Here is a 60,948-nt window from a genome sequence, read left to right as displayed (position 1 = left end):
TACAGTTTTTTTCAACTGCTTACACACATTTTCAAAACTTTGCCTCTTTTTTTCAAAACTTTACACACAAATCCAAGAATTGCACACACAAAATGCAAAACGCCTCACATCTCTTGCAAAATGAATCACTGCATTCAAAATATCACACACACATCTCAAAAGCAATCATTTGTCTTACATTGCAAACTCCTTTGCCATGGTATCATATTTTGGATATATCATATACACACAGTTATTCAAAACCTAAAGCTCTTCTTTCATGAGCTCCTGTGTTCACTTCAGGACAAGATTGAAAGTAATTGGCAGAGAGATGTTGAAAATCTTCCGAAAGCAAGATTGAAACCAAACTATTACTTTTTTTACTGTAAGCATTTGTGTTTGTGAATTACAGTATTACACAGTCCGAAAAACCTATAACTCGACCTTTGGCCTATTTATAGGCCTATTCTAAAGCCATGATTGGTTGGTGTAAGGTGTTTGCACATGTGAGGAGTGTGTGTGAGGCTCTGATGAATTAGTGTGGCATTTTGATAGGTTGTGTTTGAAAAAGGAAATCAAGATACTTCCTAGATTTGTGTGTGTTACATAGAGAATTGTGTGTTGTGGTTTGCAAAAAGTGTTTTATGAAATTGAAAACTGAGTCAAAGGCCAAGAATTGGTGTATGGTTTTGCAGATTTGGTGTGTGTTTGAGTGTCAGGTTTCAGAAATTGTGTGACAAGTAAGGATTTTGTGTGTAAGCAGTTGAAAAAAACTGTAAATTGATTGTCCCAATGTGTGTACATATGAAGTCACTTAAGTGTAGTTTTTAGCTTGATTCTAATAACATTTTTCTTATAGGGTTGTTTGTATGTGTGTGTGTGTGTGTGTCTGTGTGATCTGAGTGAGGCAAACATCCCCAAAACTAATTTAATATCACAAACTTCCAAGAGCTATTTACGGGCCCTGTGCTTCATTAGAGCTATCAGTAAAATCCACACAGAGGCTGATGTTCACTTTCATCCTCAGCTTTTTTGCTCTTAGCGTAGACGCGATGTCTACTGAGATCCCTTGATAAGAAAAAAACAACAACTTCCACAGTCTATTGATCCACAGGGACCCCAACAGATCGAGATGAAGAGCGATGCTCACGAAATCAGAGGAAACCAGCCGAAATGAAGGCAAGTGTGAGCCGAATTTGTTTAGTTTTACATCGCTGACGAGTGCCATTACCGTAGTAATGCAGTAATGAGGTGATTCCTCTGTATCTCACAGCAGAGAGAGGCATACAAGTTATACATGTAAGAGACACACGTTTCACTGCATTAATGCTACTCAAAGACTGACTCAAATGACCCAAATTTGTCATCACGCAAACTTTGATGCCCAATCAAATGATTCATCCTGAAAGGAATGATCAGCGCTCAAAGGATCCATCCGAGGATTACATCGCAGAAGCTTTACCCTTCGTTTAATTGGATTGCAGACACACCAAGTCAAAACCTCACATGAAATGGAGATTCCTTTCATTGCAACGCGCTTCAGCATGCTCGTCGACATTTTCTGCAAATGAAAAGAGGCAGACGGGATGAAATATTCCAGTCACACATCCATATGCAAGAGCTGAAACTCAAAAGGAGCTTCATAAATATCAGAACGGCAGAGGTGCACCTGACACAAAAAAACTCAGAGAGAGACGCTATGTAGGTGGAATTGTGCCGAGATGAAGCAGTATCTGCTCAGATTGAGCTGGGTTTTTGTTGCTAATCCGTCCGACTCGGAGTATGAAGCATCACTTTGTGAGCATCAGCCTTTGAATGTTTCCCTCGTGGCGGAGACCGAGTCAGGCTGCAAATTAGATGGATCCCCTTTTGATCTTTCTTCAAGTGAGAAAAAAATTGAAAATGGAGAAGCTTCACTATGCAAAAGAAGTCTTCTTGGTTTCACATCAGACATGAAGACTAGACCCTCCAATAACCAATGCCTGTAAAAGCCAGACCAGTACTAGACCCAGACATTTACCTTCATGCATTCAGCAGAAAACTTGATCCACAGTGACTTAAAGTGCTGCACTACAAAGTTTTAATAATGCTCAGAAAAGTACTGTCTAGAAAAGAGATGAAAGACAGATTCAATAGAGACAGAACAGTTTTTCTTTTTATATAGAAATAATTAGTGCATTAGTAGGACTGAGTCAAGTGTTCGTGGAAGAGATGTATCTTTATAAAAAATGTTAAGGTTGCAAAACAGCATTTAATATAAGTAATGGATAACACTTTATTTTGATGGTCCCTTTTGAACATTCTGTTGACTAAAAGTATCTTAGCAACATGTAAACTAGCTCTCATTTGAGTATTAGTAGACTGTCTGATTAATGTCTGCTAACACTTTATTTTAATGTTCCCCAACAGACATTCTGCTGACTATAAGTAACTTTACAAGTACCTGTCAACTTACCCTAACCCTAACCAGTCTAATACTCTACTGAGAGTTAGTCGAGATGTAGATGCAATGTTGCCTATAGTCAACAGAATATATTAAAGGGACCATCAACATAAAGTGAAACCGAATGACGTGCTCATTCTGTCGTGTAGAGCCATGGATTTCTTGCCAGTTCTTGACCTGTGGTTGAGGTAATTATGACTTTTAGTATGCTGGAAATAGACTGTGGTGGTCTAGACCATAAACCAAGACCCAGACAGCAAATTTAAGTTTAAAGACAATGACTATTGAGACCCAGAGCATGTTTCTGCAGTTTTGAGTGACCTCAGGCTTCAAGACCACCAGTCCAAAGATCAGAAGTGACTAGGGTACGCATGCACAACTCCCATTGTCTCAATTCAGCATGTGTTTGGTCAATAATTATCCCAACAGGTGGCAGTGTGAGGACTCCCCTGCTGACCACATCAGACGGGGGGTTTCGGAGTCGAGACCAGCTCACAGCAACACAAAGACTTCAGTCTCCGGCATCAAGCACAGGAAAGCCCCGACAACACAGGCACAGCTAAGATAGTGAAGATTAACAGATACAGGGAGAGATTAGACCATGAAACACGAGAACACAAGACTGTGGGTGTGTTAAGAGGACCTGGGTCAAAAACTCTTGTGTGTGTGTGTGTGTGTTTAAGTGTGTGGGGATGTTAAGGTCGAAGGTATAGGGCTAATGTTTGATCTCTTCCTGTTGGGTTTATGTCTCAGGGTCATGTGACTCAGCCACTGTTTTAGTATGAGATCACTTACACGAGATGGAAAGATAGCTTGATTAAATCATGGGTTTCTTAAGGTTTGTGTGTGTGTGTGTGTGTTTGTTTAAGTGTGTGTCCGGGTTTCTTAAGGTTTGTGTGTGTGTGTGTGTGTTTGTTTAAGTGTGTGTCCAGGTTTCTTAAGGTTTGTGTGTGTGTGTGTGTGTGTGTGTGTGTGTGTGTTTGTTTAAGTGTGTGTCCTGGTAAACCATATGTTAAAACAGCTTATAAATCATACTAAGTGATATATTTTGAAATTGTAAAAATTTGAAAAAAGTTTTGTGTGATGTGTAGATTTAAGTTTAGGGTTAATGTAAAGGGAGAGAAAATACAGTTTGTGCAGTATAAATATCATAATATCTATGGATTGTCCCCATACAACATGAAAACACAACATGTGTGTTAAGTGAGCTAGATTTAAAATTATTTAAGTATAAGCCTTTAGATTAAAAGCATGCAAAACAAAGTTAGTCAAGTGTGTAAAAACTTTTCCAAACTAAATGAAAGAGTACTAATTTAAAACTATATTTGAAACTAAAAGTTGTGCTGCTTCATATTTAAATGGAAACCAAGATGCTTTTTCCCCCCAGGGGTCTTTGATGAATAGAAAGTTCAAATCAACAACATTTATTTGAAACAGAATCTTTTATACAGTTTTTGTAACGTGTCCTTGCTGAACAAACGTATTCATTTCTTTAAAAAAAATCTTCCTGTCCCCAAATTGTTAGTTCTAGGAGTAGTTCACTTCAGAATTGAAATTTCCTGATGATTTACTCTCCCTCCCGTCATCCAAGGTGTTCATGTCTTTCTTTCTTCAGTCAAAAAGAAATGAAGGTTTTTGAGGAAAACATTCCAGGATTTTTGCATTCCACGAACACTCGTCTTGCACTATCTGTGATCACATTACGTAATCACATTAAAAGGTCACGCGTGATGTAGGCGGAAAATGTAGGCATTTTGTAGGGCGAAAAACTCCATTTCATTTTCTCCTCCAACTTAACTTTTATTATTTATTTTTTTTTTTGTAAATGGCGTTTGACTTAGTCTTTGCACGTTGGTTTTGTAAACAGGTTTGTACTTCCGCCTACGTCACGCTTGACCTTTCAGCGTGATTACGTAATGTGTGGCGCATCTCAGCTAGTGCAAGACCAGCATTTGTGGTTAAAAACTATATAAATGTTTTTATTTTTTTGGTTTGGCTAGATAAAACTCTTATTCCTCGGCTGGGATCGTGTCGAGACTTTGAAACTGACATTTGGACCCCATTGAAGTCCACTATATGAGGAAAAATCCTATAGCCTAATATTTTCCTCAAAAACCTTAATTTTTTTTTTGACTGAAGAAAGAAAGACATGAACATCTTGGATGACGTGGGGGTGAGTGAATTATAAGGAAATTTTAATTCTGAAGTGAACTAATCCTTTAAGACACAGCTTTAAGATATTTAAGGTTATTTTCAAGAACAACAAACCAGTCAGAAAGGTTTGATATTCAAATAAGTGTGGTATTCAAACATAGTGCAGTGCAAACACACAGACGTGCCATATTTGAGCTGAACGGGAAGATTTGCAGCAATTCGACTGACAGCCCTATAAAGACACATAAAATAAGTTGTTCATCAAACATGAACGCAAACGCTAACAGCATCTCAAGCAGTTTGTCTACTGTTATCGTCACAGTGGACTTGTGAGAAAATAAGAGCGCTCACAAACTGCTCTATCTGAGCCCTGACAAATAAAACACCCAGATAGACAAATAAAGACAGGCAGACCCTCCTGTCACTGTGGCCTAACACACACACACACGGTTATCAGAAAAGCCAGTGCCACAGCGAGTCCTCAGAGAGCTGTTGGTCCTCGCTCAAACGAACACTATCTCCCGCGTCCGCAGGCTCAGTGTTTGTTGTTCTAAGGCCGGTAGAGATTGGATGCCGCGGCGTAATGTCAGAGTAGTTGAGGTTTGAATATGTTTCAGCCGTCTGTCTATTATTTCTCAGTCTCGCTCGACTTCCCACACGGATGACTTTGCAATACTAATAAGGCCGTCTTTAGAGAAAAAAGAGTCAACTAAAGCTGAGAGGAAAGAGAGAGAGAGAGCGAGATACAAAAAGAAATGAAAGAAAGACAGAGAAAGAGAGGTGGGTAGTATCAGTCTGATTAGGGTTAAAGGTCACTCATTTGCTGTGATTTCCATAGTGAAGGCCCTACGGCTCAATCTCAGAGATTCACTGCTGTTTCTGCTCATGTTCTGTTTGACTGACTCCTCTGATTCATTCCTGCAATGCGAACCGGACGCCGTGACACATCGACAGCTCTGTCCCCTCGTCACATTTACGCCCAATTATGAGATGTTTGACAAGAGAGGGTGTTTTACAAAAGGCCGAGTGGATTAGGGGGAGCCATCTCACTGTGTTCAAAGGGAAACCATATGGTCTGAAAAATTGGTACACGGTCTTGGCGAGCTTCTGTCAAAGCACTTCTTGGCGTTGAGACTATCGGTTCCTCTTGTTTTGCTTCCAACGGTGTAGGGTTACATTATAATAGCTGTGTTCCAAATGGTGCACTTGCCTTGTCCTGTCTTGTCCTTTGAGCACACGACAGTAGGGTGTCCCGTTTGTAATTTTATGGTTGGGAAGGGTGCTCACTAGGCCCCTTTGCAGCTGTAATGTGCCCTTGATGTGGCCTTTTGTGAAAGACGAGACTACTAGCTGACAGTCGATGTGTCATTGTGTCAAAAAAGCACGGACTGGGAGAAGGATGGCTAGGGACGACGAGTCATTTGGAACAGAGCCTAAAGGAACGTTGACAATGACAGCGATTTGCAGCGACATCGCAACCGGAAATATGTCTTTTTGCATTAGAGTCGTCATGAGCGACAGTAAGTGTTCCTGATTTAACAAATGAGCAGCAGCGTGAATCAGCGCTTGGGTCAATGACATGGCATTTATTTCTATTCATTAGTTTAAAAAAAAGATTTCAATTTATTTACAAAAAACATAATAATACGACAATTATGGAAGCTTGTTTCCGCCACAGAATAAAACAAGTAATAAAAACTCAGTGAGTGTTTTAGCGCAATTTTCTGACGTCATGGGATCACAACACTAAGAGATAGTAAATGTTTTTATGTTTTTTTTTTTGTTTTTTTTGTGTGCGTTCCCGAGATTAGACCTTCCTTAACATAATGCCGAAAACCCGAAGTCTCTAGGTGGTCTGGTTGAGGAGGAGATAGAAGTGCAAGATTGGTGCGCACAGACAGAACAGAAATCATGAGTTAACAATCGCAATTTTGTCCGTAGGAAAATTGCGCTAAAAATACAAAAGGTAATTCTGCCTTTTTATCTCAGATTTGCATGATATAAAGTCAAAATTCTTTATTTCTCGCAACTGTGACTTTATATCTCGCAATTCTGAGAAATAAAGACAGAATAAAGTGGTGGGTATAAAGTAAAAAATGTCAGGGTGATACAACTGTCTGGATATTTTAATGAAGATTAAACATAAAATTCTTGAATATACCCTCATAACTGTGATAAAGTCAATGAGTCTCTAAAAAGATCAGAAAATGTGACCGCTTTATGACAAGGCAAGGTGATACAGTGTCATGTGGTGTGACTCCCTTATGGATATTTTTGAATGAATAAATAAAATAAATAAATAAAAATACTGGTACAATACCATTCAAATATTTGTGGTTGGTAAGATTTTTTTTATGTTTTTGAAAGCAGTCTCTTCTGCTCACCAAGGCTGCATTTATTTGATCAAATATACAGTAAAAACAGTAATATTGTGAAATATTACACGTAAAAGACCTTTTTTTTTTTTATTCTCAATGTTGAAAAAAGCTTTCCTGCTTCATATCTTTGTGGAAACTGTGATGCATTTTATTTTCCAGGATTCTTTGATTAATAGAAAGTTCTAAAGAACAGCATCTATTTGAAATAGAATCTTTTGTAACATTATAAATGTCTTTACTGACACTTTTTAACAGTTTAATGAGAGAGAGAGAGAGAGAATTAATACTTTTGAAAATGAATATGTTAGTAAAAAGCAAATACACCTTGAACATTACATTACATAAAATTATTAAATTATATAAAAAAAAATAAAAAAAAAACATGTTTTGAAATAGATCAAGTATCCCACCAATCAAATGTTTGGTGCCAGTAAGTTTTTTTTTATGTATCCGTATGTACTCTTTACTTGAAGGTGACACCATGTGACATTTTTAGAGTCATTAAACATATGAAACTAACTTGAGTACATTTCTAGATGTCTTTGTCGTGGACACTCGTCACCCGAATATTAATGTGAGTGTGTAAAGTGAAGCTCAAGTGATCCACTGCCGGACACAGTCAAATACAATTGAGTTGGAGCGCCAAGTAGGAGCTAAAACAACAGGGACTTTGTGACATGAGTGACTTAATCACTACCAATCTGAAAGCTCTTTAAGAGTGAGAATAACATAAAAGGTGAATCATATTAATATCCAAAGAGGCGTTTGTTCAAGTTCAGGAGTGGAGTGAATCACGTCTGCAGGGTCACTGAGGATTTCTTCATGTCACAGCGATGCAGTTCAACCTTTCTGACCCCATTTGTTTTGCCCATCGTTCTCTGATTCAGTGATACGTCTCTGTCGGCGTTATCTGTCTAGACTTGCATTCCACTAAAGCATGTGTGTGTGTGTGTGTGTGTGTGTGTGTAGTGTTGACTTTAGAAGGATCTCAGACAGTGGCCTTGTTAACCGATACATTATCTTTTCCATGAGAGATACTCGGAATCGATGTCACATCAAGACACAAATGACAATAAATGTGACCCTTTGTTGTGCAGATCAGCCCATGTCATGGCCGTCTCAGAGAAACGCAGCTGTGACAGCCTCTTGATTTGTCTTTCTCGTCATCATTTGTACTCCGGCCATTGAATGACCCTCCGAACATGGCTTTTATTGATCACTCATCGCACGGCCCCTGACAGTGACACATGGTACCGCCACTATCATTCTGACAAAGAGGAAAAACACGAAGCATGATAATGTATGTCTTACATATGTGTGATGAGCTGAACACAAACCTGATGGATGTGCTGACCTCTGTTATGATAAACTGAAGGTTGCTCTAGTTGATGCATGCTTGTGTGTGAATATAATAATGTACATTTGTCATCCTTGAACTTCAATATGTTGGAGGGTGATTTTTGAATTATATTATTAACTTGGAATTAATGATGGCAAAACCTTTGTCTTTGTATTTGATTAATAAAGTCCCCCTGTGGTGAAAATCCAGCTTTTAATGTTGTTTATGTGTCTATGTGGTGTTTTTAATGTGCTTTAAGACAAAGCATGTGTAAATTCATAAGTCGACAGCATTGCTGAGTATTTCCTCCTTAAAGGAGAACTCCGGTCAATTTTAACATTGAGCTCATTTTTTTGTACATTTGGAGTGCTGTCAATACAGAGAACAACGACAAAAATCGGTGTTGCCTACACCGAGTTATTCTATTTTTAAAATTTGCACCCTGTTGACTTCAATGGGGCAAGTTTTAAACCTGCTTTTAGCCTCTTAACATCCTTGATGTGTCATTACAAGTGCACAGGTCATGTGAGTGATTCCTTCTGAGTGAACACGAGTGAGTCTGACTGCAGTAGATGTGAAAGAAATGTATAAAAATGATGTTATTTAAGCCAGCGCAAATACCTTTGTTTACATCCTGTTTTTCGGTTGAAGTCCAAAGTAGTCGATTGCCGAGTTCACGCGCGTGATCATAGGTATTAAACCTATGCGTGTGAACTCTGCAATCGACTACTTTGGACTTCAACCGAAAAACAGGATGTAAACAAAGGTATTTGCGCTGGCTTAAATAACATCATTTTTATACATTTCTTTCACATCTACTGCAGTCAGACTCACTCGTGTTCACTCAGAAGGAATCACTCACATTTTCTGTGCACTTGTAATGACACATCAAGGATGTTAAGAGGCTAAAAGCAGGTTTAGTACTTGCCCCATTGAAGTCAACAGGGTGCAAATTTTAAAAATAGAATAACTCGGTGTAGGCAACACCGATTTTTGTCGTTGTTCTCTGTATTGACAGCACTCCAAATGTACAAAAAAATGAGCTCAATGTTAAAATTGACCGGAGTTCTCCTTTAAAACTGCAGTGAACCAAAGACAAAAAACACGCTTTGAAATCGCTGGTGTTTCTGACGTCACAAACTACCTTGTAACCAATCAGATCAACGTGTGATCGTCAACCAGTGGATCTCTGAGCTGAGTGAGTGAGTGGAGGCGGGGCTCATTTGCATATTCATAGAACCGCGCGTACTAAATGAGGCAAGGGTGTCGAGTTACATTCAAGATATTTTAAGGCATGAAGTTTTTTCCAGGGAAAAAAAACGATTAATTATGTAATTTTGGTGATCAAAGATGAGTTTTAAGGGATAAAATGATTGGATTAAAATGAAATCGAATAAAATGGACGAGAGCACCCATAGTCTTCTTCAAACATCCTTTGGCTTTGTGAAACGGTGAATGTTACGCTTGGCACAATTAAAAATGACATTTGGGATGTTGACACTGAAATGAAACAGTGGAAACCCAAATGTCAACTGGACGGCTTCCCTGCGCACAATTCACTCGCAGTTACCTGGCACTGAGCAACACTGGGAATGGCTGAGCGAGGAAGTTTCTCGGATGCTCCAACGGCTACATTCATTCAGTCAGCTTATCTACTGGACATTTCACTCTGACACTGCCACGGGCCAGTCTGGGACCTGACTGACAGAGGGCTTTTGTTATTGTCAGCCTTCCAGGGACTAGGCCCTGCTTATCTCGTGCCCGACGGTGCCGAAATAAACTCGCTGTCAGAAATGTGCGCCAGTGGAGAACCGGTGGGAGAGGCGAGACCTTCAAGACAGTGTCTTCCCTGGAATTGAAGTCGAAAGGTCATGAGATTTTTGGCCAAGCTATAAATGCATCATTTGATTCAGATGTCACCTTAGTGGCCTAATGCAATGTGAAATGCATCAAGATGTGTTTGAGGTGTCAAATCCAACGTTAAAATGACAGAACGAGATTGACAGAATAAATCATATTTATGTTTTCACCTGTCCTTAAATGGTTTCGAATGTCTGATATCCTACAGTTCTATATGTGGGATTAGAATGAAATATGCTGAAACTTTATTATAAGAGGCTGCTAATTTCATCTGACTTGTTTTGGTAGTGTGTATGAAAGACGATGAAGGGCTAAAAACGTTAAACAATGGAAATTACGGTCAAAGATTTCAGACGGATTTAACTCAAATACCTCAAAACTATGCATTACCTGATTATCTGCTGAGATAAAATGTTCAAAATAAAAAAGTACCACCCCTAATAACACATAAATATACTAAAATGTATTTGAAATACATTTATTTCATGCTAAGTATACTACAAATACATTTACATATGTATGTACTTAATATATTCTGCAGTTGTACTGTTGGTATACTAAATTAATATACTTTAAGTCTGCTAAATTGGAACAACTAATTTTGCACTTAATGTACTTTAGTTATCCATAAATAGTGCTGAGGTTCAACTAAAGATATATTAAGTATATTTGATTGTGCTAAAGTGGAACTATTGCAAGAATACTTTAGAAATATCTTGCATTTAAAGATATTATACACAGATCATACTATCCTTACTAATAGTGATATTAAAACACTTTTAAAGCTCAATATTAAGAAATGTGCATTGTGCAATAAAGAAGTACTCCAAATAAAGTTTAAGCGTAATATTTATATCAGTAAGTGTAAAGCGATATGACAGTAAATATGTTAATGGATTTGTAATATACTTACCATGAAATAAATGTATTTGAATACATTTTGGTATTTTCACTAGGGACTTTATTAACCAAATGTGCACTTTAAACAGCTAAATGTCATAGAATAAACACACAGCTGGAAGATCAAATTCAAAAATCAAAAAGATGTTTATGCAACTAGTTTTCCATTATATTTTTCTCTGCTAGTTTGCATACCTTATGTTCAATGTTTGCCTGACAGACTAGAGCGTTTCAGAAAACACAAACACTAGATCCACTGCAAAATCATACATGAGCTTTGAAAGATAGATAGCGTTTGCTAATTGAGTGTGAAAGTCTCTCAACCGACAGTTTGCAGTGAAGTTTTACTCCTTTCAAGTCCTGTTCACAACATTCTTACAGCTTACAGTGAATTACCATGTGCTGTCATAATTACTGTACATGATGAAAATCACCCAGAGCTGCTGGAAACGCATCCCAGTCTGACTGGCAGATTCCATATACAAAGTAAGTGGAAAATAGCGGATGCGGTGCCTCTGGAAACTGAATTCATTCATAACTCACAAAGCGCCTGGCTGGAAAATCCTCCCCGAACCAGTCCCTGATGGTGCAGTAGATGGTCCTACATCGTGTAGAGAGTCTTAGCTGGTCCAAAGTTGGGGCCAATAGGTTGATTATCTGGAATAACAGCTCATGGATGAGATTTCAAGCTGTTTAAGGCTCACAGACCATCAACAAACCAGCTATCAGATGTTGAAAAGCAGACTAAACACCTTCAAGATGAATGTATAATTTCTGTGCCACAATCATCATGAAATAATGAACCCGTATGTGACTTGGGGATATTCACAAAATATTCTTAAAGTCCCCCTCCACACTCAGAAAAAAAAGGTACAAAAGCTGTCACTGGGACAGTACCCTTCAAAAGGGTTCTAGTATGTACCATTTAGGTACTAATATGTACACTTTTGGTACCAATATGTACCTTTGAGGGACTAATATGCACTCTTTAGGTACAAAGGTGTACCTTTTGAAAAGGTACCACCACAGTGACAGCTTTTGTACCTTTTTTTTCTGAGAGTGTGTGGTGAAAATCCAGCTTTTAATGTTGTTTATGTGTCTATGTGGTGTTTTTAATATGCTTTAAGACAAACCATGTGTAAATTCATAAGTCGACAGCATTGCTGAGTATTTCCTCCTTAAAACTGCAGTGAACCAAAGACAGTCTCAAAAACACGCTTTGAAATCGCTGGTGTTTCTGACGTCACAAACTACCTTGTAACCAATCAGATCAATGTGTGATCGTCAACCAGTGGATCTCTGAGCTGAGTGAGTGAGTGGAGGCGGGGCTCATTTGCATATTCATAAATGAGGCAAGGGTGTCGAATTACATTCAAGCTGTTTTAAGGCATGAATATTTTTTTTTCAAGGAAAAAACTTTAAATATTTATTTTTAATGATCAAAGATGAGTTTTAAGGGATACAATTTTTGACTACAGGGGGAGTTTAAGAATTAAATTATCCTTAACTATTATTATCTTCTTATTTTCTAACTTAAGAATGCATTTAAGAATATTTTGTATTCAAAAAATAATAATAATAAAAAAAAATAATAATTAAGATTGTTCTGAAGACAAAACTTACTGTAAGAAGAATTTTAATTTAATTTTAATTCCTGAAAAGTTTTTTTACAAATCACCATAAATAACCTCTTATGGCCCTGATATTCTCACGGCAAAGTTCTTTTATTTCGTTCTCTTTGTTTGGAAGTTTTGTGTAAACTTCTTTGGTGGTGAATGGAAACTACAACAAATATTATTTCTCTGTAATGTAATACCATGGTAAAAACAAACAAACAAACAAACAAACAAAAAAATAAAAATAAAAAATAAACAAGTATAGTGTAAAGCACATTAAAAATTTGAAAATGAAAAACATTGCTAGATTTACAATGTTATAACTGCGGAAACACATCTGTGAAAATTATCCATTTGATAAACACTGTAAAAAAAATATGTAAGAAAATATTAAAGACTTTTTCAAGAAATGCACTTAAAATTCTTCAAAGTTTTAAACATTTCTGAACTCCTGGGTTTTATCACAAGAACACAAGTTGTATAAGAACAGGTTAGACAGGATAAGAATGAGTGTGTGTGTGTTTGACATGTGTTGCGTGCAGACGGACTGTCTCACTCATCCTCCCTCAGTAATGAGTTATTATTATATTATTATAATGCACATTACTCTGCGGTGAGTGACTCCTGCTTCATCTCGGCTCAAAGTGGGAGAAAACACACCGCTGACAGAAGCAGATCAAGAGCTGGGGTGGAGGTCAAGGGATGGAGTGTGTGATACGAAACATGTGAGTGTGTGTGTTTATGTTTAGTGTTCTAGGCCAATCATTTCTAACCAAAGCTACTAACATCTGCACATTTTGCTTTGGTGACAATTGAAATCTATGAATGAATGTCAAGAGCACAGATAGATCTCAAGTTACAGCAACAGCAGAAGTCGTTTCTGGGTCCTTCTCAAACATATTGTTTACTCAGTTTTCATCTAAAAAGTTGATTTTAAGTATTTACATTTTGACATTAGCATTAACCGCAAAAGTCGTTTGGTCTCCACATCATTATTTCACTGTTTATACAAGCTTTGCAACATCAGTAACAAATTATTATTAAAGATGTATTTTCTAAAATGGCAACAATATCATATTAAAACACTCAGACCAATTATGATCAGACATAGTTGGTCAGACATGTATAGGTATATATTTTTTAAACAAACATCAAACAATATAACACCAACGAATTGGAAAACTACAGAGAGAAAACAAATACTTATATATATATATATATATATATATATATATACCACATTTGAACTCGTCTTCCTCTGAACTTTGCCCTTGGAAGTACTTTATCTCAATCTTTTATATTTTCACAATACAAGGTTTTAACACTTATGACACCAGTGACATAAAAAAGGAACAAATTTTCTTTTAAATTGTGAAAATTATTTAATTGATAAATTGAAATTGAATAATTGAAACTTAATTGAAAACAAACAAACAAACAAATACAAAGTTACAAATGAGTAACAGATAAAATATCATAATGATATATTTTCATTCAAATGCATTTTATTCGCATCAAAAAAAAAAAAAAAAAAAAAAAAAAAAAAAAAAAAAAATATATATATATATATATATATATATATGTGAGCTTGATCAAATTAAAATAGCCAGGCAGGAGAAAAGAAAAAGCCAATCAAGTGTGTGTGATTGAGGGCCAAGACACCTTCATTTGATCCTCTCTCTTTAATAAGTCTTTATTTCAATATACTGTTTTCTTATTAGATTCTCGCTGTCGACTGAGAGCTTCACAATAACACCATCTCTCATTCAGTTTAAATGCCACAGAGCCATAATGACTTTCCACAAACACATTTTAAATAACTCTTCTTCCTTTCAATGCCATAATAAAGTGCAGCGGTGTGTTCTTCTGTGAGACGGACGGACGGGGAGCCAAATCAAACAGATATGAGCAAGATTTATTTACACAGGCTGAGCTTGGGAAAGATCCGGGAAAAAGATGAAGAAATGAGTGTAATGTTATTTTTCTTTTCACTGGCAACACAAGATGTTCATTACAACATAGAAAATCTGTAGTTGAAGATTGTGTGTGAGTGTAAGTGTGTGTGTGTGTGTGTGTGTGTGTGTGTGTGTGCGTGTGCGTGTGCGTGTGTGTGTGTGTGAGTGTGAGTGTAAGTGTGTGTGAGTGTGAGTATAAGTGTGTGTGTGTGTGTGTGTGTGTGTGTGTGTGTGTGTGAGAGAGAGAGTGTTTTTTGTGTGTGTGTGTGTGTGTGTGTGTGTGTGTGTATGTGTGTGTGTGTGTGTGTGTGTGTGTGTGTGAGAGTGTTTGTGTGTTGTGTGTTTTCAGCACTAGTTTTTTTGTTCCATTCACTTACATTTATATGCATACAATTAGACAATGTAAAGCAAAAAATAATGTGTATGGTGAGTTATTGACCCCTACATGTATTGTTTTCACTCTGTTCATTCACATTGTTTAATGTTTGTATGCAGTTTTATATAAAAAAAGACAAAAAGGATAAGTAGCGGTATGCTTTTAGTCTGATTTAGCAGTAGACAAGACAAAAAGTAAACTTTCGAGGGAACTGCCACCGAGACAAACTAAATGTACACGTTTTACATTTTTTGAATGCCGAAGTTCAGTTTTGAAGAACTCTGGCCTGAAAATTCATATAGTGAAAAGATGTCATGACCAAAGAGGATCTAAACGCCACATATTGACGGTTTCATTTATGGAAGAGGCGTTTGCATATGTATTGCTAACACACATATAAGCAACGTTCTGTCAGATTTTAGAAGAGCGCATGTGCATGAGAAAGTGTGTAACTGTAAAACTGAAATGTGTGTTAAACTGCTTTAACCCCTTAATGGTGCAAAAGAAAACAGCGTTCATGTTTACATGATGTATGAAAAATAACACACATTTCTCTTAAAAGGAGAAGTGGCAGGGCTTGCATAAGGAAACAGGAATTGGTTTTGAATAATTATATTTTTAAGAATCTCTCGTACATGACATTATATCCTGTTCATCATATTAAGAGGGCTGGAATAATTATGCATGCTTAAAGGGATAATTGACCCAAAAATGATATTCTGTAATCACTTACGTCTTCCAAAACAATATGACTTACTTTCTTCTGTGGAACAAAAAAGAAGATTTGGTTTTTTTTGTCAGTGGTCATCAAAATTGTTAAGTTACAAACATTCTTAAAATATTACTTTTTTATTGTCTTTTGCAGAAGAAAGAATACATACAGGTTTGCAATGACATGAGAGTTAAATAATAATTACATATTTTGGTTAACTCTCCCTTTAAAAAAGTGACTCCACCTTCAGATGTAAAGACAGAAATTTGACAGAAATCTTTCTACATCAGTTCCAATCATTTGCACGGCCAGATAAGATGGCAGAAGCCGTGCTCTGGCTTGAAACGTAACAGTCATGGATGAACTCATATCTGCTAGTGACAGATTTAGCAATGCAAGGTGATTATCTGTGTTTACTCGTGCCGTATCTGTCCCGTCTCTGAGCCGCGTCTGTGTCCTTATCTCAGCTTCTGTGAGGAGGCCGTCGGCTCTATCTCGCTCTCGTAAACATGTTCCAGCGTGTTCCACATCACACAGACACTAGTTAATGGTTAATGTAGTGTTAGTGAGAGCCCCTCAGGACACTATTAGGCTCTCCCTACATTCCTGCAGCCTTTGGGACAGAGATCAGGCTTTTTATGGTGCTAGAAGGGCATCTCCGTCATAGCCCAGCCTGGGAAACCACCAGAAGAAAGGACAGGCTTGGTAACACATTGACTCAACACAGACTTTACAACTGCAACCCCCATTGTGTGCTGTTGCATGAGGAATACTGGTGTATAATTACAAAACTGGGGTAAGACACGAGTGTGTACAGTACAGTTCCTTGAGCTGTTTTTACACAGTATATTGTGGCATCATGAGAGAGTGTGTCATAGAAAGGGAGGTGTATGTGCCATAGGTTGAGATTATTACGTTTAATAATAGTGATAAGTCCCCGACTTGTTGGTGTAACGATACCCTCATGTCACGATTCGATACATATCATGATATTGATGACATCAAAGACATTTGGTAAAAGGTTAACAAAAAACATACTGTTGATTAAAATGCTCAAATTTGATATTACATTGTGTGTGTAAATGAATAGTCTTGGACTTGTTGCTGGAAACCCAATGCAGGACAATAGAGACACCAGAATAACAATATTCATGATTCTGAAGACGAATATGCTTGCGCTCTGTCACTGACTAGATATATTTAACTTTTTACTGGTAGCATAAGACATGTGGCATTATCAGGACGCACAAATATTCCCCCATTGCATTATTATACATTATATTCAACATTAATGTCGTACTGACACTAAAACTCTGAAAACTTGCATTTTTTCCTTACACAGATTTTTTTTTTTTTTTTGGGTGAATTATACACAATACTAATTGTCACTATCCACGATACATATTGGTGCATTTTTGTATTGCGATGTATTGTGACACCATATGTTGTTACACCTCTAGTAATAAAACAACTTGTATATATATTTATTTAAAGCAACACTAAAGAACTTGCCCTCTTCGGTCCCCCTACAGGTTGGAAGCTGAATTGTCCATTACCAGTACTGTAAATAATTTCACCGCCCGCAGTCTACCGTCGCACACACACTCGCTGTTTATCCAGAACCGGCTTTAGAATGAACAATGTCCACAGACAAGGTAGAGTATGTTGCATGATTTTATGAAAGCATGATGTATTGCGACATCAGAAACGAAGAAAAACAAAATAATGACTATTGTAACGCTTGCCGTAAAGCAAGTCAAATTTGTAGTTTCTTATGTCTCATTCGAACTACAGAAACGTGACCCGATCTGGCAAACTTGCATAGTGCGGTTATAGCAGATATAGGGACGCAAAGCGAATCCAGAAGTGCCGTTCACCGTTACGACTTGATGAACCACTGAAACGACTTTGGAAACATTATTTTAAGGTAAAAAAAAGTTATTTAGTGTGTTGCTTTAAACTGAGCTTGATCTGTCAGTTGAACTATTGGCAAATTAAATTAGACTGAATCGTGAATCACGGCCTGAAACTCTATTCCTCACTAAATAAACTCTTTTCAGGCCTAGTTTCACAGTTTCAAGCAACTGCATTACTATGGAATTCAACTGGTGTGTGATGATCACAAATGAGTGTAAATCAGCTGTTTTAAAATGAAAGTTATCCAATCAGATTTTAGACAAAAACGGCCTTCTAATTTTTGAAAAAGTAGGGTCTCGCCAATGAATTGTGTTCAATAAACCAAGTCTGTTGTCTAACACATATAACAAGATTATCCCTTGATGAGATGCTACTCATCTTCCCATTGCTGGAAAACCAGAGTATCTGAAAATCCCCAATGCAGAGCCACAGAAATGAATCAGCACACATATGCAGTGTGCTCACGGCTGTGTGTGTGTGTGTGTGTGTGTGTGTGCCTGAGTGTGTGTGTGGGGAAGGCAACGGATAGATGAGGAGGCGAGGTCTCATCACTCCAAGTATTCCCATTTGCCTTTGCAACACAAATGACACCCTGCCGGCAACTTCATGATTACGTCAATTTGTTTGTCTTTGTTTTGATGAGCCCGACACACACACACACACACACACACACACACACACACACACACACACACACACACACACACACACGGTGTCATCATGAGCCGCAGCCTGTGGCAGACTCGATCTATCAGTGCTCTGGGGTAACATTGGTGTCTCACTCTTCTTCTAGAAGGATCTGTCGTTCTTCGCATACAAGAAACAAACAGATTTTTAAATATTTAGATACATTAATATTACTGTATGTGAAGAAGCAGTTCACCCAAAAATGTGACATCATCTTCGACTCACTTTTGTCACTCAAACCCCTGATGTTCTTTCATCTGTGACTGCTTTTTAATATTTGAACAACTTTTATCCACCAAATCAAAGTCATAAGAAATCAATACTTTTATGCAGCAAGGATGCATGATCAAAAGTGACAGTAAAGACAAAAAATTTGCCAAATAATCCATATAAAATATATGACAGTTTCCACAAAACTATGAATCAGCACTCAGAATGATTTCTGAAGGATCATGTGACTCGATCTTTCTTATGCCAAATTTTGTTTCCATAAAGACGAATCTGCCTGTTTCCACTTGTGGCCGAGACTGAGCTTTAATGATGTGACGGTGTTCCTCTGGTTCCTCGTACACATGGCGAGCGGCGCGGACCGCATTACTGCTGCGTTGTGTTTGATGCAGTTTCTCAAGGCCTCCTCAGTCTTTCTCACTAATGCTATAGAGGAGGAGCAGCTGGCCTGACCTCCCAATGCACCCCAGAGATGTTCTCCTCTCATCTTCTCCTCTCTCTCTCTCTCTCTCTCTCTCTCTCTCGGCTCAGAGCTCTCGAGCTGTCAGACAATGACAGTCCAGGGTTCACCACAGTATGTTCAACATCCAATCAACCAGCAGCTAAAGCCGTTTCACTTACTCCCTGGAAGCCAAGAGAGAGAGAGAGAGAGAGAGAGAGAGAGAGAGAGAGAGAGAGAGAGAGATGGGAAAATAGCCATCATGCATCTTGCGGAGCCATAACATTTGTGTGCGTAATGCGATGTGCCACTTTGAATGGGACGCATCTGTTGACTCCTCTGGGAAATGTCTCCGGGAGAGAAACGCATGCTTTATTACAGTATATATCTAAAGCTCAACCCCTCGTATATGCAGATGCGCTCTCTGATTTATTTCTATGGCTTCTATCTCATCACTGGCACTGGAAGGAACAGAGACCAGAACTGAAAATTCTGTCATCATCTCCTCACCCTCATGTCATTCAAACCTGTATGACTGTGGGACACAGAAAAAGAGGTTTTAAATCATATTCTGCATATAGAGTGAAAATGAGGGATGCTGAAAAGATTTTTAAAAAAGCATCACACAATTGGTCTATGACTCAATCATACTCCAGTTCTCCTAAAGTACAATTCCTCAATAGCTCTAAAATCTCATTCATATACAGTATATTCAAATCTCAAAGTGCATTGTGTCAGGTTTGATGTCAATGACACTATGCCCTCATGTGCACTTAATAGTATTGAAGGTGCATTAAACCTCAAACATTAAAAGTACAGTATAAAAATGTGTACTTGCAGTTAATATAATAATAATAAAAGAAAAGGTCACTCAAGTGTACAGTATCAAGACCATGTTTCTTAACACACTTAAAGGAGAACTCCGGTCAATTTTAACATTGAGCTCATTTTTTTGTAAATTTGGAGTGCTGTCAGTACAGAGAGCAACGACAAAAATCGGTGTTGCCTACACCGTGTTATCCTCTTTTTAAAATTTGCACCCTGTTGACTTCAATGGGGCAAGTTTTAAACCTGCTTTTAGCCTCTTAACATCCTTGATGTGTCATTACAAGTGCACAGCCAATGTGAGTGATTCCTTCAGAGTGAACACGGTGAATCTGACTGCAGTAGATGTGAAAGATATGAATAAAAATGATGTTATTTCAGCCAGCGCTCATACATGTATTTACATCCTGTTTTCGGTCAAAGTCCATAGTACACTCCGAAGGAATCACTCACATGACCTGTGCACTTGTAATGACACATCAAGGATGTTAAGAGGCTAAAAGCAGGTTTAAAACTTGCCCCATTGAAGTCAACAGGGTGCAAATTTTAAAAAGAGGATAACACGGTATAGGCAACACCGATTTTTGTCGTTGTTCTCTGTATTGACAGCACTCCAAATTTACAAAAAAATGAGCTCAATGTTAAAAATGACCGGAGTTCTCCTTTAAGGAATTCTTTTCCCACAATTATTTCTCTTTGAGGGCCATTCTGGAAAGTTTTTCTGCTAATAACAGCTTACATTTCACATATATATTTCATATGGCTTTAGGACTTGTAATATAGAGCATAATTCACATGTAAATATTTGATGACACTTTTTTTGGTGTAATTTTCACTGTATGGAACATAACAGCTTGGATGTCTTCAGAATGTGTCCTTTTTGTTTTCCAGGAAAGAAAGGAAGTCAGATGGAGTTGGAATGAGTAAATTATGACATTTTGTCTTTGGGAGACCTAGAACATATAGCGCACTATAGACCGTATGTAGCCCCGCCCCTTGTGTAGCCCCGCCCCTTTTCAGCGCCGCGCTCGTTGTATTGTGACTTCCGGTCTGTATTTTCACAGCGATCTTGCGTATTTATGAATGAACGGCTCGTTTTAAAATCTTCCCGGTCTTACTGACATTAAGACATCTGCTTTAAACATTACAATCCTCATGATAACTTTCGTTATCTTTACATTAAGTAAATCCACTTCAAAAGCGAATTACTCATGGACAGCGATGCCATAGAGATACACAGAGCGACCGCAAAAACGGAAGTTCAAAGACAATATTCTAAAGATGGCGGCGGCCTCGTTTCTCTGGCGCATAAGGTCTATATACATGGAGTGCTTTTATTGTGCTTTTAGTAAATAGCATCCTTCTCCATTCACTTTCATTGTATAGAAATGCATAAATATTCTGCCACTTTCTGCATATATTCTCTTTTGTATTCCAAGGAAGAAGATTGGAACAACATGAGGGCGAGTAAACAATGACATAATTTACATTTTTGGATGAACAATCTCTTTAATACATACTTTGGCTTTCATGTTGAACTTTGCCAGTTTACCCACAACACAATTTCCCGCCTATAAGACGTTATTCTCTGCATTCAGATGCAAAGGCTTAATAAAGGCAGAGGAAAAGAATAATTCCTCATTTCCTTCTTTCGCTATACCCCGTCTCTCTCTCTCAGCTGGATGAGGTGGTGTTTTGATGGAGATAATTTCTCTCGCCCCTGGAGCCCCGTTCTGTTGTGTTGTGGCATTAGGCATGAATTGTGGTTCGTTCCAGCAGATTATTAAAATTCTTAATCTCTTCCTCTTTCGCCGCCTCCCATTCAAATGGGCTCGGATCGTCTGTTAATGTGCAATTCATTTCAAGTTATTTCTCTCCTGTTCTCAAGAAATATCACTTGGACTTCCAATCATTTGAATAAGAGGGATTTGAATTTGTATGTCTTTGTTTTTTGCCTTTTACCTGCAACTTCAAAGATAAATGCTGCACCTTGTCTCATTTAAAGTGTCTACAACTTACACTTCCACTGTAAGAAAATGATCTGGTTACACTTCTTCGATGGTCCACTTTAGACATTCTACTAACTAAAAGTAACTTTGCAACTACATGTTAACTAACTCTCATTAGAGTATTAGTAGACTGCTAGGTTAGGGTTCAAGTTAGTAGAATAATTTCACATGTACTTGTAAAGTTACTTATAGTCAGTATAATATCTGTTGAGGAGCATCAGAATAAAGTGTTAGCAGATATTAAGCAGAAAGTCTACTAATACTCTAATGAGAGTTAGCTAATATTTAGTTACAAAATTACTTATAGTGAGTAGAATGTCTAAAGTGGACCATCAAAATAAAGTGTTACCAAATATCCACATAGAAACAAGAAAAAGTTACTGGTAATTTCTGTCAGAACATTATCCTCAAAGTTTACGGACATTTCCTTTAACCCTAAAACACAAAATAATGTTATCTGTCGTTCAAAATACTGGTACATTTGGCCCTGTTTATACATACTTTTCTTGGAGAGTAATTTTCACAAAACTGCAGATTTAAAAAAAAAAGTGTCATGGAAAAACACAAGAACCGTATAGAAACCACACTTTAAAAAATGTGGTTCTTTAAAGGTTCTTTACACGTTCTATTTAGAACCATATCGTCCTGAAGAACCCTTTATATGCTGAAATGGTTCTTTGTGTTGGAGTTTAGGTTTCTTTATTCCCGCCTTCTGGAACTGTCAAAGCCTCCTCATTACTGATGTTCTGGAGCTCAGCTACACAACTATACAACTATACAACTATACACAGACTGTCAACACACTCTCAACCGGTAAATGATTCTTTCTTAAAATGTCTATAAATTATAACTTTAAAAATTGTAACAATCATATGTTGAGCAGTAACAGTATATGTATGCAAATATTTCTTAAATATATACATGCATGTGTACAAAATAATTATACACAGTACACACACATATATTATGTGAACACAAACTTTTATTTTGGATGCGATTAATCGCGATTAATCTTTTGACAGCCCTAACACACACACATATATATATATATATTATTTATTATTTTTTTATTATTTTTTTTATTATGACTTTATTCCTAAACATACCCAGTCACAGCTATCCCATAACTTTATATCACTTTTTCCTTTTAACATAAAGGGCTCATACTTTTGCTAATTTTAGTCTTCATGAATGAATGGCCTTGAATGCAGACAAGGTAACTTTTCTTCAGAAAATACACAGATCTTGATTCTTTTGGTTCATCAAAACTTTGATCAGGTTTTTAATTATACTGTCATTGAGGAACAGTTGAAAGACACTTTTGTGAAGCTGACCAGATAAAAGATGTTGTGTCATGAGTTTTTAATAATCACCAGTCCATCTGTGCCGTTCTCCAGCAGCTGTGAACCACACACACACACACACACACACACACACACTGCACCTGCCTCCACTCCACATTCTTCTCATTCCTCTTCTGAGATCTGGCTTTCTTGCTAATGTTCTCCATCACAGGCTTCAGGAATACCATTTTCCTGAAACTAACCAGAGATCTGGAGTTCTTGATCATGGGTCATGGATCCGGGATCACCCTCCCGAGCTCCAGCTTAACCCTTGACCTCCATTTGCAAAGCCTTTAGGACTTCCTAACCACAAGGGAGAGAAGAGAAGAGAAGAGAAGAGAAGAGAAGAGAAGAGAAGAGAAGAGAAGAGAAGAGAAGAGAAGAGAAGAGAAGAGAAGAGTGCATAAGTGCAGAATGATTGTTTCCAGCTACAATCTTTAAAATAAAGGTTTTAAAACCCCACAGGGATTCACACTGACGCTGTTAAAGAATTATTTTTGATTCCCCAAAGCACCTTTCAGCGATCATTTCTTAAAAGAACCATTTTTTCTTACTGTGTAGAACATTTTTAAAATCTAATGAACCTTTTTTCATTATAACGAGCCTCTTGTGCAACGGAAATGTTCCATGGATGTTAAAAGTTCAGCTGTTAAATGGAGCCATTCCAGTTTTGCTCGATTGCTAGCTGTCACGTTTCGGTATTGTCTTTGTCATGTTTCATGTCTGTCATGTGATCCCCTGTTCAAAGTCATGTGATCTTGCCATGTGTTCCCTTGTCGGATGTGTCATGTTGTCATTAGTTCATTGTTTCATTGTTCACAGGAGTCCCTTGTCAGGTCATTAGTCTTGTGTATTTAAGCCCTCATGTTTGCCATGTACTTTGTTGAGTATATTGTTTCGTGTATAGTCCACTGTTGTGTAAGTCTATGTTCGCGTTTATGTCCACGGTTTTGTTTCTTGCCACGCCTCTGTTTTATGCTTAATCTTGTTTTGTTTAAATAAACTGCTCTTGGGTTCTCAATAAGCTTGCCTCCAATGGATCCGTTACACTAACACACTATAACTGGTTCAGTTGACTCAATTTCCCAAACCATTCATTCACTTCTAGAAACAAAGACACGTTTTCACACACATTCCAATTTTCTCAATGTTTTCTGCAAAACTCTACACAAAAATGCCCTCATTTTGCACAGGTTTATCCATGTTCTCATTCAGAAAACACTATTACACACCATAATTCCCTCAATTGTCACACGGTGAACTCAAATAACACACATTTATCCACGTGTAAACATTAAGTAGCAAAACTGATGACACACCAATCAGAACCTCAGGATAATGCAAATAGGGTCACGGGGGATTACCGGTATGTGTTTTGGAAAATGAATCCCAGTGGTGGGAGACGGAGAGGAAAAGATAAATGAAGGGGACATTTGTTCTTGATGAAATACAAAGCACTTGTTGACCATGTTCTTGTGCAGGAATGACCATGAGTGAAGTTGGTCTACAGGGGTTTTATACAGTTTAATTACAGTATACAGTAGCAGTACTTTAGATGAGAGAACTTTCACTTTTCTATGTACTGTAAATACTGGAGCAGATGTTGTCCCTCAAACTCATTGTCAAACTGATTTGTAGCCAAGTACTTCTTACATTTCCAGGGGAGGTAGAAAAAGGCTTTTGTCAGATGACTAATAAACTGCTCTAATATGACAAATACGGTCATTAACAGTGGACGACTGCAGTGCCATTTGGCAGAGGATGCTCAATTTATTAATGTTTTACTGTAATTGACAGTGTCCTGTATTGTATTGCAATTCCAAGTTCATGTTCAATTCTTTGGTATTTCAACTTTTCTTTTCCAATGCTTTTCATCTACCGCAAGATCTCTTTACAGTAGTGTAATGAAAATAAACTTTTCTTAAAGTCCCCCTGTAGTCGTCAATGATTTTATCCCTTAAAACTCATCTTTGATCACCAAAATGACATATTTAAGCATTTTTCCATAAAAAAACACAAATCTTCATGCCTTAAAACAGCTTGAATGTAACTCGACACCCTTGCCTCATTTAGTATATGTGGTTCTATGAATATGCAAATGAGCCCCGCCTCCACTCACTCAGCTCAGAGATCCACTGGTTGACGATCACACGTTGATCTGATTGGTTACAAGGTAGTTTGTGACGTCAGAAACACCAGCGATTTCAAAGCGTGTTTTTGAGACTGTCTTTGGTTCACTGCAGTTTTAAGGAGGAAATACTCAGCAATGGTGTCGACTTATGAATTTACATATGGATTGTCTTAAAGCATATTAAAAACACCACTCATAAACAACATTAAAAGCTTGATTTTCACCACAGGGGGACTGTAAATCTTCCATATATCTACTCCCCTCTATCTATGCTGTATACTGTAATAGACATTGAGCTATAAAGTGATTCCTGACTGCCAAACTGAGGTGTTTGTAACAGTGTTTTGAACTGATCTCAGTGTGTAAGACTATCTTGTAGTGTGTGTGTGTTGTTAAGGGCTAGTCTGAGGGCAAAGTTTGTTTTTTCAGCAAGACTGAATGGTTTTGAGTGGAGAGCTTCATTTTGACCTGGAAATAGGAAGTACAGGGAATTGTGTGATAAGTTATAATGCCAATAACGAACCTTTTCTGTATATTTAAGAGTGTATCATGCATTTGGACAAAGACCAGGCTTGTCTCAAAAGAGTTTTGAATGCGCTGCAGTGATTTCGCTCCTCTATGGCGATATGCATAAACCAGCGGAGGAAAGCGGCTTTAGGAGTTCAGGGATGTCCTGGAGTCTCGGAGAACAATTATCTGCTGGAAACATTCGTGAGTTTAAAGCTGGATAATCCTCAGTTTGATTAGCGTTCTCCTCTGTTTCTCTTCTCACCTGCCCTCTGTACCCAACAATACACTCTCTCAACTCAATACAAATCTCTCTCAATAACACATCTCTGACAAACTGACACATACGCTCCTTGTTAAAATTATAATGTTGTTTGTAGAAAATAATCTACAATGCTTATTGTATAATATTGCCTGTTTTTAATGTGGACCTGTTTCACATGTTACCACTGAGGAAAAGCAAGTCTGGGTGGGAAAAAATATAGGCCCTTATTATTATTATTTTTATATTTTAATTATTCTTTATATACTATTGTAGTTTTTGTTAATATTTTGAATTAGTTTAGATTAGAACATTTCTATGATTTGTTTTATTTTAGTTTTTTAAATACTAAAGTTTAATTTATTTTTTAATTTATTTATTTTTTCTAAACTAAGTTTTATATCTAATAATGTAAGAAGAGTTTCCTCTAATACTTATATTTGATTTTATTTCAGCTTTATTCCAATTAATACAAATGTTTTTTAATAATTTTAGTTTTAGTTAACGATAATCACACAGGATCACTAACTCCCGTACAGAGGAGAAGGATCATATCATAACTGTATATAGAAAAAGAGTAATAATAATAATAAATAGTAGACAGATTCAAATCTATTTGATTTACAAATATCCTGTTATACTGACAGTATCGTGTGAAATGAGACTTTTATTTATCATATATTCAAAGATAATCTGACTGTTACATTGAGATGCTACACTAAATTATTTTGGATGTTGAAATATTTTCTCAAATATTGTGGGCAATATTTCTTCTAGCGAGGTGGAAGTAACAAATAAAATAAAAATCAGCAGATAAGTTGATAAAACTATTTTTTTTAAAAAAGTGTGAATTTTAAATTTCTCCTGGGTTAATATTTCACCCCCAAATCAAAATAAATAAATGTAATGCATTATTTTTTACATTATATTTTGTGTAAAGAAAAGTGTCACCACAGATGCACAGTTAAACTGTGGAGGTTATTCTCTCCCATGAGCTTCTGAATATTTCTTCTTCATTGGCATTACAATACGCACAAAAGAAACAATTATTCCATATCTCTCTATTGAAAATGACTTTCCATGCGTTAGCTAATTAAGCACATCCAGCAGGTATTAATGAGTGCTTTGTTGAGCACTATTACAGTGTTGCCACACTAGTGGCTCTTCACTCGATGAAGAGCTGCTCGCTTTTACATCAGAGTAATGGAGACAATCATTTCAAAATCTGTCAAGTTCTTCTGTGTTTTGGTTTCAGTCTCTCTTTTAGATGGAAAAGCGGTTACGTACGCTCACACTATGACAGATTGTTTAGGGAGCGGTATAATATATCCCATAATGCTCTCTGGCTGCAGCAGTGGAGTCTGTGTGTCTCTTCGGCTTAAAGGTAATCAGGTATGATGGAGCTCGTGTTGAGACGCTGAGCAGGGACAGAAGCAAAACACTGAGGAAATTGGCTCATCTAAAGAGCATGTTCACATGATTACATGATTACCCAATGTGTCCTTGTATCTGTTTGTCATTTGGAAGGAGAGGCGAATCATCAAAGTGGGCTGATTCTGTAGTCATAGCCTCTCGAAGAGAGTGTTCGTCCTTCAGGCCACAGTCTGATCTGAGTGCGAGACACGGAGGAGGAACAAGAACACATTTAAAACCATCATAAACAAATGTCACTTCGAAAACCAACACAAAATTATTCTTTAAAAAATGTTTTTAAGTCTCTTCTGCTCACCATGCTGCATTTATTTGATAAAAAATACAGTAAACAGTTCTATTGTGAAAGATTATTACAACTGTTTCCTTTGTGAATATATAGTAAAGTGTAATTTATTCCTGTGATCAAAGCTGAATGTTCAGCATCATTACTCCAGTCTTCAGTGTCACATGATCCTTCAGAAATCATTCTAATATGATGATTTTATGCTCAAGAAACATTTATGATTATTATCAGTGTTTAAAACTGTTGTGCTGCATCTGAATATTTTTGTGGAAACCAATTTTTTTTTTTTTTCAGGATTATTTGACTAATAGAACAGAATTTATTTGAAATAAAAATATTTCTATACTGTCATATTTTATCAATTTAATGCGTCCATTGTGAATAAAGTTTTTATTTTTATTTTTTTTATATTCAAATGAATTAATGAATCCAAACTTTTAAATGGTAGTGTTTCCCCCCACAAAAAAGGTTTATGATTATTTCACTTACCATTTAGGGCATCAAAACTTTATAAATGTAAGTCCATCCACCCATCCATCCATCCATGCATCCATCCAACCATCCGTCCATCCGTCCATCCATCCATCCATCCACCCATCCATCCATCCACCCACCCACCCATCCATCCATCCATCCATCCATCCATCCATCCATCCATCCATCCATCCATCCACTCATCCATCCATCCGTCCATCCACCCACCCACCCGTCCATCCGTCCACCCGTCCATCCGTCCACCCATCCATCCGTCCATCCATCCGTCCATCCATCCATCCACCCATCCATCCACCCATCCATCCACCCATCCATCCATCCACCCATCCATCCATCCATCCACCCATCCATCCATCCATCCACCCACCCATCCATCCACCCATCCATTCACCCACCCATCCATCCATCCATCCATCCATCCACCCATCCATCCATCCATCCATCCATCCATCCATCCATCCATCCATCCATCCATCCATCCACCCACCCATCCATCCATCCATCCATCCATCCATCCATCCATCCATCCACCCATCCACCCATCCATCCATCCATCCATCCACCCATCCACCCATCCACCCATCTGATCCAGGAACATGTTACACTTGGTGAACTCAGGTTCTGCCATCCATTTATCCATCCATAACATTCTGTGTATTGTTCCTTTTCCCGATACAGGTTAATGGAGCTACTGTAACAGCAACATCTTCATTCAAATTGAGATTTAAATGCATTCAGTGGCCTAAACTCTTTTAGGAACTCCACATAGAAATAATTTACTTAACACAAAACGCATAAAAGTACAAACGCAATTGAACCAATTAACTTCACTTCCAGAACTACTGTTAATCTTTTCAACTCCGGCACATTGTGTTCACTGTGCCGTCTGAGTGCATTAAACTGCACATTATGAGAAGCTTTTGATTCGTGGAGATTCACGCAGGGAGTGTAACAATGTGGATTTGTTGTGGTTGCCATGGAGATGCTCATCGACCAATGAGTTAATATGGCATCATCTCATGTGATGTCATACCAGCAGTGCATCTTGACTCATTCTCTGTTGTTCAGATACCTTTTTAGGGCACTAGGAAACAGATGGTGTCTAATTCAGTGGGAGGACCCTACTCCCTCCTACAGCTGCGAGTAAACAATGTACAGTAATAATAGTGAGGAATTAGCTTGAAATATCCCACACATGACACATAGCAGGATCCAGATTGTTCCCTATACCCTTGTGAAAAAGAAATTTGATTGCTCTTGTATAGTGTACCTCAAATCTTAAAAGTATACTTTTAAAATATACTGTATATACTTGCAGGTGATATAGCCTAAATGAAATTAAAGGCCACTTAAGTGAAATTCACTTTCATGCTTTTGTTTCTTAACACAAGAAAGTACACTTGTGTTGTCTTTTAAAGAAGTGCACTTATTTTGACGTGTTGAATAACATACTAAAGCACATTTAAAGTACTTTATTGTAATTTTAACTGTATACTGTTTTATTTGATATTACATTTAAAGTTAATATATTTTAAATATACTAATTTGCAATGTATTCATTACAAATGTGTAATGACAAATGTATGACATACAAGTTTCAGCAGAAATTACATTAAGTATATTTTAGTTTATGCAACATTCAGCTGTACACTTTAACCATATTTCAAAGACAAAGAAATAATTATGAAATTACATAGAAAGATGTACTTAACTCCTGCACAAGTTCAACTAATTGCATTTTATATAAATTTAAACTATAATGCATTTTCATGTAAAAACATTACATTCAGTTCGTACTTTAGTGTATTATTTTACAGTATGTTATTTCTCAATTCAACAATGCATTTAAAAACAATTCTATAACCACTTGCTGATTCTCATGTTGTTTTAAACCCATATGATGATGTTTCTTCTGTCAAACACAAACTAAAATATTTTGAAGCATATTCACACTGCATTTTCCCTTATTACAAGCATAGGAATGATCTAATGATCATTAGAATCAAGCTACACAAATAACAAAGAAAAGCTAGTTTATGTAAGGTCATGGGTTCAACTCTTAAGAAAATGCATGAACTGATAAAATGCATACGTCGAGTGCAAGGTAAATTGCTTCGGAAAATGCATAAAGGTAAGAAACAAATGTAAGTCAATATTTAACTATTTTACCTTGCCTGTTCTAATTTTCATTTCCGTGTTCACTCTTACTTTAAAAGGGAGAAAAGAAGAGAAAAGATGAATAGACATCACAGTTATCCTGTATAACCCGTGCAGAGCAAACCGTTGAAAAGGCTGGACTCGATGAGCTCTATTCATATCAGCGCCACCGATGAATGAGAGACGGATGAATGTTTGTCCTTCAAAAACATTTACTCCCAAAACTAATAATTACAGCCTGACCAAACACCTGCTATCTCGCTTTCATTCTCCAGCCTCTTATAGTCAAACACTTTTAATTAAACCTTTCCAAAGTTTAATAAGTTTAACACCAACACAAGACCACAAATCACCTCAGATAAGATAACATTCTGGCGGTTACCATTCAGAAAAACTGGCTTGAATCCTGAATCATCCTTCGGAGGTTTGCTGTTCTCCCAGTCCTGACAAGAGCCTGAAACCCGGATCAGACCAGCGTAAGCAGGGTCTCCACTAAACTTAGTTTAATATGGTGTCAACGACACACAGAAGTTAGACTCTACTTTCTGAAAACATCCCAAATGGGTTTTTTAGTGTTTTTCTTTCTCTTTTTGTAACTTATGGAAGGGAAAGTGTTGCGAGCCCTGTGTTTCGTCTTTCGTCTGCAGAGCAGTCGTGTTGAAAGTCTACGTTAAAAGAGCAATAAATCACCAGAGATTGTTTCTCACCTCAAGGAAACTCTTGCCATTTCCAGCACTTTTTTTGTATTATTTTAAAGAGAGTTTCTGGCAAAAATGTCTTTTGGGTTGTTCCATTTTATTGTTCCTCTGAAATTGGGAACGAATCCCCCCTTGGCCATTTTGATAAAAGGCTCTTTCCATATCTTCATTTCTTAGATCAATGTGCTTGTTTAGATATAGATCACACAAGAGGACGGATTAATTTTGTTGGATTGTGTTTTTTGTTCCTTCTCCCTTCATCAGCGTTTCTTCTTTTCCTTGAAAAGCAAACACGCTTGAGCTGATTTGAAGAGTGTGTTTTGACTATGAGGACTGATAAATATGAGGCGTCACATCTCACATCTTTGAATAGATGTGTGAGAATCTCCATTGGAGTTGTCACATTCATCTTAAAACAGCTCTGTCCTCTGTGTGTATCCCTGCCGATGCTATCTGGAACTGAACAAATGCGCTTCTCTGTTTTATTTCAGCTTGGGCTTTCATCTGTGCCGGGTCTTATCTGAGCACAGAGAGGAAAATGGGAAGTGTTGTGACATTTATCTTACTCCGTATGTCTTCTCTCTCTATCTCCACGGTGGAGATACTGTACTGTAAGTGTTTAGAACAGCAGAAAATGAGATGCAGGGTAACGTTTCTTCAGTGATGTTCTGAATGAGACGTTTACACACACGAAAGCACAAAAACAAGCGTATGGTCTTGAACATACATGTGTTGTTTCTGAAACATATGGATTGACTTTTGTTCCCTGCTGGAAAATACGGCTGAACATCTATATCTTCTAGTGGTAGCTAGATAGTCAAAGCCGGTTTATGTGGTTGATCATTGCATAAATTAAATTTAGCAGCCCAGATTCGTTAGAAAAATGCACCTGCGGCAACATTTTTGCAAAACACAAAATACGAAGTGAAATGTGAAATGTACAGTGAGTGGCGCTAAAAGCGCGTTTCGTTTTTTTTTCCGGTTTTTACGTTTTCGGTACGTTTTATCACGTTAGAGTTTGTACATATCACAGCAGTTCTGAGTTGAAATGTCCGGTGAGTGGAGCTAAAAGCTCAATGCTCCATTTAAAAATAACGTACACCTACAGTAAAGCCTAAACCAACCCGATAGTGTTAACAAAAGCAAATGTGACGTAAAAACACAATCGTAAGCCATTTTAGCTTGTTTTCAAACTCTTGTTTTTGAGTTCTTGTATCGTGACTCGTCTTTTACAGGATCGTACCGGATCTCTCCACATCATAAGTATAATTCTGTACAGCTGAGCTACTGAACAAGCTTAGTACATGAGTGAAACTGAACATATGGAGCTGGGTAAGTGATGAACTCCAAAATATATTCATTTACAAATCATGCACTATGGTAAAAAGTGTTTTGAGATCATTACATGCTTGAAAACAAGTCTTTATTCATTCATAATCTGCCCCTGTAATCATAATTGTGTGTGAAAACGGTTAAAATTTCTTGCTGTTTTATTGCTTCTAGTGTTCATTTCTGTTGGAAACTGCAGTGATATGTACGTATTGGTACGTATTTTGCGTTTTGCGAAAATGTTGCCACTGGTACTTTTTTCCAATGAGCCTGTGTTGAAATTTAATCTACATTTATCATTTTGAATGGCCATCAATGGAGAAAATGTGTTTAGAACCAGAAGGTGTAATTACAACATCTGCCAGCAGGGGCTTTAGCTGCTAATTAGCTTTAGATGAACCCTTGATGAGGCCAAGGCTGACCTGAGAGACCATCTTGGTCAAAACGGTTTGAGCTGGTAAACTACCAATGCTTAGCTGGTGCGGATCAACATAACCAGTTTGGCCACCCGACCTTGTTTTTCTTCCCTAAACTCTACACTGCAGCTCTTGGCAGTATCGCCGCAGGCCTCATAATGAAAGCTGACAAACGGAGTCAATAAATCTCTTTTGTATCACACATTTGCACACTATGGGCTCTGAACAGCTGGAAAGTGTAACTGAAGGCACATTTGATGCATGCCATAGTTTGAGTCGTGGAAGATTCCTAAATCTTTTTGATTGAATTCAGACTGCGCTAGAAAGAGGCTGCGCATTACTGGAGACATTTAGCGTAGCGGATGATCGGCCCATGCAGCGTCTGGAGCACGACGTCAAGCGTCGCTTTGAAGACTGGAAAAACAGGATGATTCGATAACAAGAGAAGGGATGGGGGAAAGAAAGAGCAAGGAGTAAAGTGGGAACATAACAAGGAGTTCACGTAAAGGAGAATGCTGGTTGGAGGGTTGTAGTGATCTTTCACGAGACATTTATCATGTTGTCTTCGGGTTCAACCCTTTACAATGGCAGAATTAGCATAGCCAACAATATTAATCTTGTTGTCATTTCCCCAAAGTCCAGAAACATAGTTTGAGCTTTCTGAATAGCTTAATCACCTAATGCTTTGTTTCAAGTTATTTTAATGTAAGATTTGACTTGAATATGTGAGGCTTCCAGTGTCATTCGCTTTCAGTTTTACAAAAAACATTGTTGTTAATGTATTATTTTAATTTATTGACAATCATACACAAACTGGCTTGTTGCACATGTCGTTTTTCTGTTTAGTGCACTTTATTGTTCTAGTTAGAAGTCTCAGACATTCTCAGAAAAACACTCACTTCCACGCTGCAAAGTTTGAGTGGATTCATCTTTTTAAGTGTTTTATTGTTACATCAAGGGCTTCTGGTTGTGTCATACCTTTTTCAAGCACTGAGAGACGCTTTACCTATGAAAACCGTTCTCAGAGTAACACAGCTGAGTCACTTCAGGATGTTTTCTTGGAATCGGAGGAACATGAGATTCATGAGAACTCAGTGAACTCGTGATCAATAGCGCTTGTTCAGAGACAAAAGCCTCATTCCTTCCTGATTTATCACTAATGTCAAAGAAAATGTCATAAAAGGTCTAAAAAAATGGAACAAACATACAAAACCTGTATTCTGTTTTAATGAAATGAACGGCAAAACAAATAGCCTGGTAAGACGCTGTCCGCTCATATGGTTAACGATATTGATGGGCTTTATCGGAGAGACAGCAAACACCCTGATATATAGCGAAAATGTCATCAGTTCAATCATTACTGACATCTACTCGACTAACACTGACTGACGGATCCAGAATTAATCATAATCTGTGTCAGACCCTCATCTGCACACAAGTGCATTGATATCTCATACTGTGTGTTTATTCCTCTCAGACAAGCTGAAACATTACAGGACTAATGGGTCTACTTCACTGATGAAGCTGATCAGATAAGAACTTATATAGCCTACAATGTACATAGCTAAGTTGTCTAGTTTGATACCCCAAATAATGAGCCGACCAAAGACCCACATACTTCATAAGTGCATGTTGATTAAAAAAATAATAATAGGTATTTATGTCAACTATGTAACTAAAGACTAAGGCTATTTAAGACAGTATTGGCAATGACTCAATGACAAATGCTAGACTAAGACACTCTTCTCTGCTCCTCAAAAACATAAAACATTTGCCTTTACTTATTGAGCAAAGAAAATGCTGTACTTATTTAAAATAACCTGTTTTTTATTTACCTTTGCATTGCAAACAAGCAGAGACGCTCCAAACTGTGTGCAGAACTTCATTCAGGAGAGAGGTGGGCGGAGTTATGAGGTTTGAATGACAGTTTGAGGAGCCAATGGAGTTACGACGTTTAGTCACACGCTCTTATTAATACTTTTCATTGGTTAAAAATTTCAAAACCCACAGACAGATGTAAAGGGTGACCAGTGGTAATGATTTATGCCAAAAAATGTACATTTCCGCCCAAACCTAGAGATTGGCATGGAGTACTTTCCATAAGATCATCTCTCAATGCAAATCAAACCAGCTATTAGGCTAACTGAAATAAAACCATGCCAATCTCTAGGTATGGTGAAGGCTATGTGATGATGTGGGGCTATTTTAATTCCAGAGGCCAAGGGAACTTTATCAGGATGCATAGTATCCTGGATCCATGAAGTAACTGGCCTTTAAAAATAAAAATCTGCCTGCCTCTATGGGAATTTAACATAGGGGTGTCCAAACTTATGCACCCTGTATTTTAAGGAAGAACATTTATTTATTTACGATACATTATTCATTCACAAAGAAAATTGGTGTCCTTAAAGGTTGGATTTTTCCTATTTTTTTAATTAAGGCATTAAGTTCAATTTCCAAAAGATGATTTTTTATTCCTCTTTTTAGTCAACTTTAGCATGGGTGTCTAAACTTATGCATAGCACTGTATATATAACCTCCTATTTTTATATTATTTATATATATATATATATATATATATATATATATATTTCAAATAAATGCTGCTCTTTTGAAGTTTTATTCACTACAGAATCCTGAAAAAAAAAATGATCATGGTTTCCACAGAAATATGAAGCAGCAGCACAGCTGTTCCCAACACTGATAATAATCATAAATGTTTCTTGAGCATCAAATCATCATATTAGAGTGATTTCTGAAGGATCATGTGACACTGAAGACTGGAGTAATGATGCTGAAAATTCAGCTTTGATCACAGGAATAAATTACACTTTACTATATATTCACATAGAAAACGGTTATTTTAAATATTCAGCCTTGGTGAACTTTACAACAGTAGTGTTAAAGTTTTTAAAAGTTGTGAAAACCTCTGGTCTAGCTGGTCTCATTCTCCAAAGACATTCTATATCAGATGTTAAAGGTTTGTGCGATATTTAAGATCCAGAATATATCTGAATCCTGCTGAAAAGACTAGCCTAACCAGCTTGTCCACAAAGTCGACAAGCTTCACTAACGACTAACGACTCAGAATTCATCAGACCAGCACCAAATCATCACTAATCAGCATAACAACCAGCATGAACGTTTGTGCCACCGACTCATTTCATGTGTATCCATTGTTTGTACAGCAATTCAAGGCTTAACATAGAGTGCAATGTGTGCAATGTAGTTTATATAGAAACCATAGTAACATTAACCATCCATAAATGTACCCTTCATTACTGTGGTTTAGATACAAATACCAGAGTTAAACTATGGTTACTATGCAAGAAAAATGGTACATTATCCTAATGAGATAGGGAAACCTTCAAAGGCTTGAGTAATTAGCATGCTAACCAGCATGAGGCTCCTGCTGAGGAGTGTGTGTCTGAGATGATTGGCAGTGAAACAGATGGCGGGTCAGCGAGACCCGAGCGCCTGTGGCCCGTTAGAGACAGAGAGAAAAGGACATGGCCTGAGATGCCGACAGATATCCAGCGCTTGTTACCCATCATCACAGGCCACAGAGACGAGAGGGCATCACTGTTAGAGAAGCGCACCTGCGGATCTGAGCGCTCGGGTTTGAGAACCAGACAGGAGTTTGAGCACGACCTTCCACCTTCATCCCTGCTCACCATCGTATGCTATACTCTGGTGTCTCTACAGGCGTCTTAACCTGTTAACCCGCCAGAGGTTCTCTGTTTACATTATAGCTGAAAGTTACTGTTTGTTTTAATGCGGAAGAATGTAATTAACTTGACCAACTATACATTTAAAAGGTCAAAGCTTCTATTTTTGACCCCTGTTGTACTCTAAAATGCTTATAGTGACTTCATAATTTGTGTCAGGAGTTATAAAAATGAAACCTTTAATATGAAATATGAGCCACAGCTGCATTTATTGGGGGAAAATTACTGTAAGGTCGTCATGAAAGCGCTTGAAATATTGATGGATTGTCATGTTTACTTTAAAATTCTTTAGAAAGGAGATACACACACATACATACATACATATATATATATATATATATATATATATATATATATATATATATATAGAGAGAGAGAGAGAGAGAGAGAGAGAGAGAGAGAGTCAAATATGACAACCTCATTAGTATTCATAAGTGTTTGTATGTAAAATTTTAAACTAATTTAATATTGCCCTCTCCACAGCTAGCCATATTTTAACCATGTTCATACTTTCTAACTGAATAAATGCAATTATTTTCACAGTAAACAGAATTATGCTGATTTCAAACAATTCGGAAATATGACTATTTAAATAAAATAATTTAAAATGCAAATAGTTATTAATAAACCTTTTTTTTTTTTTTGAGTGTTCTTTAAGTATACTTGTACACTATATTTTGTTAAATCTGTGTAATACAAATCAGTGGAAATGTAATACTATTAAAAAACATAAATCTTAAATATAGGCATATATATATATATATATATATATATATATATTTTTTTTTTTTTTTTTTTTTTTTTGAGTTTTCAAAATTAGTTCCATAGTAAAAAAAAATATACACACACATTCACACATTTTAATGCCAAATTAGGTAAATTTGTTAAATATGATTTCATTCAACATATTCAATTAATCTTATTGATTAAATACTATCATATCAACATATTAATTCCACAATTTCAATATTCCTAAAATGGTGTGATAGTTTGTACATCTCTATATTTGTAAATGCATGCTGTCACTACTTGCAAATGCATGTAAAACGGCTATGATTTTGTAAGATAACAATAGATTAATTTCTACCACTGTTAAACAATAGTGGACGCTAACCTTTCTCTAAGCTTCACTGTTGCATGCCTGAAAGTGCGAGGCAATCTGATCTCAACTTGAGGTCAGGATCTGTCACAGAGCACTCAAATCCGGTCCCAAATGCAATATGTTCAGCAGGCCTTTTATTGCACTTGTTCTCAGTCCCCTGTGTGTGTGTGTGTGTGTGTGTGTAAGCGGCACATCATGACAGAGCATCTCTGCCCAGTGGCCTTACGGCCTCCTCTCCCGGTGTCTGACCGAGGCCAGATTATCACACACACACACACACACACACACACACACACACACACACACACACACGCACACGCACACGCACACACAGCACAGGAGATCCATAATGGAGCCGTCGCATTTCTCCCTCGGCATCATGCGCTTTATCCACTTCATCCCTTGATGACTTACAGTGAAGGACATGAGGATTGCAGGCATCGGAAAGACAGAGGAAGAGGATGACCAAGAGAATATCCCAGCATGCAATAGCCATCATTTCACCGTCTAGGTTAACTATAACCCCAATATAGTCCAGCTATGAGTAACACACACTGCCCAATTCGTATTAATTTGTGACGTACTACTGACCCCGCCCCTAAACCTATCCATTACTGGGGTTTAGACAAATCGTGCGAATTACTTACCTTTTACTCACTTGTACGAATTTGTACAAATTTGTTCGTGAGATAGCGTTGGATATTACATCATGTAAGCAAAGTCAACAGTGATTACAAGGCTTTTGCTTTCATTTCTTTGACATGTTATCTAATTGATGACTAGTCTATTCTTGGGTTATGGTTAGATGTCTATTCAATTTTCACTGACAGCCCAAATTTAGCCTTGTTTTAGCCTAGACGTCTGGGTTTGGATGACTATTAGACGTCTTTTAAATGCAAAATTGCTTGCTGGGATGTGTCAAAGAAACAGGATGATGTCAATAAATATGATTTGAGTGCTATAAGGTGAGAGTGCGTAAATGATGACAACATTTTTGTTTGAACTATTCCTTTAAATGTAATAACATTTTTATATTTCGATGAATTATAGACGTGGTCATCACAGATTTTCAGTAAAGGTACAGTAACTCTTTTATGGTCTATTAATAGCTTTCCACAGATGTTGTGGTGTCTTCCATCATGTAGATAAAAGCAGAGAATGAAGGATTCGCTCAGTTTGACAGTAGATCACTGAGGAACGGCCAGAATGCCATAAAGTTGGACCAATAAACACGGGAGTAATAAAGGAAACCATTGCTTCTTATTAGGGCCTCTGCGAGACGACTGTGGTTCCTCCTTCCTCCTGAAAATGAGAAACAGTAGTGATGAATGGACCTGTACTGTAACTCAGAGTGAGAGAAAGAGAAATACAGGCTGTGTCTGAAGCTGAAAGCTGAAGTTACTGCCTTGCTGCCCAGCATGAAGCGGTTTGTAAGAAGATTCCTCCTATAAACTGGTTTTCAGGCACCATAATGATCTAAAAAAGGGATATTCCAGGTATAGTAAAATGTAAGATTAATGAACAGTATTTGTGGCATATTGCTGATTACAAAAAAATTAAATACAATAAACACCAAAGTTTGGGTTACAGTGAGACACTCACAGGAAGATAATCCATAAATGTTTAAGAACTACTATTGACACAAGACATAACAATATGTGTTAACTTGATTTTAGTTTGAAAAAGTCACTTACCAGCCTTTTCTGTGTAAAGTTACTGTGTGTCCAGTTTTCTAGCTTTGTTACCATGATCATGACCCTAAAACAACTGTAAAAATGATTTAAACAACTTTATACGCCATAACAGAGTGAATTAAAATCATAACTTTCATATTTCTTTTTAGATCCTCAATTAATTGCCTCCATTTACTTCCATTGCAAGTGCCTTAACGTAACCTTGACTTTTGCCTTTTTGCTTTTTGTAAGAAACTTCATCGAATGATGTAATCATTCAATCATTCAAAATCGACAGAGTATTTTGAGTCTCTTTTGCACTGATAAGAAAAAAAGCGAGCAGAAAAAATAAGGAACAAATTGATTTTTCATTTTTTTTGTAGAAAAACATTATCTCACAAATGCTGTCCATTCCGCTTAACTCATATAGAACCTGGAATATTCTTTTAACAAATCAAATATTTAATGTCAACAATGCTTATTTCTAGGAATAAATTAGTCATAATAATAATAAAAAAGCCCTTTATCAATGCATTTTTGATTCATTCAATAAATTCAATATTTCCATCAGAAACCACTCGCACACATTTTTCAAGAGAGAAGTTCTTGTACTTCATAGAACTGAATGCCCTGAAATAGAAGGATCTGTGTGAAATTAACCCTCCGCACTACAGTTTCCGACACTTTACACTAATGCATTTTGGCTCCTCTGCTTTTATTCCATGAAAGATGATGAAAGGCGCATCAAATCACTCATCATAAATGTGAACAGCTTTGGGTTTTATTGCATTATGATGCATTTCAGGTCTGTGAATTCATTGCACATATGAAACGCCTGCGATAGACTGTTGGTTGCATCATTTGACTGACAGACAGAACAGTCGTACTTTGCAGTGTCTGAGTATCCCATAAATAACTGATTTACAGACGAAGGGTCCAGAATGCAGAGCGTGAACTTCGGATGTTTGACTGAAGGTAACCTTGAGGATCTCTTAAATGTCCTCCAGAGGTCTTTCCTTTCATCTGCTGATAAACAAAAGACATCTACATGCTGAGGTTAAGTGTGTGTTTCCCTGCTCTTGATCTGAGTCAGGCGTGTGCGAGCATCAGTGTGTTTACAATGTGTTTATATGTGGGTGCGAGTTCACGATTCAAGGGAGGGTTTTGAAGCATGTTGAATCCATTACAAAAGGCTCCAAGGAGCAACTTGAGGATTTCATGGCAGATACTGAATGCACTATTGGCAATTTTTCAATGTTTTAACTTTCAAGCTCCACGTGTTTGTCTACATGCTGTCTACACGTGATTTATTTCCCGGTAAGAACAACTATATGATTGTCTGGATGACTGAATTTATTAGCAGTCGGAAAGGGTTTTTAGAGAACTTCTGTATGGATGTCTGACCGTGTCAAAAGAGCCCATTATCATTCGTGTCAGTATGCAAAAAATGTGAGGAACAAGTTTACAAAATACAAATGCTAAAACAAAGTGATTTGCTTTTTTGCATTTGCATTGCATTTTTCTTGTTAGAATAGAATATGCACACATTTTTTTAATTCCTTTGAAGGCGCCATCACACTCAGTTCTGCTCATTTACTTATTAATCTTGTTATAAATATATTTATTGTGTGGAAATAAATTATACAGCAGAGTTGCTTTTTTCTCTGCCAGATCTGATTCTGTCAAATCAAGCAATACTTTGATCAGCTCTTAATTGGTGAAAAGAGCGAAAACAAAAACTGTATTTGGGCTTTTGTGAATGCAACAGACATATGGAGCTCAGACTGGATGATTTATTTGAATTCTTTCCTTTATGCATGCTTAATTGGCGGAGAGGAGAAATGGCTAATTAATGCCGGTGGAGTCATTAAGGACACAAGGGCCACAGCTTTCAACCTGTCAATTAAAAAAAGTCCAGCCATCAGCCTCTTGACACAATGGCAGCGGCTGACGGGAATCATTCGCTGTCATAATCATAGTTTATGAGAAATTACATATGCCGAGTCTGCTCAGACGATGTTCAGGGATATTATATATCAAACTAATTGAGAATTGCACTTAATTTCCGTCTCTTTGTGGAGTTTGTTTATGTACTCTTGAAGATATGGCAGAAGGCTCAAGTCAAGTATGCCTGTTCGCTTCTGTCAAATAAAATTGAGAAAAATTGAAACAGATGATGCCCTTGAAAATGGGCGTTCACAAACTGTGATTGCACCTGAGACCAGAAAAGGAAGTCAAAAGAAATGTTTTTTTGAAGACAAGCGAGTGTATATATACCTGGTATATTCAAGATTGTGTCTGACAGTGAAAGTTAAATGTAAAATACACTAAAATGTTGTTAATAATAATCTTTTCCACCAACATACTTCTAGTGAATTCTTATGATTTTGTACAATCTCATTAAAAGTTTTTCATACAATATTCGTTTTTTTTCTTCCTAAAAATTCTATGCTTTCGTTCAAATCAAAACAAATTTGCCACCAATTCGACAAAAAATGTAAAATAATTACGTTTTCTATTGAGATTGTGTTGTTTTCCTCACTGCATTTTTTTAGTGATTATCCAAATTAATCATTGAACTGATGGACAGTCTGATGGACACAACTTTTCATTTCACTCATTTGATGCCCGGTACACATTGTATGATTCTGGGCCGTCCCAGATGAAAGTTGACCAATCGTGGCTCCTAAACAGCGATCCTAAGTCCTACAGTGAGAGAGGTTCAAAGACAGCCAATGTCATGGCTACGACCAAATCTTAGCTACGACCTACATCTGACTAGCCAATAAAATTGCAACATGAAATGGCGTATTGATCATGGCGCTAAATCTTAAAGTCCCCCTGTGGTGTAAATCCAGCTTTTAATGTAGTTTATGTGTCTATGTGGTGTTTTTAATATGCTTTAAGACAAAGCATGTGTAAATTCATAAGTCGACACCATTGCTGAGTATTTCCTCCTTAAAACTGCAGTGAACCAAAGACAGTCTCAAAAACACGCTTTGAAATCGCTGGTGTTTCTGACGTCACAAACTACCTTGTAACCAATCAGATCAACGTGTGATCGTCAACCAGTGGATCTCTGAGCTGAGTGAGTGAGTGGAGGCGGGGCTCATTTACATAGTCATAGAACCGCGAATACTAAATGAGGCAAGGGTGTCGGATTACATTCAAGCTGTTTTAAGGCATGAAGCATTTTTTTTAAAGGAAACAACTTTTAAATATGTAATTTTTGGTGATCAAAGACGAGTTTTAAGAGATAAAATTATTGACGACAGGGGGACTTTAAAACTACTCACCTCCAGCTCCTTATGCCAAATTGACATGCCAAGTTGGCCTCTTTTCCTTGGCCATGACTGCATACATATTCTCTTTTGCTTCCTCCTCTTTTTTTCAGCACACATAAAAACCACAACTGCCAAAGTGCGATTCATCTTGCTCTATTTGTTCACCGCTAGCGCATATTAATAATTTTTATTGCGTCGTAGCCTATGATTCAACGGGGTCTTGATCGTACAGCCTACATACACGTCATACCCAAGTTTATTAGATCCATGTCGTACAGTGAGATTTATAATGATCTTTTAGAATTTCTGAAATCTGTAGCAGGCATAAATTAGAGATGCTATTACAAAAAAAAAAAAAAAAACACACAAATAAGCTGCACTTGTTTCACGAACGAGGCCCATAGTTTCTGTGCATACTAACCCATACTTAACTTTGTTTCTGTGAGCAAAGCTGAACTTTCAGCATCATTACTCCAGTCTTCAGTGTCACATGATACTCCAGAAATCATTCTAATATGCTGATTATAATGATTTCTGATATATACATATATCTAGTCTGTTAGCATGCACAACTGAAACAGCCCAAATCTTTGTAGGCAAGGTTCCTTCCTGGTTTCCATGGCAACCCAGTGAGAAAGATAGTGTACTTTACAGCGGGATGCTGGGAAAGGCTTGTTTACTGGCAGCGAGGGCTACTATATTCACCGCCGTTACGCCAGCGTGTGTGTTAACGCCCTCACTCACTCGCTCTCCTCACATCTGTGGAGACAGACCATGATAATTACAGTCTCCATGGCAATGCCATTATGAATTTTTCTCCTCTCTGTTTTTGGAATTGCACATTTGTAGTTATGACTATTATCTTCAACAGGGCATCTGCCTTCATGTGCCCTCAAATGTAATTTTCACATAGGCAAGGACATCAGAAAATAGCATCTGTGTCGAGCAATTTGCAGTCTGTTTGTATTTTTTCTCAGTTGTTTTTTTATTTTCCCATGAATTGTGTTTAATGGATTGCTGGCTGCATTCATAATGGATATGGTTCTCAGAAAACATCAGTTTAGATGTCTATATTATTATTTGTGTAGTCTTCCTGTTTAACACTTGGGCGGAGTTTGTTTTCCCTGAGGAAGTTTGATCTCATTTCCGTCCAAATGTCTTTATTTATTTATATACTCATTTATATTGGTGAACCTTCATTATGGATTTTGACTTTATTTATGGGTAATATAAACCATTTGTGGTTCAAGTACTAGTGGCATCCCATACTGATGTTAAAAGAAAATCGAATCGATAAGATGATGTTGCAGTCTGCTCAAAATGATAATAATAGTAATGGAGAATCACAAATATTATGTACATTAAATTTCAGACATGTGTACCACTCCGAATGGGGCTTTTGTCAACAATATAGTCTCATTCGTGTCTACCTCAATTACATATCTGAGAACTCAATTAAAGGAATGGAAATTCTGTCATCAGTTACTCCATTCCAGACCTGTTTGATTCAACCAGATCTTTCTTCTGCTGAACATAAAAGAAGATATTTTGAAGAATGTTGGTGACCATTGACTTCAATTGTATGCACACAAAAACTAAAACTACCAATTTAAGCCGCTTGAGGTGAAAAAGAGCAACTTATGAGCAAAACTATTTTCCTTAGGGCAGAAATAAATCTTTTTCAGTATATAAATCAGATTTCAGTAGCGATGTTTCCATCCACCTGTTTTTACGCTCATTTGGGAATTTCACTTTAAAAAACACTGGATGGAAACACCAAGATGCGCATAAATTCTAAACATGCGCTCAGTTGAGGTGGATAATATTTTTATCGATAAGACGACGTGCATAAATTACGATGGAAACACATTTACCGAATAAATGCCTTGATGCGCAACAATAAACTCAGCAGAGGCTGTGATTGGATAACTGGACTAACCAGCGGACCAATGGCATCGCAGCATCTCAGATGTTAGTTTGGTGTTTCTGACACGCCGGAGTCGAAGTGTGTGATCAGAATGATTTGGTTTAATTTCCTCCAGAAGCGTCTCTCACGACTGAGTTCCCGAACTCCAGCATCCGAACGCAAGAGAATGCTGCTTAATTTGCAAATGTTTACATTCCAATTTTGTGCATAAGTTAAATTCACAACTTTGGATGGAAACATGGCTAGTGTTGATAACTACAAATCTCAGACGACTAAGAGTTTTCTTTAACTGCGGCTAAAACATAAAGTGAACTTTAAAAATGTCAACTTGTTTATAAACACTAAACGTCCCTAGTTTTACTTAAAGTCCCCCTGTGGTGAAAATACAGCTTTTAATGTTGTTTATATGTCTATGTGGTGTTTTTAATATGCTTTAAGACAAACCATGTGTAAATTCATAAGTCGACAGCATTGCTGAGTATTTCCTCCTTAAAACTGCAGTGAACCAAAGACAGTCTCAAAAACACGCTTTGAAATCACTGGTGTTTCTGACGTCACAAACTACCTTGTAACCAATCAGATCAACGTGTGATCGTCAACCAGTGGATCTCTGAGCTGAGTGAGTGAGTGGAGGCGGGGCTCATTTGCATATTCATAGAACCACGCATACTAAATGAGGCAAGGGTGTCGAGTTACATTCAAGATATTTTAAGGCATGAAAAACATTTGAAAATGTCATTTTGGTGATCAAAGATAAGTTTTAAGGGATACAGTTGACTACAGGGGGACTTTAAGTATATATACACACATGCCCTTTTGCTCTGAGTATGTCACAAGTTGGTTGCAGTAAAGATGAAACAGGATCTAAATGCAGCAGCTTTTTTCAAAAAAACAAACTCAAAACTTCACTAAACAATCTCAGAAACATGAACAGAACAACCAACTTGACACAACAGAGCAGACAAAGAACTGATAGAAACACAGGGCTTAAATAGACAGCAAACAGAGGAACTAATGAGACTAATTAACGAGACACACCTGAACCAAAACTCAGATGAACCAGTAACCACGGATACAACCAGGCAGGAGACGGAGAAAGACTGAACTAAACACACTGCAAAACACTAGAACAGAAGTACAAACATGGATTAAAACACACACAACACGTGCCAGAACACATCAAGCTGAGCACAGCCGCAACTGACAAATACATGCTTTTGCTATGAAAACGTTATTTCTGAATGTTCTCAGAACGTCCAGTTTAATAAATGTTTTGAAAACGTTTTTTCCGTATTTCTTGGTGAACTTTTTCTCTATTTTACGAGTATTATGGAAACGTTATTTTTGAATGTTCTCTGATGGGTAGTTAGTAGTAGTTAGTAACTACTACTAAAAAAAGTAGTTAGTATAACATTTAAAAAACATTAGACTAACGTCTATCTTAAATGTTTCAGAAAAACGTTCCACAAATAATACATATAAAACATTTTTGTGCTAATATTTGATAACGTTATTAAAGACCAAATAACTTTGCACAAACGTTATATTAACGTTACTTTGAGAGAACGTTGCCAGAACTTTCCCTGTTCCCAACTTTTTTTATTTTAGGATTTATTTTAAAATGGACTTGATAAAGCCGGGAGAATGTAAGCCTTATTTTTGAAAGATTAATCTGACCCTCAACTATTACCAAGCCGGTGCAGAAGTAGAGATTCCTCACAGGCAATGTTTGCCTGTAGTTCTGTTGTGTGTGTGTGTGTGTGTGTGTGTGTGTGTGTGTGTGTGTGTGTGTGTGTGTGTGTGTGTGTGTGTGTGTGTGTGTGTGTGTGTGTGTGGACAACTGACTATTCTGACTATTTGACTTTGTGAACTCTTGAACCCTACACAGGGGGCAAAGGGTGAATGTAGACACAATAGTGCTGTTTGTTTACAGCACTTCAAGCTAATGTTTAGTCCGTTTAGCCACTGGGGAGTGCATCTGCTTTTGTGTGCTCTGAATGTGATCAAACAGTCTAGGAAGCATTTTTCATTCAATTCATAGTCATCTTGATTTATTTACTACTGAACCCCAAAAAGCTTTTGATGTTTGACTGAATAACTGGAGAGGAAATATTAAAAAATCTGGAACCTTTTGAATATGTAATTACATTAATTTGCATTGAGTGGCTGTTAATGATGGGTTTTGATTCTGTAGAAAGTATTTACTAGCAGTAGTGTTATTAAAAAGCACTTTCCCCCCCAAACAACCAGGTGTTTTTCTGTCCATGTCCCGCCTTGACCTTGGGAGGGATGGTCTTACCTAAATCCTTTCTTTTGTCTCCCTAAAAAATGGTTCCAATTAATGGATGCCTGGGATTGGAGGGTTATTTTTACGGATGAGGGACAAACAGGAGGAAGAGGAGAGAGACGAAAAGAAAGAAAGAGGACATTTTGAAAGAAGCCACAGGGGTGAGGATTGAAAGTGGAGAACGTCCCAGAAGGTCAGGGATAATTAGAGACACTTTAAGACTCAATGCACAGCACCCGGAGGACAAGGACACACACACACACACACACACACACACACACACACACACACACACACACACACACACACACACACACACACACACACACACACACACACACACACACACACACACACACACATAGTGAAACACTCTCTTAGTAGAGCAATAGTATGCAAATGGAAGATAGACAGGAAAAGTTTTATTTATAAGTTCCAAAAAAAAAAGACCATGCTCAATACACTAATTCATCCAATAGATAGATAGATAGATAGATAGATAGATAGTGAGATAGTGAGATAGATAGTGAGATAGATAGATAGATAGATAGATAGATAGATAGATAGATAGATAGATAGATAGATAGATAGATAGATAGATAGATAGATAGATAGATAGATAGATAGATCATTTTATGGTAAATTGTTTTGTTTGCTATATAATATTAAACAACAGGAATGTTACAATGATTTTAACACACATTTAGTTGACTATTAACCCTATAAAGCCTACTGTATCATTTATGATACTCTAAATCACAGGTGTCAAACTCAGTTCCCTGGAGGGTGTGTTTAATTAGGGTTGAAGCTAAACTCTGCAGGGCTGTGGCCCTCCAGGAACTGAGTTTGACACCCCTGCTCTAAATGATAAACATGACCAAAACTTTGCTGATTACAGACATTTCCTTTAACCCTAAAACTAGTGATGCACCGAAATGAAAATTCTGGGGCGAAACCGCACTTGGCCGAAAACCGAAACTGAAGCCGAAAATGGCTTTTTAAAAAAAACTTATACTATATACTGTATATCTATATATATATCTATATATATATATATCTATATATATTTCAGCTTCAGTTTAATTTCAATTTAAATTGCTTGAATTTAATGGATCTGAAATGAAAAATCACAAACCAATAGAATAATCAAAATTTTATTAACAGTTACATAACAAAATCTAAAATATTTTCAACAATAAATATAAATAATAATAATATTAACAATAAAATATAAATAATATAAATAATAATGCCACGCGCTTTGGCACAAATTTCTTAGTCTTTTCAAAGAGTGTGGCCACCGAGGGTGTTTGTGTTTTGCGGTACTCCTCATCAAACCTGTTGTCGAAAAGTTCTTTGGCACCGCACCCCCTCTTGAGATTTTTGCAGAACAAATGTTACATATTGCAACTTTGGTGTCCTCATCTGAAACTTTAAAATACTTCCATACCACTGACATGCTTAATCTGTGATAGGCAGACGCGTGATAACAGCTCGACCGTGAGTGAAACCTAAGCGCTTGCGCACGGATGGGAGGGCCGGGTGACATTCATTTTCGGTTTACGTTTTCGGCTGTTGTTTTTATTTCAGCCCGAAACCGATAATGCCATTTTTGACCGAACATTCGGCGGCCGAAATTTCGGTGCACCCCTACGGTACCTAAAACACAACACAATGCGTAATTCAAAATATGTGTAAAACACATGTGGAAATTGTGCACTGTTTTCTACAGACCTTACTTAGAGTGTAAGTAAGTAATAATAATGTGTCTTCCTATAAGGAGTAATATTTCTTCAGTTAAAGCTGCAGTCTGTAGTTGTTCCTCTTTGTCGCCATCTCTGTTCAAAATCTGCAATTGCAGTTATTCGCGGAGTTATGAACTGTACGTGGGTTGTGCCTCGGCACGGCACAGCGCGGATGAATCCGATGTTTTGAGGAGAATGTGTGGCTGTCAGTCACCGTCGGTGTGGATACTGGCATTCGCAATCACAGATTATACTTTTGGAAGTATGACCAACATAAGAATTTTGTCAAGAAAAATGTCATCTGAACAAGTAACATCCACTTTTGTTCCGACCAACTAAGGGGAAAAAGCATTGCAGTAAATCGCACCAATTAAATCTAACGATCGTTCATCATATCACGGCAAATTATACTTTGTTCTCAAATCAGCATTGCGTGACATTTAATGCCCTTCCGATATTATCCTTGTTTTCGCATGGGCCCGATTGCAGTCTCTTTTTTTCTGTAGCCACTCCGAAGTCTTTTGCATTTTACAGCGGGTGAATCTCCAGTTGGTGATTGTCGCTTGAACCGTTCTGGATCCGCCATCAAATTGATAAGTTTAATGATATTGAGTGCTGTGAGAAAAGGCTTTAAATCTCCAACATCCTCACACTCATCGCCGAGACTCTTCTTTATGTGGACAGATGTGACGTAATGACACAAACACATGCTCGAATTTCCCATGGAAATCCACCAGTACCGCTGGAATTAAAAACATTATTACAAGCTTATCGAGTTGAATCGAGCTAAGGCTAGCAGAGAGTTTTGAACACTGTCTGTTTATGTACTTGCTCAAACATTTATTTTGGATCATTTTTAACCCAAAAAAGTTACGTAATGCAGCTTTAAGTTGAACGCAAACACTAATGTGTCCCTGAGGTCTTGACAGAATGTTTTTGCTTCACATTTGATTACGTACAGAAAGTGAAACGTTGTTCTGAAATCCTATTATCGTGATTGCTTGCAGCTTGCCATGCTACAACTGTCATGACAGACCTTTCCATTAATGAGTGTGATCAGCAGAAAGACTGAAAGTAACACAGCCATGGGCATTAGCACCCTAATAGGGTCCAAATGTCAGGAATGATAGCAACCAGCTCACCGACTGCAGTGTTTTTTTATATATAGTTTATTTATGCATGTGAAAATTAATTAAATTCCCCTCTTGTGCTCTTTTGAATAATACCCTTCCATGTAGTGTTTAATAGAGCTGATTGTGAATGTAAAAGGTCTGCAAAGTTTTAAAAGGTCAAAGTGCAGATAAATGGAGTTATTGTCTCCTAAAAGAAAGAAGTGCTTCTAAACTCCCTGAAACGAGTCGTCAGTAATTCAGTCTCACTTCTGCACAAACCAATGTAGGATTGTTGCTAATTTGCATAATGCTCCTCATTGGCTGCTGGCTAACATAGCGTGCTTTGCCCCGCCCTCAAACACTGTAGTTTATCTGAGACTGGAAGAGTTTGGTTCGTGTTGTTCATGTCGAGAAGACGCTGTTTTCTGCTGACAAATCAAATCCACTTTGATGAGATTGATACGGTAAAACCCACGCCATCATTACTGTTCGTATCACTGTGAATTATATGATAATGAGCGTTTGGTTTCTGACATGCGGTCGACCAATCACAACAGACTGGGCCATCTGACCAATCAGAGCAGAGTAGACCAATCAGACTGGGCCATCTGACCAATCAGAGGAGGCTCTCAGAGAGGCGGGGTTTAGAGAGACCGAATCCTTGATCAAACCGTTTCAGATACTGTGAGAAAAAAGCTGATGCTGCAATGGATATTATGAGAAAATTAAAGTGTTTTTTTGGTCTTGGATACATGTCAAACTATTGTAGGAGAAAAGAAAACAAAATTAGGAGCCTTTAAAAAAGAATAATAGGGGCTGTTTAACCAACTGAAGGAGACGTGCCACCAAAAATTGTTCATAATTGTTCTGACATTTTGTCATGTTTCATTTTCTAATCAAGGAGCCACACCTTTCTTGCCATCCTGCATGAAAAAAAAAAAAAAAAATCTTTTCTTTTTCATTTCATATTTTTCTTCTGTAATTTAACGCTAACCGGCTGTTCAGGCCTCAGGTTGGCAGGCTAACACTGTTACACAGTTAAACACGTCTTAAATGAAGCCAGTAGACGTGTGTTATTCTGTAGCCTGCCAGTCAAACGGTGGCCATGACATATCCATTAGACGAGTAATGCCATTGCTCTCAGAATCTGATCTGATCCGGCACGAGTCGACACCCCAGACAGCCCTACAATCTCATCATGTGTCCTCAGCGCCGGGGGAGCGAGTCTGCAGGGAGTGTGCCCGGTTACCGGGTAAATTTGTTAACTGTAATCTTCCCTCATCACACGAGTGATGAACAGCGAGCCAATAGAATGTGACAGAGGGTCACCGTGGCAACCTGCATCCTGTTTTCAAGGTTATGGACACTTGAACGAAATAACATCACTCGGGGATCTGCAGAGGCCGGATATTTAATTCAGTTCTGCGTTTCTTTGTTTCGAATGTTTCACAGGTTAGTTTGTAGCGGTTAATGAGCTCTCTGACATTAAGCTGCTGGGGACAAACATCCAGACCAGTGTGGGCAACTTGCACTAAATAAGTGCATGGATCATTGTATGTAATTGCCAAGACTTATTTAATCTAAGCTTAGCGTTTTGCATGCAAAAGCATCGGCACATGGCATGCAAATATCAGCTAAATGTCACATTCATTAGGCACTGAATAAATCCCTGCGTTTGGTGCCCCCAAAGCCACCCAGCTACACATGGACACATTTGCAAACACACACTCAACCTCTGTCTCTCCAACATACAGTTTTGGGTTTCAATTAGTATTCTCTCTTCAGAGGTCCATTTCTGAATGCATTACGCAAACCACATAGAGTTTTATATTAATGTATGTGTGGGCGTACGTGAGATGCATTTAATAGACATTGATATCTTTAATCAACGCTGATCTGTAGAAGTGGCTTTATTATGGGCTGTTGATTCTAAATGGCACTGACTGTAATCGCTGATATATAAATCCCACAAACCATTCCTTTCGCAGTGCTATAACCACAATGTTTTCCCAAGGCCTGCTGCAAATGGACTAAAACTGTTTGAAATACATTATTGTATGTAAGCATTCTGATATTTTTCAAATGATATTATATACAGTAGGGTTGAGTCAGAATGGTTGACTAACCATCCAACGAGATAATTCATCTAGATTCCTTTGATATTTTGGTTGCTTAAAAAGCAGTGTGTTGTTAGCACACTCAACCCGCCTCTATGTAGTTTCTTAACTCTTCTGTGCTGCTATTGGGCCTGTCAGATTTATTGGGCGTGTCAGATTTACTGTGACTTCATGTCAACTTTTGGGCCTGAAACGTTATATCATCCTCCACAGATGAGACTTCAACATGGCAAAAAATCATGGTAAAAAGTCCTGAAGCAAAACCACTCTTATTTCATCCCCTTTAAAGTCTGTGTGAAATAAAAATGTACCCAACCTACTGTATTTTGCTAGTGCATGTTATAGATCTTATTATAAATGATTCATCCATGTTTCATCCATTTTTTTTTTTTTTTTTTTATGTTGTTTGGCCTCGTAATGTTTAATCAAAATGTCATGAAACTTCCAGTGAAAACGACAGATTTCTCTCTGGCCATAATGCGAGTCTTCTCAATAATCCCTGCTCCTCCACTATTGACTAAACTCGCATTCATTTTGTAAGCCACGCCCACACATCAACATCCAATCAACAACTGATGTACAGAACCAAGTCTCCGCCCAACATTTTTTTCTTTTTCGGTAATCCATGTTTGTCACGATATGGAAAAAAACCCTGTTGCTTCTTCTGACTTTAAAGCACTATCGCTACAGTTCGGACATTTCTGTTATTATGCACTAAATCAGGGTTCCTCAAACTCGCTCCTGGAGGGCCGCTGTCCTGCAGAGTTTAGCTCCAACACTGATCAAACACACCTCATGTTTGGTCTCATGTTTGATCAGGGTTGGAGCTAAACTGTGCAGGACAGCGGCCCTCCAGGACCGAGTTTGAGGAACCCTGCACTAAATGATTTAAGTATTAAAACCAGATAAATCTTTATTCTAAGATGTAGTTACAGAAGTTACATGCACTTACTATAGTAATAACAGTAAAGGCACTAACCCTATTCCAAGACTTACTATAACCCTATAGTAAGTGTAGTTCATTAATAATACTCAGTACTTATTTGAGTAATTACATAACCTAAAACTGTTTATTTGTACATGAAAACTTCTGTGTATTTGATAAATATTGCATCTAACCCACTTCACCTGTGATAAAGTATAAACACAGCGCAAGCATTGAGCAGGACTCACTGACTTCACATCTCTGATCGGATAGTCAAATCTAATATGAACTCAATGACCCCTCCCCTGCCTTCGATGGCACCTCATACTGATCACAATATGTCTCTGCATTGACAGCACTGTGTTTCCTGAAACCATCTTCTCTTCCTTCCTCCTTCCCTCCCGAGAGGACCACGGGTGGCTCGACACCACTCCTATATTTACCTCACCACCTCCTGCTATAGCCTTGGCCTTGACCTTTCCCCCTCAGGCGCCGGGCTTGTGCCGAGAAGGAGTGACTGTGTTATGGACCCCTTTCTGGGTCCTCGGAGTGCTGGCAATTAGTTAAACAGAATCCTGAAGGCTGCCAAAGCCATCTGTTCCAACAGGGGGACAAAGAGGGGGTCTCACACCTTTTAATGGGCCTAAAGTGTTCGCCTGCCGCAATTAGTCCACACGCCACATGAGTCTGGAGATGCCATACTGGGCTCGGCGTGAGGACGGGTGGTGAGGGGAGGAGAGTTGACATCACGTTTATTTCACTCCACGTCTAAAGCTTAAAACTCCAAAGCCAGTCACATGGGATGATCGTTGGTTCAATGTGAACATGCCCCGTGTTTGTTGCCCTACAACCTGAAATATGCCCAACCTAACCCTGCTGAACCAGAGAGCCACTGGTAGTCATACGCAAACGTGGCGTTCCATCCAAAGTCGGACGTGGGATATTTTTACTTGCTAGACTTTTAAAAAACACATCTGAAATAAGCAATGTAATTTTTCAATGCATATCGATATTGAAATATCTGAAATGCTTCCAATCATTTTCCTCAGAATAGATACCAGCTGCGCTTTCTCGCTCTCTTATCTCTCCGACAGCGAGTTACACACAAACCCGCCGTTTCATTTGCTCCAGATGAATATTGTTGGTGTTACAGGGCTTGAATTTCGGCGTGGGATTGCGTGTATTGTGCATAATTTCACTCATTCACTCATAAAGCCGCCTTCTCAGTACAAAATTGAGTTCTTTTTCGCTGCTTATTGCTCTAAATCAGTCAAATACACACAAATAATGTCAAAATGCTGATCTTGGTGAGTATTCATGTTATCACTGTCAGTTATGTTTGAACGTAAACAGTTGAGAAATAAAACACATGTGTAACAGTGTAATGGATCTGTGCGTCAGGTCTTAAAGTGACAGCAGCCTAATATTCCTGCTGCCAAATTATGAGATAATATAAAAAATATCTACATGGCAGTTTTCCCCCATGGTATCGATGTCAAAATTGTGGTCAGTGAAAATGCTGAATGGTTAGAAACTTTAAAAATCCATTAGCCACTGGTGAGCAAAAAAGTTAATGTCAAACCCTGAAGATAAGCTCTGAGACAAAAGTACATGATTCATACAAGTTTTGTTTATCAAGATAATCTTCTCAAATCAACATAACTTTTGAAAACCAAATACAGTCGGCAGAAATAAAAAGATAAAGTTAGGCTATAGACAAATACCACAGTTGCATGACAACAGCTCTTTCTTTTTAAAATCTAAACTAGTAGTGGAGTAGATGAGTTTACCTCTTCGGCTGATGACATTTAAAACTTGTTAACAGCCAAATTTTACAAGACAAGTAAACACAAAAAAAATCACATGGGGGATATTATTGATGTATTTTTATGCCATAGAAAATAAAAGTGTAAATATCTTGCGCTTGTGTTCAACACAGACATTATTTTAACGGGGTAATTCCAAAACCCATTGAATTCAGGACGATGTTCAAAATAACTTGTTTCCAGGTTTTAGGACTCATTTCTACAGCACTCTATAAACTTTCAAACTTTTTTAAACATTCTTTTTTGTCTCTTCAAAACTACAGTACCAGTCTCAATTCACTTCTGAATGGCTCTCATTCCTAGCCTGGCTAACGTCAGACCTCTTTCTCATTGAGCCGTGGTCTGGGAACCACATGTTCATTTTCTCGTATTTGAGGCGTGGTTTACGAATGCCCAGAGCCGTTTATTGGGCGCTACGAATGTCTATCAAATGTGCCTGTATGTAGCTCATAGCCGATCGTTTCAATTATACCAGATGACGTATGTAGAGCGAGAGAAATTCGACGAGGAAGAAGACGAAATAAACTTGCGTTCTAAACTACTAAGAGCACGATCTAAGGCTGCATCGAAAGGTAACTTCGCGTCTGATGCCATGTTGGATCCATAGATATAAACAAACTGCTTCAGTGTGTCGCATAGACGTCGTCATCGTCTTGCTGCTCCCTCCCCGTTCTGTGATTGGTTCCCTTTTTGAGGGGAAAATCTGGTCCATGGTGTCCATGGTGAATAAAATCGCAACATGGGGAAACCCAGGCTAGCTCATTCCTAGTAGAACTTGGAAATTCTGACTTTGGGTTTTAACAGCACACAACGTAAGGAAGGAATATCTCTTTATATTTCACGGGACATGGCGTGTGATTATAAAAGCCATGTGACAATCACCCTGTAATCCTGGCCTTGGCATTCCATCAACATTGGGTGGAGGAGCTACAGGGAAGAACTGTGATTATTGCTGATGAGAGAGAGGTTTGGTATTGATCAGAGCTCGAGTGTGGGTCGTGGTCCGATATGAGAGCGCACTGACTGGGATTGAACATGGTTAGGCTGGTACGGTATTTCTAATAAAGAGACCTTTTCATTGTTAACCACCCCTGAAGAGCAGTACTTACACTTGATTTGATTCTGGACCCGAGGATATTGATACAAGCTCTACAGCATGTAGAGGAAAAATCGATGGTACTGTGGACCTTATATAAGATGAAGAGGGGAAAAAACGTAATGGAATGATAAATTAATGAAAAGAGTCTGCACTATGTTTTGATCTTTGAGGTTACTTTCAGATGAGTTTTTTCCTCAACTAACCTATACAAAACCTGACAACCTAAGCATAAGTTGCTCTGGGAGTATTACTATCTAAAGGGCAGAGAAATGTTGATTCAGGGTTGAGGATGTTGATGGGGTTTTATTTATAGGTAAGAGTTAAAGTGGTGTGAATTTGCTTCCAAGGTGTTTTGCTTGCTTTGTAGACCTGCTAAACTTGAAAAATCCAGATTGGGCAAAATTCTCGATATTCAGTTTTGGGTTGGCAGGATTTTGACTAGTGGGTTAGATAGTATCTAAAATAATCTTGGCGTTAAATTCTGTAAGCATTTTTATCATAATGTGTCCCTCAATCTCAAATTGATCTGGGCACTATATCAAGGTCTCTGGCTCACACATCTGTTTGTACACAGACCTCGGGGTGATGGGTTCAAAAGAGGCCAGCATTGAAGTATCAGCAAAATAATGGTCTTAGGGAATGACATTGGAAGTGATATATTGATAATCATTTTTAATGCTGATGGCTGATAACTGATAAGTGGCCAACATTATAAATGTATACTACTTAAAACACACACACACACACACACACACACACACACACACACACACACACACACACACACACACACACACACACACACACACACACACAAAGATAGTCTGTATGCTACAAGTGTATATAGTCTCATAACCAAGTGTTTTTTAAATTTCAAATTAAAGGTCTTTGCAAAGAAATTTGCGTCCGAAATTTTTGCACGTAAAAAAATAAATACAACCTCACGGATATGTCAATCACACTTACACACTGCCTCCGAAATTTTCGGCCGTCATGAAAAAATTTGGGTCGGGTTCGATTTTATGCATTTTTCGCATCCGTAACAAGCATTTGAATGGTGTTTTGACAATTCAGAGCCACCGAATCACGAATACGAAAAAAACGCATGCGAAGATTTCGGACTCAGTGTGCAAAGACCTTAACTTTGATTAAGCTCTTTAAAAACATTTCTTTATGTTCAAATTCGCATAGCTCTGTTATTATTGCAACTTACTCAGACACATGCTCTTAAAGGTACAGTGCACTTCAGGAAATAGTGGTCTATAGGTCTATATGATGATATATATTTTAAAATATGCAGTAAACAAATGAACAGTACAGTACATTTTATATGTATACAGTATATAATGTACTGTACTGTAATGCAAGCTTTCGTTCAGATGGTCTCACTGCATTTACAGTGAGATGTGGGCGAATACATTTAGCTTGTTCACATCTGTAGTTTCATGCAATTTTTTTTTCTCATCTGCAATTTTTGGCAAAATTTGGCAAGACTTTTTATATGTCAGCAAAATGTTCAATAAACGTTTCAAGAGAGTTGGCAATGCCTCCATTGAAATATCATTCTCATCTGTTACGGCATAAGGAAATACGTCCGCCTGTCAGTCCTGATCCTCAGTGTTATGATGTTTTAGATGGTGTTTCACTTTACCAAGTCAGTTGCTGGAGGGTGTATTGGAAAAGAGCACTATAATGGGGTCAATATGTCTTATGAGAACAGTTCTGTAAATAACATCTATGATTCCCAGACCAGTGAAGATTTTAGATTAGAACCCAAGAATGAATAAATCTTGACATATTTTGACAAAGAAACAGCCGTGGAAGACCCCTCCTGGTTTCAGCATTCCATGGCCAAAACATCATTCTTACCGTGCAGGGAAAAGCAATTGTGCACCTCGATAGAAGGGCGATAGAAAGGGAGAACGGAGAAGGGAAATAGAGAAGAAAAGGTAGGCTGGCACCCCTTTGCGCTCTCTCCTCCTCACCCCATATCTCGCCAAATGGCTCCTCCAAACATTGTCCTTTCACAGACTAATAATAGCTGAGTGTTCAATTCTCCAGCCTCTTCGGAGGGGAGCGAGGGGGACAGAAAGAGGGAGAGATAGCGGTGATGATGGTCTACAACCATAGGGATGATACATCTTGAGGAGGGGGTAACACAGGAAATAATTTGGCCCCCATCTCGATGATCACACTGTGAATTGTGGGGCCAGGATCCTGGAGTGCTGTTGAGGGGGTTGGTAGAGAAGCTGAATGCATTTCCATTTGTATGTTGTTTATCAGGAAGGGACAGAATGATACAGCTGTAGTGAATAACACACAATTGCTATTCTCCAAATCTTAGCATGCTGTCTAACTAGACTGCTTTGTAAAGCATCATAAGTACACTCACAATGCAAAGGCTTCTAAATATCTCTTTAAGCCAAAGTTTAATGTGGCGTTTAATACAAAACAGGACTTGTTATAGTTTTAAAAAAATATTTGAAATAACATTTTAATTTTAGTTTAATATAAGTTTTAGTAATTTTGGTTGTTTTTTGTATTTTTTTTTTTTAAATAACTCTTTATAGTTTTTATTAATTTTTATTTCAGTTTTAGTTATTTTAGTACATTAATTTAAACTGAACATGAGAAATGTTGCTTTTGCAACTTGCTGAAATAATTTTTTTGTTTTTATTGTAGTTGCAATAAACTACAATAACCCTGATCTCTAGGTAGGCTATATGCTTATTTACAGAGAGAGCAATTTCCTGCGTTTTACACACGTCTGCAAAAGTTTAATTATTATATTATGTAGTAATTTGACATTTTATTTGCTTAAACGTGATTATTTAGAAACTAATTTGTAATGTTTAATAGTTTTTTGGTTAACTGCCTAAAATAAGTTATGTGGTTAAGACAAGCTTTACATTTGATTGTTTTATTTATTTATTAACAGTCACTTTATTAAACAATAAACCAAAAACATAAGAACAACTCAAACTGACACGTGTCACTGACACCAGACATGAGCAGCACGAAGCAACATAGCAAATATAAGATGCTGTCTACACTGGAAGGGTTGATGAGTTGACGTTTATAATGTTTTTACTGGACTTTTTAAAAAATCTGTCTGAAAACAAAACGAGGTTCACAACTTGTTTAAATATGTTCACTTTGGTCCATTTATGTACATACTAAAGAGTATAAACTATATGAAATATGTCAACATTTGAACTGCTTTATTTATTTATTTATTTTTACATTTATATCATTCGAAATTCGAGGAAGTTAAAACCCAATGTTTACATTTAAAATCCTGCAACTCTCTCTCTCTCTTTCTCTCTCTCTCTCTCTCTCTCTCTCTCTCTTTGTTATACAATAAATTCTGGGGTAAGATAGGCCACATCTGTTGCATCCTTCATTACTCGGGAAACAAATGACGCATTTGAAGAAGCCTTCTGTGACGCAATCAGCCTTCGAATGATGCAGCCTCTGAATCGCTACAGAGTAACTAAAGACCTAAACAAGAAGCAGTTGGAACAAAGCAAACAATGAGTTGCCATGACAATGAATGAGAACATTCCAGAAACCATGGAAACAAAAAAGGAAACACAGGAAACCTTGGCACTATTCTTCGCCATATTGTAGTATATATAGTGTGAGTAGTGCGTTCACACTGAAAATTCTAAAAAGACAAAGTGCACATTAAGTACCAGAATGATGCACTTATTTAACCGAAAAAACGAAGTGTGGAACGTTGGACACTATCAGACTCCGATGTTGAAAGACAAAATAAAAGTATGAAGTTCATACACTGCACAGTTGAGTGTATGAGTGCATAGTGTATACTTCGTCATTTGGGACACAACAGAAACCAAACTGAACTTTACAAATACTCCGTTGTGATTTTTTTTTTATGTGTGTGTGTGTGAAGGTTGTTGCAAACTTCCGGTTGACTGACAAAAATGTATACTCCCCTGACGCACTCTTTAGCAATGCAGGGTACATTTAAATAATGAGACAGGAAGATACTTAATTCTCTCATAAAAAAAAAAAAAAAAAAGGCATTGGTACACATAGATGAGATGTGACATTGTAGGGCATTTGAAAGATAAACGAGTTTATCAAACATGTAGAGCAGATGGACCTGAGAGAGAGAGAAGGACCTCCTATGTCGTCTCCTGGTGACTCCGTGTGAAAGAATGCTCATGCAATAACAGCTCTCACTTCAGCATTCTTTCTCACTTTATTGCACTTGCAATCCAAGACAAACAGTGATAAAGCCAAGGTAACCATAGATACCTCCAATGCCCACTCTTCTCTTTCATTTTCTCCAACACCTTCAGAATGTTTCTGCCAGTGAATGTTTTTCTCTCTCTCTCATTTTCTACAGCTCTTCAAGGTCATTGAAACATAGGGTGCTGTAGGATGGAATCCGTGCCTATTTCTTTTTCTTTTTTTTGTCACTTGGAAAGGACCATTGCTTTTAACATAATATCTTCTGGGCACACAACACATTAGGTAGTTAGTGATGCATCAATTGTACATTTAATACAACAAAACTTCAACCTAAGATACAGTCATGAATAATGACTCAAATCACACATTTTATTGAGGACAGGTGTGCTGTTACTTTTATAAGCTAAATATAGCCATAATATTAGAATTTGCGTTTATATTCCGGGCTCATCTGCTCACCCATATATAGTATGCATCATCAATAACCTGTATACTGAATATGATTTTTTAATATCACTGTTTTTCACGTTAAGGGTTTTAGAACGTTTCGCTGTTTTTAGAAAATGAGTATATGGATCACAAAACTTGCATTTTATTTCAGATTTTCTTCTTTTGAGCTGGTAAACTGTCAGGCCTTTTCTTCAGTTCTTTGAGAGAAAACTAAGAATATAAAATGCACTATGAAATTATAGTTTTGGTTTATAAGTCAGTGGAATTGTCAAAGCCAGAGTACTTATTATGAGACATGACATTTAAGTTCATAAAACAAACGACGCTACATCATTAGCTCGGTAACGTATCGCGTCTTGTAAATAACAGCTTTTATCTTGACAGCGGCGGTGGTGGTAAATGTGTTTGCACATTCGTGTGAAGGGGACGTTTCTTCAGCACTTAAGCAAAGGGGACATGTCTAGATGACTGACACACTAAAGTAGAGCCCCATGCTGTGTTTTTTTTAGCTTGGCATTATTCCTGTTGTAGGGGTCAAAGGTCATTCCCCAAAGGGAAACAAAAAGCTCGCTCTTTGAGT

At 37.6% G+C, this 60,948-nt stretch overlaps 1 long non-coding RNA gene across 1 annotated transcript; it reads left to right on the top strand.

The window, feature by feature from the left end:
* The first annotated feature begins 16,243 nt into the window (after nucleotides 1-16,243).
* Nucleotides 16,244-25,092, top strand: LOC307154050. Its single transcript, XR_013820263.1, has 3 exons — nucleotides 16,244-16,508; nucleotides 22,511-22,630; nucleotides 23,333-25,092. It is a non-coding gene; the product is annotated as an uncharacterized lncRNA (long non-coding RNA).
* Nucleotides 25,093-60,948: the final 35,856 nt, after the last annotated feature.

Source organism: Squalius cephalus (genome assembly GCF_949319135.1).
Source record: "Squalius cephalus genome assembly, chromosome: 25".
Lineage (NCBI taxonomy): Eukaryota > Metazoa > Chordata > Actinopteri > Cypriniformes > Leuciscidae > Squalius > Squalius cephalus.
Note: the sequence above shows the minus strand (reverse complement) of the source record. Positions and strands in the feature narration are given on the sequence as shown.